The sequence below is a fragment of the Chenopodium quinoa genome, unplaced genomic scaffold (assembly GCF_001683475.1).
Source record: "Chenopodium quinoa cultivar QQ74 unplaced genomic scaffold, ASM168347v1, whole genome shotgun sequence".
Classification (NCBI taxonomy): domain Eukaryota; kingdom Viridiplantae; phylum Streptophyta; class Magnoliopsida; order Caryophyllales; family Amaranthaceae; genus Chenopodium; species Chenopodium quinoa.
In genome coordinates, this window is record NW_018744502.1 from 2,303,597 (window position 1) to 2,375,685 (window position 72,089).

The 72,089-nt window shown below is 38.8% G+C and overlaps 3 protein-coding genes across 4 annotated transcripts; 1 reads left to right on the forward strand and 2 right to left on the reverse strand.

Annotated features, from left to right (window-relative positions):
- Positions 1-2,310: 2,310 nt before the first annotated feature.
- Positions 2,311-3,762, forward strand: LOC110698214 (pentatricopeptide repeat-containing protein At3g26782, mitochondrial-like). Its single transcript, XM_021875612.1, has one exon. The coding sequence runs from the start codon at positions 2,311-2,313 to the stop codon at positions 3,760-3,762; it is 1,452 nt and encodes a 483-aa protein (XP_021731304.1).
- Positions 3,763-6,782: 3,020 nt separating this feature from the next.
- Positions 6,783-14,816, reverse strand: LOC110697984 (ATP-dependent (S)-NAD(P)H-hydrate dehydratase). 2 transcript variants are annotated; one of them, XM_021875382.1, is made up of 12 exons: positions 14,661-14,809; positions 13,117-13,367; positions 11,987-12,063; positions 11,769-11,878; positions 11,571-11,685; positions 10,851-10,913; positions 10,509-10,672; positions 8,798-8,859; positions 8,605-8,671; positions 7,775-7,840; positions 7,564-7,692; positions 6,783-7,450 (listed from the first exon to the last, which is right to left on the reverse strand). In XM_021875382.1, the coding sequence occupies exons 2-12, from the start codon at positions 13,346-13,348 to the stop codon at positions 7,426-7,428; spliced, it is 1,110 nt and encodes a 369-aa protein (XP_021731074.1). In that variant the 5' UTR covers positions 13,349-13,367; positions 14,661-14,809; the 3' UTR covers positions 6,783-7,425. The 2 variants fall into 2 exon arrangements, with proteins under 2 accessions (XP_021731074.1, XP_021731075.1); XM_021875383.1 differs by lacking the exons at positions 6,783-7,450; positions 7,564-7,692; positions 7,775-7,840 and adding an exon at positions 7,841-7,960 and having other exon boundaries at positions 14,661-14,816.
- A 17,022-nt stretch (positions 14,817-31,838) lies between these two features.
- Positions 31,839-44,531, reverse strand: LOC110697985 (phospholipase D delta-like). The gene is made up of 10 exons (XM_021875384.1): positions 43,614-44,531; positions 42,108-42,224; positions 40,705-40,899; positions 35,948-36,250; positions 35,749-35,817; positions 35,257-35,404; positions 34,148-34,296; positions 33,679-33,840; positions 33,007-33,207; positions 31,839-32,425 (listed from the first exon to the last, which is right to left on the reverse strand). Exons 1-10 carry the CDS (start codon positions 44,529-44,531, stop codon positions 32,129-32,131), a joined length of 2,559 nt encoding a protein of 852 aa, XP_021731076.1. The 3' UTR covers positions 31,839-32,128.
- Between the last annotated feature and the right edge of the window lie 27,558 nt (positions 44,532-72,089).

A 72,089-nucleotide genomic window follows, 5' to 3' on the forward strand; every position in this document is an offset into this window, starting at 1 on the left:
AGTCGAGAGCGTGCTCTGCGCTCACCGCTCTTCGCTTCGTCGCTTCTTCTAAAGTCTAATCTCCTATTCTCATTTTGCTAGTAAGTTGATTTCTAATTTTTAGTTTAAAATTCTAATCTTCAATTTAATCAAGTCTAATTAGTTAATTCTATTAAACTTTGGTTGATTTGTTAGTTGTTCACTTCAAGTCTTCAATCACTTGTTTGTTTGGTAAACTTTGAACCTTTTGTTAATGAGTAATGACCTTAATGTAATAATGTTGTTGGGTTTTAGATGAAGTTTGAACCTTTTTGACCATGTGAATATGTGATTATGTGAATTGTGGTTTGTTTGGTAAAATGATCTTTGTAAATAATTTTTCTGGGGAATTTTGCTTGCTTTAGTTGATTATTTATTCAAATTTCAGAATGAAGAGAAAACGCACTCCAAATGAACTGCAAAACATTACTAGCTTCTTTGCTAAAAAGAATCCTACTTCAACTTCTCTTCCACATCCCACACAAAATGAACAAACTATATCTCCACCTCAACAGAGTGAACAAACTATATGTCCACCTCAAGAAAGTGAACAACATTCATCTCCATCTAATTATTCCACTCAAAATTCCCCTCAAAATGAACAAGGCCAATGTTCTCCTAATGCCCCAATCTTTGGTGAAAGATTAAGTGAACATGAATTTGCTAATCTTCCACAAGATCCAGGAAAGAGGATACTTGATTATCGATTGTGAACATGAATTTGCTAATCTTCCACATACATTTGGTTGTATTTTGTACTGTTTTGAATATTTGGATGTATTTTTTAGTACTATTATTTGGTTGTTCGGTAAATTTTTTTTTTTAGATACTTGATTATCGATTGTGACTCACCAGTCGGAAATTCCTGGGTCCGCCACTGTCTACAATGGTAATGGAACTCCATCTTCATACACGTGAATTTCTTTATGAATTTCATTACCACTCAAAAATCAATACCATCTGATGGTAAAGGATGATAATGAAAATTTAGGAAGAAAATGAGCGTATAAACTACATTGATAAATGATATGATAATAACTGCAATAATTATTGCAAATTTACACACAAACTAGTTTGTGACTCGCGCGATGCCTCGGATTTTATTTAAATACAAAATGAAAAAATTACCTTAATTTTAGTTTAAAATAAAATTTAAAAAAAGGAAAAAGAAAAAATTGTTGTTTAGAGAGCCACAAAATAAAATATATGGGAATAGAAACAAAGATGCAATAGTATACTTGTAAATGTTACTTTATCTAATTGCTAAGGTGGTATTGAATCTTGAAAATTAGCATCCAAGCTAAGGAATCAACAACCATTAGTATGTGATTAATTTCTTATAAATTAAATTGTAATTTACTGTGCAATTACTTAGAGGTTACATTATTTTAGGGGAAATTTAAGTAAGAGGGTTACACATATGAAGAGTTTAGAGTGATGACACATAGGGTGACATGTAAGATTGACATATAGCGATGATGTGACGCCAAATCATATTGAAGAAATTGTGACACATGGCGTTAACTTGTTGTCCCATTTTATTTTAATAAAATTATAGATTCAGTACCATTCTCATGATTTATAATTGTGTACCAAACTTGTTGGGTATACAACTACTCCCTCTGTCTCTTTATTTTTGTCCAATTGTCATTTTTTGGGTCCAACTTTATAAACTTTGACCATAAATTACCGTTAATCTATAAGAACATATAGTCATGAGTGATTTTGTTAGATTTCACTTATTGCATATTTTATTATATCACGTTTTTATAATTTTTACATGTATGAAAATAAAGATATGTATATTTTAAGACGCATTTTGAAGACGGTAAAAAGTCAAATGGGGCAAATAAATATAGTAAACCAATTTGTTAGTTTATCCACAAAATTAAATTCACAAAACTCATAAGGACTTAGCTACCTCTAAAATGCCAATCCGCTACTAATCGAGACACAATTGGTTGGATAATAAGCTGTCATCTTCCCCAATCTCATGCTATATGCAATTCAAACATGAAAGCTTACTGTAGACCATGTGTTCGACGAAATGCTAAACAAGATTTGTTCATTATTCGTGATACCACCCCATGAATCTTTGAGCCCTCAATTAAACAATGATACGAACCTACAACTGTAGAAGAGATTGATTATAAATAATCCAGGGAGATGAATGGATTACTTCGAAAATTAGTGATTTTGTTTAGTATTAGATCAAATTATAGGAATTATAGCAACTGGAGGAATTGCAATGTGCATATCAGAGATTCTCATGATTACATCCACATGCTTAAAATGTGTTCCAGTGGAAGAAACTTGAAACAAATTCATGCCCAGATTATTGTTGGAGATTATGAGCAAAACCCATTTGTTGCTTCAAAGCTTTTAGGGAAATACATTGAGCTAGCAGCTTCTAGTATGGAAGATGCACGGAAGGTGTTTGATAAATTGCCTGAAAGAGATGTTTTCTTATGGAATATGATATTACAGGGTTTTTCAAAACATGGGCACTTTGAGGATGCATTGAGCTCCTTTGTTCGAATGCGGGTGGCCGGTGTTGCTGTGGATCAGTACACACTTCCGTTTGTTTTGAAGGCTTGTGGCGGAGCGAAAGAGATTAAAATGGGTCAGGTGATTCATGGGTATATAGTGAAATCTGGGTTTGCTTCGGATCTCTTTGTTGGTAATGCTCTAGTGGCATTTTATGGGAAGTGTCAAGAAGTTAGTTCATCTAGGGAGATGTTTGATGAGATGCAACAAAAAGATATTGTTAGTTGGAATTCAATGATTTCTGCTTATGTTGTTAATGATCTTCTCAGTGAGGGTGTAGAACTCTTTCATATTATGCTAAATGATGAAACAATTTCGCCGGATAAAGCTACACTGGTAGGTATTCTTCCTGCTTGTGCTCAACAACCAGCCATCAAAGAAGGTTTATGGATTCATTCTTACATTGTAAAATCTTGCATGGAGCTTGATGCGGCCTTTGGTAGTAGCCTTATATCATTCTATGCTAATATTGGGCGCTTAGGGTCTGCAAAGTTAATATTTGATCAAGTATCTGATAAAAACATTGTGATTTGGAATGTGATGATTAGGGCTTACGGAACACATGGCCAGGCTGAAGAAGCCCTGAAGCTATTTTCCCGACTTGTAGATACTGGATTACGGCCAGATGGTCTGGTATTTTTGTGTTTACTGTCAGCCTGTAGTCATGCAGGGATGATTTCAGAAGGCTTAAAACTATTTGACAAGATGGAACACTATGAAGTTGAGAAAATTCCTGAGCATTATGCTTGTATCATAGATTTGTACAGCCGGGCAGGTCTACTAGACGAAGCCATGAAATTTATTAAGACTATGCCTATTGAGGCAGGGAAGGATGTCTATGGTGCCTTGCTTGGTGCTTGTAGGATACATAATAACATTGAACTTGCTGAGGAAGTAGCGAAAAAGCTGTTTGATTTAGACCCTGGAAATTCAGGGCGTTATCTCATTTTGGTCAAGATGTATGAGGATGCAGGCCGGCATCAGGATGCTGCTAGGTTGAGGACGACATTGAGAGACAAGAAGATTCAAAGACCAGTTAGCTTCAGTGCAATCGAAATAGAATATAATCTTCACACATTTGGAGTAGAGGATGAATCCCATCCATTCAGGGAACAAATTTTTGACACATTACATAAGTTGGAGTTGTTGATGATAGATGAAACAACTGTAGCTAATCAAATGGTAGTAAACTCATAGTAACAGGGATGGAGGTCGATTATTGGCAGTGAGCTCATATGAATCATAGTTGATCAATTGGTAATGAACACAGTTAATCTTTGACCCATTTATATTCTTTCCATCCCAATAGAATAATCACTATGGTAATCTCATGTGCCCAATAACTTCGTAGTTCGTACTGAGGTAGTATAATCTAATTCCTTATTTAAAGATGGGGTAGAAGGATTTTTTTTTTTTTTTTACTCGCATTTGTCTAACATGACAGGGGCAGTGAAGCTATGTTCTGTTTTTTTTTTTCTCTTTCCAGGCATGATATTCTGATATTCGGTCTCTGCACAGTTTGACAAATTTACAGGAACGAGGGTTAAAGATTGATCTTGCTCAGTTGCTCTAGCTGCCTACCCTATTAGATAGGAAAGAAATTCAAGAATTTTTGGATAGAATTGCACTTCATGGAAGACCAAGCAAATTAGCTTGGAAATCAGAATGTCTGCTGCAGTGCTGCTGGATTCCAGGCACACGTAAAACTTGATTCAAGACATGCTTAAACTTTCCATATGCAAAAATTAACAGATTATAAATGTATAATTACTCTGAATAATAATTCTAACATGTATATGATGTATTGTATGAATAATACTAATTACTCTAAATGATAATTCAATAATATGCAAAAATTACCAGATTATAAATGTTTGAGCTTGCACGCAATCGAGTTAAGACAAGATATTGTAAATTTTCTTTGAAGGCTCGTTAATGAAAAATATAGAATTTGCATAGTACATAGTCTTTCAAGATTTGTAAGTTATGAGTAGACTTGTTCAACGGGCCAAGCTAGGCTGGGCCGGGCGTTATATGAAATGGACCAGGTCGGGCCAAGCCTAATCCAAAATGGGCCGAGCTTGTCCAAGGGCCATTAAGCCAAACCCAGCCTGGCCCGGCCCATAATCAAAGTCAAAGTCCTAAAAATCCTATTTCATAACAATCAAAAGTCAACGTGATAACTTAAAGCCAAATAATTGTTATGGAGTCTAATTATCATGAACAATAATCTTTTCCAGGGAAAAAAAACACACCGTTTTCCGAGCCTAAAGAACGCTAGCTTTGGGTTATATAGTACTCCATATATACTCTTCCGTTGCACCCTTGGTTTATTATACTTTTCCTACCTCAAATTTATTGGCACAACAAATTTTTTCTTTTTTTTTAAATAGTTAGGGTTTGGGTTTATTTATACTATTTTTTAATATTTATATGATGGAAAAGAATTATTATTTTAATTGCTAAAAGATTTAACTTCAAAAAAAATCACTTAAAGATTTATATGGATTTTTTTTTTTTAAGTTTAATAGTTTAATCGAAAAAAAACACTAAAACCATTTCTATCTTTTCTTTGAAAAAATTAACATTTTTTTCAAAATCCTTGTATTCTGCTCATATGATCTGAATAAAAAAATTAGATTGAAGCACTAACTCGGTGCACCAAAATCAAGATGAACAGCGACATTATCAATGACAGATCAAGCTCGTTGCCTGATTCTCTTCTAATCACCATACTATCTCTTCTTCCAATCAATTCCGCCGCTGCCACCTCCGTCTTATATCCCACCGTTTTCCGGCGAGTCCTCCGCCGCCGATGACGACGACTATGCTCATCGATTATCGCACAGCCTTTTCCGATTCCAACGATATCAGCAATGGCAGCAGCATCTGCTGCGCCGCCACAACTACCACTACTTCCACCGCCATCGCCGCCGATAACTCTCTCTCTTCCACTCCTTCCTCCGCCTCTCCGAAAACCTCGACTCCTTGTTCCAATCCTCGCTCTTCGACTCCGACACCTACGCCGACGCCAAAATCGTCATCGACGACCGTTAGGGATCTGGGAATTTTTTTTTTAGGGTTTAGGGGAAATTGAGAATTTTTATTTTCAGGTATCATAATTTGATGTTAGGAAGTCTTAGAAACAGAAAAATTAGGATAAATAAAGCCTCATCATATTTATCCAATTTCAGCCATTTTTACCTTAGACCCAACCCTTTAAAACCCTATTATTTAATAACTCTTTAAAAGCTCGTCCCATTTAAATATTGGATTGATAAAACCCTTTTATGAAAGGGATGGGTCAGGGCTTTAAATAGGCCCTTAACTCATTGAACAGGTCTAGTTATAAGCTAAGTTATACAAGTATGTCTTATAAGCTTTGTCTCAATATATAATTCAAGGTTGTTAGGATCGGAATCCTACCTTGAATCGATGAAGGGGGGTGGGATCGAATCGACATAACGGATCGTAGGATCGTAAGATCCTACTTAATAACGAATAATATTATATATTATGCTATAAATTGACTTAAAAGCATTTCTTCTATGGGGTTTCAATGCTAAAAGACATTGGTTTGCTTATTTGTCTGTATGGTAGTTAGAAGATTAATAACACAAGTTTAAATTAATAAATTATGTGCAAATTTGTCAAGAATGAGACCTTAACTATGACAATTGCAAGTTGTCAATTGATAAAATCATATTAATGTCTCGGATTCGCTAATTTATTAGCGGTGATTATTGAATACATTAAATTTAGGTGCATATAACCTAATGGGCAATAAAAAAATATGTCAAAATAAATCAAAGTCTCATATTATAGTAAAATGTTGGATCAGATCGTAGGATCGTAATAAAATCGTAGGATCGTGTTGAGATCTTACCACTCATAATTAATATCGGAGTAGGATCGGAAGATCCTACAAACTTTAAGATCCTACCAAAGATCCGAATCGATCACGCAATTTTGGATCGTAGAATCGTAGGATCGTAAGATCCGGATCGGGATTTTAACAACTATGATATAATTACAAATCAACTTTATAGAATTTATGCTGATTTAAATGTATTGGTGGTTAAACTTTTGCACTAATAAACATAAATAATATAGAAAAATACAATACCACCAACTAACATAACATATGAAAGTCAATTAGTTTGTATAAATCTTGCACTGGTCAAAGCAGAGACTAATCCGACGAGAGGTTTTCGATATTTTTTTTTTTTTTTTTTTTTGGTGTTTAGAGAGCCGCAAAGGCGAGTGATGAAAATCGATTCCAGAATCACCTGGCACCGGAAGAGAAGCTTTAACCACTTAAGCCATCCCTCTTCGATATTGGTCATATTGATTTAGTTGTTACACCGCTTTGCCTAAGAATACATTTAGCTGGAGTATTGTTTGAAAAATGGAGTAAATTTGTTAAGCAAAGTTGCTTTGAAGCGCTATTTCAAGATATTAATGCACCTTTGCTGCGAATGGATACAGAACTGCTGTTGATCGTATTATACTAACCTTGAAGCCAGTTCGGGGTAACAAATGTTATGTCTACGCTTTCCTTATGAAGCCCCATGACCTTATTTTAGCATGTAACTATGTAAGCACCATTCTAGATATTTGACCACAGTCTGAGCCCGACAAATTTATTACATAGTACATTGAGCTTGCCGTACACCAGAGATCTAACACGCACGACCTCAACTTTAAGACTATCCACATAGCAACCACCTAGCAACTGTATTTTAACAATCTACGGGAAACGGGAAGAAAAGTAAGCAACAATGTACTTCTCACATCATTATGTTCTTGTAAAGTGTCATGAAACCTGGCAGCACCAACATCAAACAAGTTGCAGAATTACTAGATCGGACAGATATCTTCTAAACTGCAGAAGAAGTAAGAGATTTAAGATATTAAACAACTCTGCAAAGTCAATCACTATTTCAACTGGTATCTCAAAAGGAAAAGAAAATTCATTGGGATAACCAGAAGTTATACCTCATCCCCAAAAACTCAATTATATCGCTCGTAAGAGTTGCCCGCTTTTTATTCTGAAATGCTATGGATGCCGCTTTCCTCAGTAAAGCAGAGCCAGCTACACATCCTATCAAGGCTGGGTTCATTGTCCTGTTAAGCAGTTTAATACAACAAAGGTATAAAAATAATTCAATGCTTAAACAATGGAGAGAATGGAGAATGCATAACATACCCTATTCCCAGATCTCCTTCAGCTAGTTTTATGCATTGTCGAGCCCACGATAAGTATACAGCGACACTGGCATTAGGAGATGGTCACATCATAAGCAATAGTTCTCACAAAACAAAGCATATTTTGGCTTGTATTGTTATCAGTCTAATACATTCGATCACCAGAGTGGTCAGAACATATTTTGGCCTGTATTGGCAGTATAATTATTTTGGTCAGTTTAATACATTTGATCACTAGAGTGGTAAGAACATTACTTAATTACCAAGATCCCAAAGTAATTTTAGCAAAAGGCTATATAATCTAATAGCCCAATATCCTGAGGATTGTAATAGTATTACCAATGTCATTTATTATGCTATCTAATCACCAGTCACCGCCTCATCTTTAACAAGCCTTCAACTCAAATTATTATTGTTTTAAATACATGTCAATCAAGATTTGAACACACAACCTTTCACTTGATTAGCAAAGATGTCACTATCGAATCCACGCAATTATATTGTTCAGTTTATCACACCGTCCTATAATATGTTCCAACTAAAAGAGAAAACAATTCAATGAATAACGTAGATGCACCTTTATTATATACAAAGTATATACTATTACATTTACAGCCTATCAAAACTCACAAAAAAATTAAATACCTATCATCAACTTTACTTTATTACTCATCAAACCACTTTGTCCACAGCTATTTTGAATTGCGTTAAGTTTAAAAATAAAAAAAAATAAAATAAAAAAAAAACATTTTAATATCATAGGACGTGCAATCAACCAAGGTATCGCTTGGGCCGATAATTAGTTTTAGTTTACAGGCATAGTGAGCTTACCTCCCAGAGAGTATATCACCCTGACCACCACAACGCCTAGGAGAACCAAATATGCTCACTGAACAGACTGCACACAGCATGAGCAAAGGAAAACCAAAAGATTAATCATTGAAGCTGAAATCGCACTAAGAAAATGCTCCCATTAGTTGGTTGACAACAAATTAATATTAGCATGACTAAGACAAAATAGCACCTGCATCACCATCACAAATGAGATCAGAGTTCCCTTTCCTCAGAACTGTTACACCTCCAATCCTAGAGAATTCAGAAACTTCCTTCAGTTAATATACCAATGAATTCTTAATGCTTAGCTCACAAAGTTACATATCTAACCACCTATACTCGTTTAAAAAAAAAAAAAAAATACAAGTTCAGCAATAGGTTAAATGCACAATGGGCACATCCCAACCCCTAACACTAAGTCACTAACATTGAACAGATATAACGGAAAAGAAGAGCTGGTATCTCTATGCCTGTGTCACTAAACAAATTACCTCCATATTATGATGCATTACACCTATCCAATTTACTTATGCTAGGAGAAAGCAGGGTTAGCTAGGTCATTACACCTGAGTTTGTGACACATTTGAATCAAGAAGGGTAGGATGGGTAATTGTCACGAAGTTAGTCACAATAGTAGTGGAGAAGAAGACTGAAGAAAGATATATGTGGTGATCAATAGTTGAAGAGAATGTAAGAAAGATATACAGTAATCTAGTGAGAGAAAGTTAATTTAAGGAAAGGACCAACCTATCAAAAGTCGGCCAGTTATAGTTGGCGATTCTCACCTTCAGTATTATCCATACAACTATATCCCTAATTCTTCCCCCAAAATATGTTTTTTTCCCCCTATTTCCCATGATTTTAAGAAATCAATCTGATTATTAGTGCTATAGCACCAAAAACATCATATAAGTTACATTCAAAATGCTATTGGGCCTGATTAAAATGCTGCAAATATAGAATTAAGAAAACACTAAAATACCATGGCTGTAGAATTAAATTATCAGAAAAGAGAGTTTTTCTTTTTTTTTTTTTTTTTTTTTTTTTTGAAAAAAAGTCTCCTTCGATCTTCCCAATGACTTGCGTACATAGATGATATAGTAGACACTTGAAGTTTAAACACTCATCACATCATCATGACAAAAGCATGCATGCATACCTTTGAAGGTACATGCATCACCATTAGGCTGATTAAAAGCTACAATATGTCCAGCAACTTGGCTAAGACAGACAGATAGTACACTGCCAAACAGTCAAACTTTATCAGCCACTTAATGATGCCTTAAAGTCCAACACCAATTGTCACAACAAGAGAAGCAGTACAGAGATAGCATTAAAGAAAAAGAGAACATTAACTCAACTCCAAATCCACTACAAGGAATTGACTCAACTCCAAATCAAATCTTATACTTCGTATACCTAGCATTAAAGCAAAAGAGAACATTCAAATGTCCAAGAAGAAAACGTTTCTCTCAGGGAATTAAAAAAGAGAAAACAATGTCATCATGGCTTCAAATGCTGTCAAGACTCAATACATAATCCAAATGGATACATGAAACTAGGACCATTGCATAGGACCTCAACTATGGAAGCTAGAACACACCATATAGTCCATATTCTAAAAACCAAAAGTTAAAATTTAAAACACACAAGAATCTTGAAAGGTCATCAATTTGACTGTAGAAGTCCCCCTTATAACTTCGAGTTGAGTGTTTATTTTATTTTTATAATTTTTATTTTTTGAAAGCCAAGTTTTAGATTAGATAGAATATTACTTTTGCTTGTTCATTTTGCTTGGTGTATTTTCCTCCCCCTTATTCTAGCGGCACTTAGTTCAAATCCTTAAATGTTATCACTATAGAGAAGAACTGCAAAATTATAAGTACATCTAAATGATTTACCCTTTAACAAGAGACAGTAGCTCAGCTGAAGATTCTTCTTCATTTACTTCACAATTGAGCACTTTCTGCACAAGGCGCTTGTACTCATTTACATTGGGTGTAAGCACAGCAAAAGGATAACCGCTAACCAGATCAAGAGAATTGGTTACAAGAAATAGTCCATCCTGCAAAACAAAGATTGTAACGGAAAAAGAATTCTATCACATGCAGTATAGCGATCAACACATCCTAATTGGGACTTAGGAGGCTATATATAGACATTGGATTATTGTTAATACTGATGTGTAGATAGTAAAATGACATAAGTGGAGTTTGATGTTATAGTAAATCATAAACACTTACCCCATCTATAACAAGTGGGACATTCAACTGGCGAGCATGTTTTATAATTTCACTCACACAATCCTGCACATCAAAAACAAGAACACATCAGAATTTGAAATAAAGCAATAAAACTGTTTAAGAAATTAGAACAGCAGGAATATTTTGTACAAACAAAATGAAGGGCCAGCACAATATCATTATGGCTCATGTCAAGCGATGTGACAAAGTTTTACACTGGCTGTCACTGGCCTACCGCAACCCTCCTCGCTTGGGACTGGCAGCGTAAAAACCACTGGCGGAGTTTTACAATGAACAGCCATTGTCAGTGGCATTCACACATAAAATAAGTATATGTAGGCAAAAGAGGTTTAAACCATAGAGTACGCAGTAAAGTTGAATAAATACAAAATTAACCCAAAAAAAAAAAAAGGTATCAAGTAATGTTAGATAAAACAAATTCGACTGAACTTTCTTCAACTACAACTTTCCTCTCCTCCAACCCATACTTATACGATGGGCTCAATTTTATTTTACAATCACCGCTTCAAAGATAAACAAAATATAAAGCATAACACTTGATTCACCCATTCAGGTGGCCAGTTCTCACACTAATAGAAAAGTTGCCGGTTGTGTAAACTATAGAATGATGCCATTACTCATATAACATTAAGACAATTAATATAGGGGTTGAGAATAGACAACAATCTTCCAGAATGCACGAAGGTCAGGAAGGCATACCAGAAGAAATGGATCCCTCCCAAGGCCTGGGCCAATAACAAGACAGTCAAATCGCTCCATCCACTTCTTAACTTCAGAAAGAACCTTATTTGCAATAATTCCTTTGTCCTCGTCCCTGAAAAAGATGTTCCACATTACCACAATGTCAAACACAGATAGTATAGATAATCAAATGGAAGCACCACGATCCAGCTTTACTTGACATTATATGACTCTTCCAATACCGGGTGCACAATCAGCTCAGGACTGTAGCATTTTATGATTGGAGCTGCATCTTTAGTGCAAAAAACATGTGACAAATCAGCACCCTAAAATAAAGGAAAACAAAGCCACCAAAACTCAGGTCCAAATCAGTGAAAGAAATAGAAAATGATGCAATTTATAAAATATTATTAGTAACATGGAAATATACTAACAATTTTTAAGGCTGAGATTGCTGCGAAGTAAGGAGCACCAGTGTATTCACGACAACCCCCAACAACAGCTATTTTCCCTGACACATAGCGGCTTGTATGTCAGAATCTTTGAGCACACTCCAAACAAAATAACTAGAATGCCTCATATGCCAGATATTTAGGGAGAAATTACAACAGCCCAAGAAATACAGCAACTTCTGAGGAACAGCTTGCATATATCTTGTTTCCAGAAGAATAGCTATGAACTTAAGAAATAACAAACTATATTGAAACACGTCAATAAATTTGTTCCTGAAAACGAAATTCGTATCTTGTTATAAAATCACACATTCACACCCAACCTTTCTTTATCATATAGTTGAACCATCTTTTGAGAACCTAATGTTTAATATTTAGAAGGTTTCGCACCTGCTAGAAGCAAAGGCAACCTTCTGATTAAATACATTCAAGAAACTTCAATGACAAATTACAAGATATCGTAGTTTGTTTTGCCATAGTAGATTTTCAAATTACATTAGTACATTACTATCAAGCTATAAATACCCTCAATGGTTGGATGTATCTCACACTTATATTATGCAATATTAATTTATTTTGGAAAATTAATAATTTTTCCAAGATATTAGCTTTGTTAAGCAATAGCTGCTGCTTAGACACAGGTCAATTATTTTGCTCTCCAACAGTTGAACTGCAGCTACATTTAACAAAAATTGCAAACAGGTCATTTACATCCCCCATTAGAGTTGCTCTTATAGGCATATAAAAATGCATTGAAATGCTTGAATAAAACTTCCATTTCTCAGTTAGTGTTGATAACTCACACCTTGATATTTCTCCAGTTGCTACCTTTTATAAGCTACTATTAAATTTCTGAGTATTTTAAACCCAAAACCAATCAATCTATATTTGTTGCAGCGAAAGGTTGGTACTTAAATCACACAAATTCAAGAATAAATAAAACACTTTAAGCTAATTGTATCTATAATTTCCTGAAGAACATCACAGTATATCAAATACTGCTAAAATCAACTTACACATACAAGTAAATACAATGCCCTTTTTGTTCCCAATTCGATACAATCAAAATCCAAAAGCTTAGCAGCAGCAAAAGAGAGATGGTATGAACTCACCAGCCTGTCCTTTATATCTTGATAAGTCAAGGGTAGGAGTGATCCTTCTGATAATTTTCATAGCATCGGCCTCCATCACGCTCATTTTCACAGAGCAATTTTGGTCAGGGCTACCTCCTAATGATCTTATCAAGAACTGTTGCCGTCTTAAAACAGCCGAGAATACTGACACTGAACTTTTTGCTGCATTCAAACTTGTTAACCGGGTACTCATTCCATGTCCACTTAGCATCAACTAGCACTCCAATCTCCTAAACAATCCATAAAATGTTAACCAACCTACCGAAGTTAGAATATTTCTATAATCAAAAGCACAAGAAAAAACTTTGTGGCAAGAGAATATATATGGAGTATACAGTATTAGGAAGAGGGGGAATAAGAGTTCATTCGGGCTGATACTTTCAATGAGAGTTCATTAAAAGCAAGTCAAATCTAATCAGCATATCAGCCCCCATGCCTGAGCCGGAGGGGCGGCCACCTGCGCTGAAGGAGCGAAGGTCCATTTTCATTATTAGTAGACATATGAAGTGGACAAAATTTTTATTTCTATACCAGCAGACGAGGGTACAATAAAATGCAGACTAACTTTTCTGTTTGAAAATCACTTCGAGAGTTATCAGGTACTAAGCTGGAATTTGAACGAAGGAGTACAGAGTACACCAAATTCTTGTCTTCCCCTGATCACTTCAGCAAAGTTAACTTCATCTGTAATCTTATTTTGAGTAAATTATCAGGTATTTGTGTAATCCTCAGTCGGTTATTTTCTTACTGTAAGATATTATTAATTTTCATACTGCTAAAATTTCTTACTGTAAGATATTATTAATCACAAAACTTATAATGCTTTTCCATAGCAAGATTGAACTATCTTAAACTAGGGGAAACCGAGACGGTATCGAACTATGAGTATCTAAAATTAGATATCACCCAAAGTTAATCACTTACTAATGAAATAAACTGCAATTAAACTATGCTAGATAACCATAAGAAACTGAATCATCACAGCAAGAATTTACAAAAAAAAAAAAACAAAAAAACAAAAAAAAAAAAAATTAAATAACATATAAATACAGTAAATCATTTACATGCATCCCATAATCGTAGATTGGATTATTGCACACAAGCAAAGGAAAAAATAAAACGTAACATATAATAAAATTCATATAAAAACAAATAAAACAACCACATTTACAGAACTAAAATGAAATTACACATAGAAAAAGAGATTCAAAAATGGAATGTTATTAATTTAAGTAATTCAAAAAATTGAACATCATATATTTATATAAAAATAAATAAATAAAAATCTTAAATAAGAAAACTGAACTGAGTAATTCGATTGAAAGATAAATGACATTACGCCAAAATAAAAAGGACAAAAACGAAGTCAAATAATCAACACACATAATCGAATTCAGTAATCAGATTACCTAAAATGAAAATCAGAATTAGACAATTAAGTATCTAAACAAAATTAAGATAATAAATTGATAACCAAACCCTAAAAAAAGACTTGTGTACTTGAAAAACTGACATTAACGTACCGATTGAATGAGTGATTAAGCGTGATTATTATGTTTAGACTTAGAGAGAAACCGCTGGCCAGGGTTTTTGGGTTTTTGTTTTGGAGAGACACAGCCCTTGAGCTAATTCTTTTCTTATGCTTCTACCACAAACGCCCTGTTCACTTATTGACAATTTGCAGTTAGTGGTTGGTTGTTGGTTGTCCGCGATTTAATTTACTGGTTTGACATCGTGTCAGCATTGATGGTTTATATTGAACAATAGGTTAAGTTCCGTGCAATATATGGTTGTTAAATAATTATAATGAACAAAACTTTACAAAGAAAGGTATAAAATATAATTAATCGACTCACCAAGTATTATAAAGTATGAATGAATAAAATAAAAAATTAGTAAATTAGTAAAAAAAATTATTAAATGGTTTTAATAGAAAATTGGAAAAATATAAACTAATAATCTCACCTTTAGTCGGTCTTCCACAAACAATCCCACCTTTTGTAATTCCAGAAATAATCCCACCTTTTGCCCCTATCTTCCATTAACAATCCCTGACCGGTTGGATTGATTTGGTAACCGATTTTCTTAAGTTAAAAGACACGTGTAGATTTTTAATAGGTTTAGTCCGATTTTTAATAATTAAAAAAAAACAAATCTAATTAAAAATAAAAATAAAGAAGAAAACCCCCAGCCCCGCCACTAGCCCAACCTGCCACTGCACTCCTCTCCCCATCCCTGCCCTTGCATTCTCCGGCAACCACCACCCTGAAAACACCACCAGTCGCACACCCCTTCCACAACCATCAATTTCGCACAATCCCGGAGTTCAGCGATGATGTAATTCGAACACACGGAGTTTTGAGATTTTTCGTGGGGGTGGGATTTCATCGGGGTGGTACTTGGGTTTTGTGGGGTTGTAGGCGTGGGTTTTGTATAGGTGGGTTTCATGGGGTGGTTTTTATGGAGTTTTTCAGGCTAAAGGTTGAGTTTTTAGGGCCAAAAGGAGTTATTTGGGGCTGTGGGTGGTGTTTTCGGGGTTATCATTGGTGTTTTTGGGGCTGTGGGCGGTGTTTTCGGGGGTGTTAGTGGTTTTGGGGGCTGTGGATGGTGTTTATTTTGGGGCTGTCAGTGGTGTTTTCGGGGTTGTGGATGGTGTTTTTGGGGTTGTGGGTGGTGTTTTCGGGGTTGTGGGTGGTGTTTTCGGGGGCTTTCGATGGTGTTTTAAGGGCTGTGGATGGTGTTTTCGGGGGCAGTCAGTGGTGTTTTCGAGGTTGTGGGTGGTGTAATTTGAGTGAGGCTCGGGTTTTGGGGGTGGTGATGGTATTCCGGCGTGGTTGGGGGTTTCGTAGTGGCCTAATGGGTGGAGGTGGCGGTAAAGGGTGAGGGTTGGGGTGACCACGGTGGTGGCTGGTGGTCGTAGAAGAGATTAAGTTTTAAAAATAAAGGGAATTTTTTTTTAACCTGTTTAATAGGTTGTAGGTCAAAGGGATTGTTAGTGGAAGATCCCTATCAAAGGTGGGATTATTTCTGGAATCTAAAAAAGTGGGATTGTTTGTGGAAGACCGACTAAAGGTGCGATTATTAGTTTACATTTTTCCTAGAAAATTTGATATTTTAGGAAGTTTACTTTAGATTTTATATAAAGTGAATGTCATAAATTAGATACAAACCTTCTTTTTCTATAAAAATTTTAAGCAAGTAAATTTAGAGGGAAAATTTTTAATAATACATTGTCAAGTGTCATTTTTAGTTTTGCTTTTAGCAGAATGTAATAGATTTGATCTTGGTTGTACAAAATTTTTTGAAAATCAGTTGTTGGTTTTTAGCTTTAACTATGCAAAATGAACTTTAAAGGACATTATTATGGGAAGATTGTGAACTTATTCATCTATCATAATTATTACTTCCTCCGGTTTTTGTTAAGTGTTATATTTTGACTAATACAGTAATACATAGTTTTAGGCAATTTAATTGACTTTAATATTATAAGGTGTCAAATAATTGTAAAATAAGATAGTGAGCTAATATTTTATTAAAAAGAAAGGCATGTGATATAAATGTATTACTGGATTTGAGTAGAGAGAAATTGTATTAAAATGTAGTTTTGTGTCAAATAATGGAGGTGTAACATTTTAAAAAAAACGGACACATATGGTAATTATAACACTTAAAAACAGAGGGAAATAATTAAGTACGAATTTTTAATTAGAAATTAATTCTAATTTATTAGTTAATATCTGCTAGTTTATGTTAAAATATAATATATAAAAAAATAAAAAAAAGTAAAAAAATAAAAATAAAAGTATTTATAAACCACATAGTGTTGTTAATTTATAATTTTATAATAATTAATAGGGGTATTAAACAATCATTATATACAAATTTTAAAGTAATTATTAATAAATCATTAACAATTATTACTTACTTATTTAATTATTAATTACCAAATTATTAATAAATTAATCAAAAATTAATGATTAATTTGTTATTAATTATTAGTGAAAAGTAAGGATAATATAGTAATTTAATGATGAAAAACCAAAAGTAAAAGACTAGCTTTTTATTTTTGCCGAAAAAGTCGGCTTTACAGCCAGTAAAAAAGTCATGTACTATCAAACAAGTTTTTTTGGCTGTTTGACTATGATAAAAAGCTAAGAGTGTAACACCAATTATTGTAAATGTTGACTTAAGAGCGATTGGCCTATTGCTTTTGCCACAACTTGCTGGTGGCAGATGTAAGATGTTTTGCGAAGGAAGTGGATGTTCCACGTGATCAGGCAACCTTTATTTTTGCTAGATCAGAAAGATTAAAAATGCGTTGTCTAGCAAGGTTCGGGCCAAGAAGTGAGAGCAGCTAAGAGAGTGGAACATCTGATTAGGTGGGCTTTTCCTAGAAAGGGGTGAAATTGTTTAAATACAAATGAGGCTGCAAAGGGTAATCTCGGAAGGGCTGGTGCTGAGATCATTATTCGTGGACATAGGGGACAACTCCATGAGATGTTTGGTGGAGTTTGTACATGCACAAAGGCAGAGCTTATTAGGGTGCTACGTTTTTTTGGCAGTAGCGTGGAATGGGGGGTGTTTAGGGTAAAATTACCCATGACAAATGGACCAATCCGGACCTGCCACGTGTCCACCACGTGGGCCAATCAGCGTCTGCCACTTGTCACCCTAAGAGGTCCAACATGGACTAATCAGGCCACGCCACGTGGCCTCCCATATGCCAAATAGGCAAAAATGGCCACCAAGGCCCAAAGTCCGAGAGAAGCCCAATTTTCCCTGGTTAACCTAAACCTAGGATTGGCACGCTTCTCAAGACTATAAATACTTAATTAATCCTCATTAAAGGGGATTCAGCAATTAATGACTCTCACCTAGAGAAAACCAAAACACATTGATCACTCCTCCCCTAGAGGAACCAGATCTCCTACCTTTACTTTCCGCATTTATCACTCCTCAAACAAGTACTAACTTGATCGTCGGAGGCGGAGCTCCTACCACAAGGAGTCTCCGTTTGTTTTGCAAGTACAGGCGTCCGGTTCCAGTCTCGGAATTGTAACTCTCCCGCAGGACATCAGAAAACCCCGAAACATTTTGGCGCCGTCTGTGGGGAGAGTACTTCTGAGATGGCATCCACGTCTGTACCGACTCCTGAAGAGAGGCGTCCCCTAGACGACCCTCAAGTTCAGTCGGACCATGATACTGAGGAAGAATTTAAAGTTGAAGCTCACACAGCTTCAGACGGGACCCTAAGGGCCCGGCGCACCCGTCCTACCGAAAGGAGGGAACGAGAGGCTGGTCCCAGTCGGCCAGCCGGCCCACCGCCTGAGACTCAACAGGCGGCCGAAGGATCTGCTCCTATTACTAGGACATAACTCATGACTCTCATGAGTACTTTCAAGGGAAAGATCCAAGAGCTTGTCAATAAAAAGGCGACTGCTCCACCAAAGGAACAGTCGGCCAGATCAAACAACTCCCAGTTGAAGTTACATGCGCCTCGCATGAAACTACTGGGTACAACCGGCAATATACCAGCCTCCGAGCATCCGGCCAGGCGGCCAACTACTGCAGGCGTCATACGGCCGAATGCAAAGAGTCAGACGGTCAAGCTTCTCCACCTAAGAGCCTTAGGTGGCAACCTACTACAAAGTTAATCTTAGCATTTGATATTATCAAGTGGCATAAGTAGTGTCATAAATACCATCCCACATCGCTATATACATAGCCGGCTCCCATGATGCTTGTCACGAACAGCTTCCTCGGTCGGTTGTTCTACATGTCTAGGAAGCCTGCTGTTTTTCCTTCGATAAAGGCCCGACTGTGAGTGCAGTAGTGGCATGCCAACGTCAAGCCTTTGAGCTTTTAGGCGGCAACCATAAGAGCAGCCCTCATTCTCGCATAAACAGCCGGCTCTATATGATGTTTTATCAAGGTACAGTCGCAAGGTTTCTGCTCAAAATATAATGCCAAGTATACTTGATACAAATGAGTTTGGTTCCAGCTTGTTCTTCCAAAAGCAAACAGCCAAAATACTCGCACATATAAAAATCTCTCGGCCTGCCGAGAGGAGTAGCGCTTGGCTCGTAGTAATATAATTGGCCATGAGAGTGAATGCTTTAACTTGTTCATGTGCTAGTCTCTTATTGTGAAAGCTGGGCATTGGCGTCTCGCCCAAGGAAGCAGGCGGCCAGATGACAGCCGGCCTAGTCCTAGCCACGAAGCATGACAAATCAGCTAGCCATGCTAATGTAGGCGACACCTAAACAGGCAGCCCAATCCGAGCCACCAAACAGCCGGATTGATCACTTCAAGAACAAGCAACTCAAAAGGCCGAGACGAATGAGTTCATGTGTATGTAAAAAATAGGCAGCTAGGCAGCTGTATTTATGTATGGGAAGCATTGAAACCGGTTGTTTAGCCATCAAGTAAATCCAACAAACCACTTGTCTTTCATGAAAGCAGGCGGCATCCTCAGCGAACGCATCAAGCAATGCGTGAGGTGATATGGGTCTTCATGTTTTGTAATGAGGGCCGAGTCTTGAATCACTTTGGTCTAAATAATGCCCAACACGATCAAAACATAATTAAAACAAGCGGCAAGCTGATCATACGGCATCATGTGGCCGAATAAAATTTTGAAAGTTAGCTCCATTGAGAAGAGCAGCTCGGCATCCTTACCAAAGCACCATGTAAGCTCAAAATGAGTGCCTTTTGAAATTTCATAGTATCATGGGTAAACATCAAGAATCAAACGACACATTGCTATTGTTTGTAAAGAAACAACCACCATGTGTATGCACGCAATAGCAAGTCCCTTGTATGTCTATAGACAGCCGGCCTAGTCCTAGCAACACAGCAAGGAGGCGGCTCTAAAACACATCCGGCTTGGCTGAGTTCAGATGGTCGAAGCATTCGAGAGCAGGCGACATCTAGGTGTCGTAGCTCAAGCTAGTAGGGGGCACTTGCAACCAAAGAAGCTAGCCATAGTAAAACATGCGGCACATGAAACACAATTATCGTGCTAAGTTCAAATATCATGCTGAGATTTGACGTTGATGCTGGGTACGAGTACATGCCAAGTAGATGCTAAGCTATCCATTCGTCCAACCAAGTGTGTATCCATGTGTTTGAAGAGCCGCATGAAGTGATCATCCAAGCCAAATTTATGAGCCCAAGAGTATATAACTCAACTTGCTAAGTTAGGAAATCCTCATTGCTCTTATTTCAGCCGGCATTCAGTGCTCAGACGCTCAATAAAATCAAATAGCCGGCCACCCTTGTTAATGAAAACAGGCGGCCACAAGTGCTCTTCAAGACTCAAGCCCAGTCCCAGCTAGACTCACCTTAAACAACCGGCACTTGGTTGAAAGGGCATGAGCAAAAGTGGGTCTTCATACTTTTTAAATAGGGGCCGAGTCTTATGATCATTTTTGTCTAAATAATGTCAAGCACGTAAATAGCATGCAACCGGCATCATGCGCTAGTCACCTAGCTTCAGCCGGCATTTACATTATGGCTTATTGTATTGTGATGCAATGAACAAAGCCATGATTAAACGACACCTTTGTTCACATGTAAACAGGCGGTAAGGTGGTTAACCTTCGAACTTGGCTAAGCAAGGAAAGCAAGAAAGCCACTAACCGGCAATGGAGCTAGCAATGTTACAAAGCAAGTGGCACATGCTCACTTAAAAGTCAGTGGTTAACTAAAGTGGGCAGCCCTTATTGGTTGGATATGAGAAAACCAGAGCAACCTTCGTATTTTGTTAGACAAGCCATAATAAGCATGGATGGCCGAGATCATCAAGCAAATCATCATGAGAACAACCGGCAATTTCTTGCTAAGTCAGAACCTTTATTGCTCTTATTTTAGTGAACGGATGCGCAATAAAATCTAGCAACTTCTCGTGGACGCTTCAGCTTGGGTAGCCGGCACTTCGATGGCACCTTCATTGGTCCTCACAAATAGGCTAGCAGGCGGCAGCTCAAACTCCAACCGGCACATCATGGTAACAGCCGGCCTATAACCAAGCATGATAAATTTTAGGAATTCTTATGGCAACAAGAGTTCTATGGTCACAAGAACAGTCGGCATTTAGTGGTCGGATGACTCAATGAAATCAAGTACCACCTCGTAGACGCTTGAACTTTAGTGGCCGGCACTTCAATGTTTGGCATTGATAAATAACACTACATTGGTCCTTATCATTATTATGATTTTCCCTCGAAAAAAAAAAAAAAAATTGCCTAAGGTTATTAAACCCGGCAGCATAGCCACTAACCAATTGAAGACCGTCTCCCTTCAGGGATTACCTCCACTTATTTGTGTGACAGTAAGAGAGGCGGCATGAATAGTAGTCGGCCCCCTATACAATGAAGTCTCGTAGCTATGAAAGCAACCGACTCTCATTAATAACACCATCCATCCTTTATGGAAGGGAACTAGGTGATCCATCTGCTCTAACACTTGAAATGATTTCAATACTTGATACTGATTCAGAGGGGCAGGCCGCCTATACATTTACAGTCGCCTACTCTCCATTGAGTATTTCACTTTATCATCAGAGGGGCATGCCGTCTGTACCTTTACAGTCGGCTACTCTCCATTGAGTATTTCACTTTATCATCAGAGGGGCATGTCGTCTGTACCTTTACAGTCGGCTACTCTCCATTGAGTATTTCACTTTATCATCAGAGGGGCATGTCGTCTGTACCATTACAGTCGGCTACTCTCCATTGAGTATTTTACTCTATCTTCAGAGGGGCATGTCGTCTGTACCTTTACAGTCGGCTACTCTCCATTGAGTATTTTACTCTATCTTCAGAGGGGCATGCCGCCTGTACCTTTACAGTCGGCTACTCTCCATTGAATATTTTACTCTATCACCATAGGGGCATGCCGTCTGGACATACAGTCGATTCCAAGACAAACGACCACCCTCCTATACTTAGCTAAAAAATGATCAGGGCCTGGCCGACCCTGTGCCTAAACAGGCGGCTACCCTCCTCTTACTTAGCACCTACGTTCACCAAGAACTAACCAAGGCCACAAGCCGAGTGATCAGTCCAGGCGCCAAGCCAACTGATCCAATCTTTAAACTAATACGATCTGTCCCAACATCATAGCAGGCGTCCGGCGGCATCCCTCCGGATGAAATTCGTCGCAGAGAGCAGCTCCCTTTTGGGTGGAACATTGCTCTATAAACTAATTACACGGCACCTATACGACTGTCCCCAAGGGCAACCACGTAGCCGTTTTTGAGACAAGGATAACTCTATCACTAACCAAACCAGTGGTAGCAGTTGACATCTGAGTCAGATGACCGCCTGTATTACTTGGGATAAATGCAGGGGGTACCTCTTGAGTTAATAGCCAACAAACATTGGCGAATCAAGGGGTCTAGCCGGCCTTCGCCGCCTGGTACCTCTACTTCTCAAGCAAGAGTGACGACGACTGAGTAACACCAACGTTAACTCATAGTCACTCCCTCAAACTTGGTATGGAACCTAAAAGGTTTGAGTAGACCGCCTGTTTTTTGGCAAACAGGGGCACTCAAACCCCTATTCCTACTAGGTAACCACTCCTTGGGTTAATAGCCAACAAACATTGGCGAATCAAGGGGATCAGCCGGCCTCCGCCGCCTGGTACCTCTACTACTCAAGCTAGAGTGTGACGGAGACTAAGTAACTCCTATGTTAACTTATAGTCACTCCCTCAAACTTAGTATGGAGCCTAAAAAGTATGAGTCGCCCGCCTGTTTTTAGCAAATAGGGGCTCTCAACCACTACTCCTGCTAGGTTAACAACCTTTGAGTTAATAGCCAAGAAAAACTTGGCGAATCAAGGGGACTATTCGGCCCTTGCCGCCTGGTTTCCCTACCACTCAAACAAAATAGGCAGTGATTGACTAACCGCAAGGTTAACCAGTCGCCCTCCTTAGTACGGAACCTAAAAGGTATGAGGAGTCCGCCTGTTTTTTGGTAAACAGAGATACTCGACCACTATTCTTACTAGGTTGGCTATACTTAAAGTTGCCGTCTGTAACCCAACAGACGTAGCTACTTTGGTTGGACGTCCTGTCTGACGCCTGCTTCTATGCAGCCACCAAAGCAGACAACCAGCCATCCCCCAACGAAATAAACTAAGTACCGAACTTAGTATATTGAATCAAAAGAGGCCAACGGCCGAATAGTGCTAAACGCTTATCCCTTGTGCAATAGTTGACAGTCCACCTGATCAGGGGCTATCTGCATAGTAGGGCAAAGAATCGGCATCTGTCTAGTTCGGCGGCAATCAATATTATGATTGATTAACTTTGAAAGTGTCATACCGCCCAAGGTATCAAAGTTTTCTAAGTTAATCAAGTCCATCTCCCATTAGAACTAGACAAGATGCCGACCTAGCAAAGCTTCGAGGGTCTAACTTTCGAAAGGAGCAATCCCTCCTGGAAAGAGAAATAACTCCTTCCGAGGGGCAAATGTTTAGGGTAAAATTACCCATGACAAATGGACCAATCCGGACCTGCCACGTGTCCACCACGTGGGCCAATCAGCGTCCGCCACTTGTCACCCTAAGGGGTCCAACATGGACTAATCAGGCCACGCCACGTGGCCTCCCATATGCCAAATAGGCAAAAATGGCCACCAAGGCCCAAAGTCCGAGAGAAGCCCAATTTTCCCTGGTTAACCTAAACCTAGGATTGGCACGCTTCTCAAGACTATAAATACTTAATTAATCCTCATTAAAGGGGATTCAGCAATTAATGACTCTCACCTAGAGAAAACCAAAACACATTGATCACTCCTCCCCTGGAGGAACCAGATCTCCTACCTTTACTTTCCGCATTTATCACTCCTCAAACAAGTACTAACTTGATCGTCGGAGGCGGAGCTCCTACCACAAGGAGTCTCCGTTTGTTTTGCAGGTACAGGCGTCCGGTTCCAGTCTCGGAATTGTAACTCTCCCGCAGGACATCAGAAAACCCCGAAACAGGGGTCATAGGAGAGTTTAGCTTACGGTAGGTTAGAAGATAATCATGAAGCAACTAGTCGAGGAAGCTCCTGCTAACTCTCTATACATTCTCTTGATTAGAAAATGCAGATAACTCTTGCATCGGGAAGGTTGGGAGATTACTATAAGCCATTGTTATTGTGAGCTGAGGATATAGATGGCAATGGATCGGATTCAAATCGGGTGGAGCTTCACCCGCATCCATCCATTATTCCAATCACTTTATCCGCATCCATCCATAACCCGCTTTACCCATCATCTATATCCGTCCGTCCATCATCCGCGGATGAAACGGGTGGAGCGAATGACTAATGGATGAGTATTGAAAGTAAAAAAAAAAAACAAATCCACATGACTCTAATCTTCCGTGATTTATACAATAGTTTTTTTTTATTTTATTAATAAATAAGGAAACAATAACAATATATTGTTTGAAAAAATTAATTTGTTAGAAAAAAAAATAAGTAATTTTCTTGCACAATTCATATTTCATTATTAAAACTCTTAAATAAAAAATCTAATATATATGTTAAACGGGTGGATGGATGGTTAGCGGGTGAAGTAGAGTATCATCCACATCCGATCCGATCCATCATCCACTCCATCCATCACCTGCTTCTCATCCATTTATTTCGGGCTTTCGTCCATTTATTTAAAACGGGTGGAGCGGATATCCATATAATATTGCCATCCCTAGCTGAGGAGAAAAAAGTCGCGGATTGGCTTGCCAATCATGGTGTTAACCTCACACACAAACTGGTCTTACTTGAGGCGGTCCCTTTGGACCTTCGTGCATTTTTATTGGAGGACTTGGGTGGAGTGACTCGAGCTTGGATGGTTCCGGTGTCGGGTAGCTAATGTTGCAAGTTGAAGATTCGAGTTTAGAGTAATTGTGTTTAGTTTGTTTTGTTTTTTTTTGTTTCGTTTTTTCCTTTTCTTTGTGTTTTGTGTGTGCTACGCCTTTGTTTGGTTTAATATTAGTAAAGGAAAGAAAGGGAAAGGATGGAAAGGGAAAAGAAAGGAAAAGAAGGGAAAGGAAAGAAACTATATAATCTAATGTTTGGTTTGATATTAGTAAAGGAAGGGAAAAGATAATTTGTTGTTTGGTATGACATTAGTAAAGGAAGGAAAGGGAAGGGAAAAGTAATTTTAAGCTTGATAGATTTAATTTCTTTCTTTCCTCTCAAATTCCTTCAATTTGGGAGGAAAGGAAAGAGAAGCTTTTTATGAAGGGAGTTTTCCTTCCATTTCCCTTTATTTCCTATCAAATTACGACCAAACATAGAAAGCCATAATTTTCCTTTGTTTTTTTTTTCCTCTCATTTCCTCCCTACCAAAAAGGGTCGTAGTCTTGTTCTTTACAAAGGCTTTCACCCTTCCCTACTTTGTAATTACAGTATTAAATTGCATTAATTCTAAAGCATTAAATTTCCATTGCAAATCTTAACGTTCACTACTCCTGGATTTTTTTTACGATTATTTCATGAAATGAGACTGAGCAATAGCAAAATTCACCAAATTCCATGAACCTTTTCAAAATTCACCAAATGCCACTGAGTTTTAAAAAAATTCACCGAGTGCCATTAATGACTGACAGTCATTAGTTGACCGTTATTTGACCCCACCACTTGCCACGTGTCACCTTCTGATTGGTCCGCTTTTTAAAATAAAAAAATTAAAAAAAAAATAATAATAACAAAAAATTAAAAAATTAAAAAAAACAACAAAAAAAATTTTAAATAAAAAGGGAACTCAGAGGTGGCCAGCCACCACCTCCTCCCTGCCGTCGAGCCCCCTGCCCACCCCAAAACTCTAGCCACCACCACTCCCTGCCGCCGGGGCTAGCACCGGAAGGTGCGCCGGCCGCCGGCGACCCCTCCTCTTCCACTCCCCTATCCCGTCGCGACCCCCTAACTCGCAAAACCCAACCCCCCCTTCCTCCACCACCCCAAAACCCCACCCCCCTTCCTCTCCCTCTCCGTTGACACCAACCACTGCCAAATTAGGAAAATTGTCATATCGAAATGACTAATCCTTTTTGGCAATATCTCATTTATCTAATTGATTTGTTATGCTCAGTACGCTGGAAGTTCCCCTTTGCTGGAGCAGCAACTCTGATATCGGTATAAGAGTTGCAGTGATGTTGAGAGAACAAGTATATCAGAAGACGAAAATTGTTCGGTATAACACCAACCACTGCCAATGGAGAGGGAGAGGAAAGGGGTGGGGTTTCGGGGTGGTGGAGAAAGGGGGGTGGGGTTTCGCGAGTTAAGGGGTAGCGACGGGATAGGGGAGGGGAAGAGGAGGGGTCGTCGGCGGCCGGTGCACCTTCCGGTGCTAGCCCCGGCGGCAGGGGGTGGTGGTGGCTAGGATTTTGGGGTGGGCAGGGGGCTCGACGGCAGGGAAGAGGTGGTGGCTGGCCACCTCTGAGTTCCCTTTTTTAAAAAAAAATTTGTTGTTTTTTTTTATTTTAAAAAACGGACTAATCAGAAGGTGACACGTGGCAAGTAGTGGGGTCAACTAACAGCTGTCAGTCATTAATGGCACTCAGTGAATTTTTTTAAAGCTCGGTGGCTTTTGGTGAATTTTGAAAAGGTTCATGGCATTTGGAAAATTTTGCAATTGCTTAGTGGCATTTCATGAAAAAACCGTTTTTTTAAATTTTTGTTTTTTTTTTTTTAGAAAAAAATGCAATGACTGGATAATAAGAGTTGTAATATATACTCATCATTTGCGTAGTCGGATCAATATCTCCTCTTCCAAATCTGATGAAACTCCACTTTTTCTTATGCCCTCTAATTTAATTGATATTTTCTAATTTGGATTATGGACATTGTAATCATCTTTGTCTTATTGGTGGTTTTTCATTATATCATGGAAAATGATGAATTTAAATAAATTGTGGTATTAAATTAGGCGTAATGAATTGTATTACTCTCTCCGTTCCAGAATACTTGGAACGTTGGGGTGGACACGTAGTTTAAGAAAACTACAAGCGGGTTCATTTAAAATAGTTGTTTATTGTATGAAGGATTCTCTTTTGTATTTTTATATTGTAAGAAAACAACAAGAGGGGGTGGGGGGGTAGTGAGGAGAGAAAAAATGTGGGATTAAATTGGGTTTTAGGGTTTGTGGTTCCAAAGAGAGTATAGAATTATTTTTTTTATTAGTGGTCTCATTCCATATTTAGTAACGTGTGTCAAGTATTTTGGAACGGATGAAGATGTGAACCGTGTTAAGTATTATGAGACGAAGGGAGTGCAATGTTCATTGTAAGTTTGTAAGTTTTATTTTCATATTTTCTTATATATTTTTCTTTTTAATGGAAGCCTATAACTCTATAAGCATTGTTTATTAATTATTGAAATAAAAATTTTGGGTTTTTTTTTTCATCTGCTATTTTTTTAAAGTCATCTGCTAATTTATTACCTACTTTTTCTTGAATTGTTTATTTTCAATTAAGGAGTCCATTTAGCTATTGAGCCTTGAGGTACTATATAATTTTTGTTAATTAGTATTAGGTACTCTTTAGGTACAATGTTGATAGTACTTCAACCTATCATAACAAAGTAATGAAATAAATTAGGAAAAATTGCTTTAAATAATACCACCTTTTACTCATCCGCTAAAAACAAATCGACCTTTTGTTTATCTCTAAATAATACCACCTTTGGATGTTATTCGCTTTAAACAAGTCATGACCTGTTGTTGACTTGATTAATAGGTATATGGGACACGTGTCAATGTTTGACTGGGTTAAAAAAATATAATTTTTTTTAATAGTTTAATTTTTAATAGGTAATAATATTAATTATTATTATTATTTTTGTAAAAAAAAAACAAATTAACCCCCTCCCCCACCAGCCACCCCTTCCCCTCCCTGCCAAGGCTGCCAGTGCCAGCACCTCTTCCCGGCTGTCCGACGCCACATCCTCCTCCTTACGCCGGAGAAGCCGACCCTAGCATCCCGCCCCTCAACCCTATCGCCCATCCCTTCGCATCCATAGCCACCCCCACCCTCATCAAAACTTAAAATTAAAAAAAAAAAAATTTAAACCCCCCCCTTTGCCCAGCTCCCCTTTCACCGGTAACCACCACCCCGATTTCGGGCCCCCTCCCTTCATCGTCCCCAATTTCGAGCCTTTCCCCTTTACACAACCATCATTTCCGACTGGTTGGGGTTTTGGGGAGGTGGTTTCGAGGAAGGGGATAGGTGGTAGGGGGTCGGAAATGGGGAAGGGAAGAGGGGGGAACTGGAAATGGAGAAAGGAAGGGGAGGGGCACCAAAAATGGCAAAGCGAAGGGGGCCGAAAATTGAGAAGGAAAAGTGAAGGGGGGCCAGAAATGAGGATGGGAAGGGGAAGGAGGCCCAAAGGGAAGGGGGATCGGAAACGGAGATGGGGGCTAAGATGGGGTGGTTTCAGGTGGGGTGGGTCAGTGGGGGTGATGGTTTTCGGTGAAATGGGGGGCTGGGTAGGGGGTTGATTTCAAAAAAAAATATTTAAAAAAAAATCAGTTTTAATTTTAAAAGATATTATCAAAATATTTTAATTGTAATTAAAAATCATTAAAGTTGTTATTAAGAGTTAATTACATTATTAAACGAAGTTATTAAAAAAAAAAAATTTAACCGGTCATTCAGGTTGCAGGTTAAATAACTTGTTTAAAGCGGACAACCTCCAAAGGTGGTATTATTTAGAGATAATCAAAAGGTCGACTTGTTTTTAGCGGACGGATGAAAGGTAGTATTATTTAAAGCAATTTTTCTAATTAAATACTATAAACATGTTGAATTATATAATGAAATTGAACCCTATAAAAATCTGAATTTCAAACTCATTCCTCTCTCCATGTTCTCTCTCTCCACTTTTTCTCTCTCCAATTTTCAAACTTCCATTTTGACGTCATTAAACTCTTTTTTATTCAACAAAAAGTACTAATATTCATTCAAATTTTGCATTAAATACTACAAACAAGCACAAAATTGTTCCATTAAATGTGAATTTTCAATTTCACATTATCAAAATGGGTTGATATGATTCTTGGAATAAGGAACAAATCATGCATTCACTACAAGTCTACAAGGAAGGTTGAAACTAGATTTGAATATGAATTCAATTATTATAGTTTTTGACAAAAATTATTCAATTATAACTTCGATATTTGTATTATTTTAAATGAATTTAACATCAAATGAAATCAAAAGTGAAGAGAATTTGAGTTAAATGGGGTAAATTATTGTGTAAATGAGGTTTGTTGGGGAATTAAAAATTGTTCCCTCCGTTTTCTGTAAGTGCATCGGTTTGACAGGCATATAATTTTAGGAAGGTGAATTGAATTGAAAAAAATAATTGTGTAAGGTTTGTAGGAAGTACAAAAGTTTCAAGAGAAATAATGGAGTTCTAATTTATAGAAAAAAAAAGTAAGGGATGTAAGAGAAAAGAAATAAAAAAAAAAAAAGTAATAGTTGGGACCATATGATGAGAGAGATATAATAAAACAAAAGAGAAAAAAAAAATCGATCGCCAAGAGGAAGTGATGCATTTAAGAAAAAACAAAGGGATTAGCTTATTTTCCCTTTAGTTTCATTAATTTTCTCTCCATTAAACCCGAATATTTATCATTTCTCTTTCTTCCAAATAATTAAAAATACTAATATAAGTCACATTACTCACATATTATCTCTTTCATGGTCAGTATTGTACTTGAAATAAATTGATCATCCACTGAATAAATACAAATGCAAATCGCAAATTTTAAGGTGCACCTACAAATAGGTGCACCATGTCTATAATTTTGAATATTTAGTAAAAAAATAAAATATGAACAATCGCAAATTTTGAGCATGTAGTACATTAAAATGAACATTTAGTACAAATGAACATTTAGTTATTAAAATGAACATACATTTATTTATTATGAACATATTTTAAACAATTTATTTTATCTTTATTCGTATATACATTGGCACATTGTATTTGAACCTGTTTGTTTTTAAAATGAACATCATAATTTAAAATAAGAATATTACACTATTAGAATTTGAGCATATAATTTTTGAAAATAAACATTGAAATTTTAAATATAATCATTACATTATTTTATACTCCGTAATGAACAACGATAAATGTGAACATGACACTACTCGAATTTGAACATTTATTTTTTGAAAATGAACATTGAAATTTAAAATATGAACACAACACTATTTTATAATGAACATCAATTTTTAAAAGAAGTTTGTCAAACTCAGGATAATTCAAAACGATTTTGTAATATAAATTGAACATTTAGTGCATATAAAATGAACATTTCATTATAAAAAATAAACATATAAAATTGGATGTTCATGTTCATTTTTATGATTGGAATGTATAACGACATAATGTTCATTGTTTTTACGTGTTCATTATTTTATTACTAAATGTTCATTAATTTTTACTGAATGTTCATTTTATAGGGTGTGATCCAGCTATTCTATGATAATCATATTCATTTTAATATACTAATTGTTCGTTTCTTTGACGTATTAATTTCTAGATTTACGTGTTCAAATTTTATTACTAAATGTTCATTTTTTGTGACGTGTTCATATTTTATTACTAAATGTTCATTTTTAATGACGTGTTCATAATTGTTTACTATATGTTCATTTTTTTGTGAAGTGTTCATATTATAAACGCGGTGCACATATTTTGGGTGCACCATATAACTATTGAATGCAAGTTGTGTATTTAAAAAAACAGATGGAGTAGTCAATTTATAGTCTTATACTTCCTATATTTCAACTTTTTATAAATTTTTACAAATTGACAATTAATGATCTTTAATTGAAATTATGTAGGGTAACATTTGCCAATGCGTAGTTTCCATCATACTTCCTCGATTATTTTTAAGTTGACACGTTTTGATTTTTGACAATATTCATCTTTAAGGACTATTTTTTTTATTCATAATTATGATAAATATACATATCAACTACTATTTCCTCCGTTTCAATTAAGTTAACTTATAGTCCCATGGCATGCAATTAAGGAGTTAATTAAAGAAGACAAACTATTTTTTTAATCCAAAAAAAAACTACTAATAAAAGGGATGAATTAGGATTTATGGTATTAATTTTCACAAAGTTTCATGTGTGGCCGGGGTTACTCGATCAGGGTTCATTTGTTTGTAGACAAGGTTACTCAATTAGGAGTTACTTGTTTGTGGCTAAGGTTACTCGATTAGGGGTTACTCGTTCGGTCAAGGGTTACTCGATTAGAGGTTACTCGGTCAGGGGTTACTCGGTCAGGGATTACTCGGTCAGTCAAAGGTTACCCATATTAGGAGTTACCTAGTCAGTGTTTTGGTGAGTGTGAACCGACCGCACGATATGACTAGTCACACGAAAAACGCGCTGATTAATTTTATTTAACTTAAGTTTATCTTCTTTAATCTCTTCCTTAAATTGCGTACCAAAGAACTATAGGTCAAGTAAATGAAAACGAAGGAAGTATATTTTAGAAATTCCCTTTAATTACCTTAAGGTACTCCGTAACATATTTCAGAACATAAATATTAACGGAGTAAAAATCGAGCAATTGACCTCAGTCATCTTTCCAAACAAGCAGTGTGTGAACAAGAATGATTTTTCCTTGTTTTTTTTTATGACTCAGTCCTGTATTTTTTTTTCCAAACAAAGCTTTCCTATATTTGTAAAAGGGAATATATGCTCAAGTAGACAACCATTACATTTCACTAAGTACAAACGCAAATCTTCCATCATATCATTGATATGCTGCATTTACAATTTGTCAATTAACAAATCACCAAAAGAAAATTAGAAATACAACAAATATTAAAAATTGAATAAACAAAATAAATATAAATATGAATAAAATAAAGCTGTGCAAAAGGTACAGTAGTTGCTTAAATGATTGATTCTTTGTCCGCCGTAATCTCCCACCAGGTGCTTTGCCAAGATATCCTAACCTTGGAGTTCACGTAGTAAGGACGTCAGGGAGTGTGTTGGAAGGAACACCGAGTATTTTACCTCCGAGATCAGGGAAAGTATCTTGATTGGGCAAGGATTCGACTTTACCATCATCATCCACCTGCAATGGATACTTAAGAAGGTGGCCCTGCAACAATGTGAAACTTTCTTCTGTAAATCTCTTCCAGTTATCTTCAGCAATCTCATTTACTTTTCTCACACATTCTATACTTTCCGGTTCATCGAAATACTCATAAAGCATCCCAAGATGCTCGGCCCACAACGATGATCTATAACCGTAAACCTACAAAAAATTAGCTTTAATGATTTAGTAGGGTGTAACGAAACGCACAAAATAACAGAGCTGATCTTAAAAAATGGGTTGCAGTCATTGCAGATTTTAGAATTCCAGACAGTGTAAACTACAAAGAATACAATCCAACTGCAGCAGGCCACAAAACATAATTGATTCGGTATTTTTTCCAAAGTTGTAAACTTGTAATCTATTTAAAAATTCCAATCCTTACAACAGAAGCTAAAACCCAATATCTAAACATTTAGCAGTAGTAAAACAAAAAACTTCATTATTTGTAATAATTTACGGAGTACATCTTTAGGTTTCATAGTTGTATTTCAAAAAATAATAATAATAATAACAAATAACTAATACAAGTTAAAGCTATAACATTTCATACATTAGCCTCGCATGCAATCACTAGTATATTAGAACACAGGTAAATACTCAAAAATGCTGAGAAACAGATGACCAGATGTATGGACCAGTCAGGACTATTAAGAGAGAGGGAGAGAAAATGCCCAAGCTCAAAAGATCAACCAAAATAGCTTTTACAGGAAAGAAAGCACAGTAAGGATATGCAAGCAAACCTGGCCTCTTGGGTGCCTTTTCTTGTTAGCCCAAGTATGATGGGGTTGATAAGCACCCATAGCAATTTCTGTGTCTTTAGTACCGGCTAAGGATCGTTGGTTGATGTTAGCAGATCCCATTAAAACATACTCATCATCAACAATCATTCCCTTTGCATGTACGTAGATCATAAATCTGCGGTACTTGTATGAATCTGAAATCTGATAGAATCATGTTGTCAGGGAACACATATTCAGCTTTGTTATGCCTACCATCAGCACTTGGCTGTTAAGAGTGTTCGGAAGACCATGCCAATTTTATGCCATAAGAAACGAAGCATATGCTCCATAAAGCAGCAACAGCCTTGCAACTAGAAAACAGACCCCAAAGACGTACTACAATATCTAGAAATCAAGCTTAACATCTGCGTGTCGGTCAAAACATGGTGAAACTCCATGAATCAGAAACTTTCCTAATGTTTTTATCCTATACAAGTACCTATAGAGTTTTGAAATTTGAAACTCTTATTTCATATAAAACCTTATGAGGAGCTACAGAGTTGAGAATCAACAAGATATTTACAATGTAACAATTTCCTGTTAAAATCAACTGTAGTCCTCAAGTTTGAGTCCCAATATAATAAAGCACGCACATGTAAAGACAAGTAAACAAGATAGAGAAAGGACACCTACCTTGTCACTTGATTGCTCTGCTTCCTTCAGAGACTCCTCAGGAACTTCTTCCCGATTACCAAGGCAGTAGAAATTTAGATAATCTTGAGGATGCAAATCTGTAAGCTGCAATGTTTTCAGTTCACGAGCAACAACTTCATACATCATTTGCATCGTCTGACTCTGTGAGGAAAACAACACAAATCTTAACATAAATGCACTACAACAGTCCTTATTTTCATTTTTCCTAGAAAGAAATCAAGAAAATGAATCTATTAAAACTGATATAAAGAGAATTTTACATGCAGGAATGGAACCAAAAAGACAATATTTATTAGATCTCAATTAAAAAAGGCCACATGATCATGGACAGTGAGAAATTATATTTAAGAAATAAAAAAAAATAATAAAAAAGGAGCTATATTCCAGGGAAATGGTTACAGCATGAATTAAGATCAAAAGGCCTTGTAAAATTGTAATTCCTCCTAACCTGCCAATAAAGAATTTCTTGCACAGCAGCAGACTTTGGATCACCTTCTGGCCACATTGGTATGATAATATACACCGCAAATCTTTCCTTAGCTCTAATTTTACTGACGATTTTTAAAGCCAACTCCATAGGGATCATATTATCAGCACCTAATTATAACAAGATACAGAGGAACATCAGCAACCTTCTAAGGGTAGCAGCTTCAAAAAAAATATACTTCAACAACCCTCCAGCTATTTAACTCCTACGTCTCACAATAATATGAAAATTGTCAAATGAGAACAAAAGGCAATGGAAGCAAGTGACCACTTAGGCCAGGTTTAGTTCACCTTATTTTTATTTATTTCAAATCAGATCAGACAAAATAAGTTCAGATCAAATCAGAAAAAATAAGTTCAAATCAGATCGGAAAAAATAAGTTCTGACATACTTTATCGTTTTATGTGTGGTTTTTTATCGCTAAATATCTTTAATTTCATAATAAAAAATATGAAAATTACACATTAATAAAATACACATTATTACGAATCTAACAAGATCCAAATTGATATATTTTTGCTTTATAGATTATCGTACACATAAGATCAAAGTTTAGTCAAATCAGACAATCAGATCAACTCATATCAGACCAGATAAGTTCAGATTAAATCAAATAAGCAAAAATAAGGTGAACTAAACAAGCCCTTAGTAGCTATTTCTATCCTGAAAGTACCTAAAATCTCCAAGAAAGATAGAATTTACTAAACTCATACTCTCTTTGTCCCTAATTTTTTACCCCATTGCAAAAATTTAGGTCAAACTTCAAAATCTTTGACCATAAAATACTCTTAATCTATAAGTGATAATATATATAGTCATGTGAAATATTGTTAAATTTGTCTCATTGTATATTTTATTAATATCTAGTTTTTACATATAATTTTTACACGTATGCAAATGGAGATTAAAACCATATTAAGACACGTCTTGGAGACCGCGAAAAGTCAAATGGGGCAAAATATTAGGGACGGAGGGAGTAAAAATTAAGCTTGCCCACCCTTGCCATTGTTAGACTAATACATATGGCACATGTAAATAACACCACAGAATAACAAGAGTGCCTGCCTGACCTGCATTTTTGTAAGAAGGCCATCCATAGGATGATCCGATAAAATACTGATTTTCAATATATATAAAGCGCTGTGCAGATCTGATTGCCTGGATATATGCTGTTTGTATGCTTTTATCTATCACCAAATTCTTTGCACACTCAAGATTCTGCAAAACATGAGGTTATCAACATGTAAGAAGTCTGATAAAAGGACATTAATACATCAACCATGGAATTATTGAATTTAATACAATATAATTGTTTTTAATTTTGGAAAATCAGGCAACTGTACTTGCAAGAGTTGCAACCTTATCGCTTAACATGAAATAAATTTATATAAATACTTGCTTCTTTTTGTTCTTTCGTTTTTTTTAGGCAGACTGACTGCCTTGGAACATAAGACTCTGATAGTTGGAACCAAAATTTGCACCACAGTATATTATGACAGTCCTGGCATATAGCTTGAGATCCTGGTCAGAAAAAGATCAAGAGAAAATATAAAGATGTTAACCTGAGCCTTGGCAAGAGAGACAATTTTAGGGAATCCCCTCAGTGATCCCGAGTCAATCGAACGGAATATCTGTAAATAAACCCAAACAAGCCAACAATTCATTCACAAAGTAACAGCAGACAGGAATACTATAACTTATAAGGACAGGGGAATAACATAAAAATGAGTCAAACAGTATTACAAATTTTACAAATATTACCTGAACATGCCAATTTTCTGAATGCCCTTCCTTTGAAACCCATAGTTCAGGATCCTCTTTCGGGACTTCAGTGAGCTCATCATCTTTAGCTGAACACTTAGGGCTAAGTATCCAAGAAATGCGATCTAACTTTATCAAAGCATCATCGTGCCAACGAGAAATCTTCTTCCGAAATCCAAACTCTCTAAATTTTGTAGCCTTTTTCCATCTCTGCTCAAAATTTATTAGGACATCATACGCAGCAGGACCGTCAATTCTGCAATGCAAGTCATGCCATGGCTGCCTTGGAGCTCTTGTCCCAGCCTAGGGAATCATAAACCGGAAAAATCAACAACTAAATAAATAATGGCTATTCAAATGTTTTCATATCATACAGAGAATTGGTGAGACTAATATTTAGTTTTTTATTGTCTCCAAATATTTTCTATATTTGATAAAGATAGTTAAGGTCCACAAAGTATTTTTCATATGATAAAGCAGGTAAGAAAATAGTAGTCCTACTTTGTACACATTTTAGGTGCATATTTACCCTCATTTGCATATAGATTTAGAGGTGTTAGGTTCATGTATGCGTTATTTGCTTAAGTTGTGTTCTACTACTCTCTAACTATCTGTGTGTTTTGACGAATTTCAGGTAACTTCAATGCAAATGGATTATGGTTGGCTAAGCTTGAGAATAATAGTCATGGAGAAAGAAGGTAGCTTGCTCAAGGATGGTAACACATCTCTTCGGGATGAATTTGAATAAGAATGAAGCATAACATTTGTGAAATATTAACAAAACTGAACTTGTTCGCTTTTTTGCTCAAAACTTTCGATCTATAATTTAATCTAAGGAGCTAGACTTGAAGAGCTTTCCAATAGGTAACATGCCAAATTCTGACAGAAAACGAGAGTGATGACATGTTGAAGATGAGTTGTTTGCAGTATTGTAACCCCATTTGCTTGATCACCAGTTGCTCGATTAGACCAAGGGAAGCTGATTCACAGGCCCAACTTTGTTTTTAATGAAGAACGCCAAGGTCAAGTCTGCCGGTGGAGCAAAGCGAAGTTTCACGGAGTCCGGAATTTTTTTTATTCGGAATTTTTAGCTTTTCCCAAGAGATACTCTTAGTAAAAACACCTATAAGGAATCGTTCGATTGTTAGAAACTTTGTCATCATTTGTATTAATTTAAGTTTGGGTTTAGACTGAAGTTAAAGAGAGAAACTTGAAGATGTCCATGGCTCTTCAAGACTTGCACTTTCTTCCATTAATTCAAGTATCATACGCCCTCCGCCCATTATTATGTGCAACATATACTATAAATGGATGCTTTCTATTATGTGCAAAAAATGTTTTTATTTTCATATTTAGCAACTTTTTTCCAACAAATTAACTACAATACCCTTACTTTAAAATTTATAACCTCATTACATCAAGGGCCCTATATAAGGAGTGCTTCATGACCCTTATTAAGCTTTACCATATTCTATATAATCGAGTTGAAATAGTATAAATAAGTTCCATACTTAACAATATCAAACAAAACTTACTTCGAAATAACTTTACTTTCAGGTTCATTCCCCTATCAAAACTCTTATTATAAAAGATTTTCTTAATGCCAAATGAAATAGCCGTATACTCTGTTTAAAATATACATAAAGCTTAACTATTCACCTTGAAAACTTGTTAGAAAGACTATATGAAAAATGTCTTTATATAAAAGTAATTTTTGATATTAAATAAATGAATAATTTATTAAACAGTACATTTTATTAAAATTTGATGAAGTGTTGGGATGGGTATTACATATCTTTCAATCATGATTAAAAATATAAATTACTAGTTTTGTGCCCGGGCGATGCCCGGATTAACATAAACGTTTTAGCTTGAATATTAAATACGATTATATAATTCATTTTGATCGATAATGTAAAATATTTAGACATATAATATCATATCGCTTATTTATATAATAGTATACTTTTTTGTAATTTTATTTGTAAATAGATATCTATATTATTATTAACTTAATTTTTTTTTATTGCACTTAAATTATTATTTCTAATGAACTGAAAATATTTTTACCAAACTAAATTATTTTTTCTGCTTAAAACTTGTTTTTACTGATTTTCTATTATTTTTTAAAATATATTATAAATGGATCTCATTTTAAAGAACTTTTTAAAACGACTTTTATAATAGAAATAATACTGAGTTATAAGATATTTATAAAAAGTTATGATTAATTTTGTATAGATGAAATATTAGAAGTATATCGATAATATAACACTATACAACATTTTTATCTTAAAAAAATCTATCCAAAATTCGCTTACTTAACATCCTATGTGTTATAATAATACCTATTTGTCGCCTACGTGGCTCGACACTCGCAAAAAACTAGAATGCCAAGTGTCGATGTCTCGTGGCCTGACTGCAAGACCGGCTTTATATATTAGAGATATGATAGTTTTGGATAAAATTTTAAAATACAGTCAAATAATTCATTTTGATCCCGAAAAAAAAAAAAAAAAAAAATCATTCTGATAATGTAGGATATTTAGACATACAATATCATATGACTTATATTAGTATAATAATACTTTTTATAGTTTTGTTTGTAAATAGATATATATTATTTAAATTATTTTTATTGAACTTAAATTATTTTTACTGAACTGAAAGTATTTTTACCAAACTAAAATTAATTTTACTGATTAAAACGTATTTTTACTGATTTTCTAATATTTTTTTTAAATAAATTAAATAACAATGCATTTTGTATGCGGCTAGCCACACCATCTGGCCGGACAAAGTAACTCCTATAAAACTGACCGAGTAACCCTGTAATACTAACCTCTAACACTGGCTAAGTAACCCTTATCTATAACACTAATTGAGTAACCACTATAACACTGACTAGGCAACCCCTATAGCACTAACGAAGTAACTCTTGTAATAATTGGTGACGTGGGATGGTGGTTTCGTGGGGGTTGCGTAAGTGGGCGTGGGTTAGTGGTGGTTCGTGGGGTGGCGTGGTGGTTCAACATCCGTGAGAGGTGGTGGTTCTCCTCTGTTTAATGGTGGTTTTTTTTTATATATTAAATTAATTATCCCTTCTCTCTCCTCTTACTTTTCAATAATTTTGTTTAAGAAATTTTGCCTGGGTTCCGCGCACACCCCCTTTATGGCTTTATTGCACATAATGTGGGCGGAGGGAGTATTTTCTTCTTCTTTTCTCTTCTTTAATATTGATTTAATCTAGAAATTGGTTGAGCCCTAGCCATGATTGATGCTTGATTAATTCTTTTAAATCTAAATTAAATGTTTATGTATACATGCTTAATTGATTATGCATATGCCAATACTAGATTAAGGATGATTAGTATGGCCAATATTCCATCGTCTTGATCACAATAGGAGTGGACAAATTTGAATATTTCAATTAAAGACATGAAATTCTCCATGTGAGTAAGAAGAATGGACTGTTAGGAAGTTAGGATGTTGGGCTTCATGTCTTTGAATTACATATTTCCATGAGAAAAGGTTTGAATGTATTTTAAGGAAGCCACAAATACTCAATAGATCTAAAGTATCAATAGGAGTATAGGACGTCCTTTTCCTTGTGAGCATATAATTGTTTGGTTGGGTTAGGGATTTGTCTTGCATTAAATGTGCTACTGGGAGTCTAAGATACTTAATTGTAGATGTTTTTATTATTTGATTTTCTAGTTTTTAGAAGTTTGAAATTAATTTAACCTTATTTTTTTTATTGATTCAACTAATTATAATTTACAGCAATCCAATATTGATACTACTCTCTCACATGACTTAACAAAGTTAAGAGGATGGGTTAGATTTCTAGTTTTTATTTTTTTATTAGGTGTGCGTCACTGACAGTAAGTATAAGACCACTCTCAATGGTGAGCAAAAAAAATGCCCACCCACTATCTCTCTACCCACTTTCTCTCTCAACAAATCTGTTTTGCCCATAGGCAAATTTTTTTCACAATTTCTCTCCCAATGGTGAGCAAAAAAAATGCTTGCCCACTACTCTCTCTCTCTTACTTTTTCAATACCCCACCATTACTTTCTCTCTCCTACACAACACTTCTTTATTTATTAATTTCATTTATATTTTAACAATATTACTCCAAATAAATAAAAACTAGTCTAAATTTGTGTAACTTATTTTTTTTTATTTGTGTCGTTTTTATCGTTAAAATAAAGAATATGGAGGATTTATGGTAATTCTGAAATTATACCAAAATATACCAAAATACATGTCTATTTATAGAGAATTAAATTTATGACCGTTGGTAATTTTAATTTTTTTTTTTAATAAATATTTATTTCAGAATTTGCATTACAAAAAATATAACCATTGCAAATTGTGGGGCCCACCAGAGCACTATTTATCCTCAAATTTGCCCAAGTTTTGGGCATTTTCAGAAATGCTCATGAGCATTTTTTGGCATTTTCTCATTTTCTCACCATTGTATTGCATGATCACATTTTTTGCCCACCCAAAATGCCCATGAGCATATTTTTAGCTCACCATTGGTAGTGCTCTAAATGTTGAATTGCCAAAAGAGATCAAAGGACCAAACAAACATGCACATGCAGAAAAGAGTAATGGTGAAAAAAGATGCACCAAGGTGAAAATCTAACAAAGTAGCTAGAGTACTAGACTTCTAGAATGGAATTCTACAAAGAGAAAAGTAACACCAGGGTGTATCCCAACGAAAAGCAAAACGGGATCATATACTCACAGGAAATGTGGGGTTGTGAAAATCATCTTTGAAAACTGTGTCAAGATCACGGAAAAGTCTGTGCTCTGGTGTGTCATAGCGTCCATCACACAGATCTATACCTCCTATGAAAGCGGTAACCTTTCTGTTGTTACCAGATGCCTGTGTATCTACAAGAACACATTTCTGATGATGCGTAAATAAAGTTCCAACAACCTGCAGAGGCATCACAAAATACACTTCAGGAAGCAGCTTGAAGAAAAGCATTTACGGGAAGATGATACATCACAGATACCAATAAAAGCACTGGCAGCCGTGGCGGATGAGATTATGGACAGGCCCTGAAGAAGCCTAGAATGTGTTAAACAACAATTCATCAAACTACCACACAAAAATATCAACTTGGCAACTAAGGATGCAAAGTCACCAGAAATATAACTAAACATAAATACAATTTCTCACAGCAAACTCACAAAGAGAGCCCACATCTAACCCGTCAAGCTACATAATGTCATAATGAAACCACTATTATATTAAAAAGTACTCAAGGAAACTGGAAACAGATAAAATACAACCTCCTCAAGTTGTCATCATAAAGAAGAAAATAGGATCCACATAAACTTCCTAACTCTGGGGCAGAATTTTCCAGGCTGAAAAGAACATATCGTAGGAATTAGCAGTATTAGTCAAACTAGAGATTTGTGCTTGCATACTCAAATTCTCAGCTTGGGGAAAATGTAGTATCAGTTGCAAATGAAAAATTGCTCTACAGAACCAGCACAGAAGTGAGCAAAGGTTTAAAATAGATCAACAATAGTGGTATTCAAATGACACAACTACAGAAAACCTTTGCTTCTCTGTGAACTGTGAAATGATGCTTGGCTATGTCCACACTCCACACGTCATGTTGGAGCAGTTGCAATTATTGCTCAAGAAACATACCACAAAGGCCTGAAATTTCTATACAGGTAAAAAATACTATGACGCTTGGATGAATCATTGGAACCAAGACCACAGATGTAAGAGAAAATAAACTTCTTCCCCAGTGTTTTTAGCGTATGTTCTTATTCGGCCCAAAAAACTCTAAGACAATGAATGATTCTTAACCACCATCCTGCTCAAGAATGCTGTGAGAGTACAGAAATATAGAATTTTAACAAAAAATCAAGGAAGACAAAATCTTAAGGTCATAAAGCCAAGGATGAAATCACAACATCATGAAGTGAAATAAATAAATAAATAAATAAAAAGAGATCATTAAAGGCCTAAGCCAAGGGCCTTCCTTACGCTTTCTTTCCCATAAAAAGTAACAAGAAATAAAAAAAAAAAAAAAAAAAAAAGGAAGTCAAAATGATCAAAGAAGTAAAAACCTAATCACATTGGAAAATGTACATGTGGTAAATGCCTCACAAATCAAAGAGTACCTGTTGCTTGAAGTAGCCAAGTTTACTGCTGCCATAACGAGGTGATAAAACGCACATAACTGAAGAATGCTTGAAAAACTTCCGTGTTTCCTCATCGTGTGTTTGCATAACCCCTTCCTACAACCAACCATACATACCAGAATACAGAATGGTTATCAAAACATTGTTTTGCAATATCCATAATTTTTGAACCAGCAATCAGCACATAAAAAGCCAGTGCTAAAAAGCTTTTGTAATCCATCCATTTCTTTGGCCTAATACTTTTGACAAAATGAAGCTTAGGTGAAAATTAGAGCAGTGGAAGAAGCATCATTCAATTACAATTAAACAACTAGCACCAAAAGTGATTCACTAAAATATTCTGAATTCCAAAACTGACCACTCCGCGACAAGTGAAAAAAAAAAATAGACCAGAATCTTCCATATGATTACATATCAATTGAGTATGAAAGGTTCCTTTAATAAACATTATGTTCTTTAATTTTTTTAATTAGGTAATGTAATCAAAAAAAGAAAACAGCAGAATAATATATAATCGATTTTATTAGATGAATAAGTTAAATCAATGTATAGTTAAGACAATTCCATGATTTAAAGTATATTAAATAACATAATTCCAAACTTCACTTGAATGTGACAGGTTTCTTTTAAAGTTGTGCTCTTTGACTTTGAAAGGGGAAGGAATCAAAGGAGAACAATAGAATACAATTTAAATCATTCCATTATATATAAAAAGTGAAATCTTTGTTTTGTTAAGACAGTTCCAAGATTAAAATTAAACTAATTAACATAGATAATCGGCCGCATTATCAAACACCCCACATCACCAGCACAACCACGACAAATTCTTCTACTATCCAATAAATCCACCCACATCACCTCACCAACACTCATAGTTATATCATTGTGTACATCATTTGCCTAGTCAATCCTTCAAACTTCATCTTAGTAGTACCAGATCACCAATATAGTCAATTCCTCAAACTTACTCCAACTTGTAATTATTAAAATCGGGACATTATTATTTAATCTCCTTACGACAACAATTTTCTCCTCCTAGGCTCCCAGCAATCCCAGAATCACTTCATTTCATCACTTCTCAACAAGCAAACTTGATTCTGAAAACTCACTTTATTAAAGTTCATCATCCATTGACATACATAAAAAAGTTCTACCTATTTTTACATAGGCATAAAAAAAGAATGGAAAGAAAGGGAGAGGACCCACATCAAAGTTAAACAAAGTTAACCACTCAACTGGATCTACAAACCTTTTTTTTTTCCCCATTTTTAACCAATACCAGCTCCTTCAATCACAAAAATCCGTAATTTAGTTACACCCGGTTATATAATAGACACCAACCCGACCTCCTCCCAAGTAAATCCTCAACATTCCACTCACATTTACAAACCCATCACAAATCAAACACTGTAATACCATTCTCATAATAAAAATGCAAAATCAAACACCATAAAATCAACAAAGACAATATAGAAAGGAAGATACCGTTTTGATGAAATACTTGTTATGAGAAGTCTTATCATCCCAAACAAGCAACAAAACCCTAACACCTTCTTCAGACTTATACTTCAACAAATCCCCAAGTGTAAGATCACCTCCTCTTGGCAATGGCTTAGTGGGTTCTCTCACTAACTTAACTTTATGAAAAACAGACCAACCAACAATATAAATCATATGATGTGCTTCAGAAATAGCATAACATATATCTTCCCAACAAGTACTCTGATTATAAATTTCACCACCATCTAACTTAATCTCTGGCAAATAATCAGGTTTCCCATGAGAATCCTGATACAATTTCACTAAACTCCCCTTTCTCAGCGGAAAATACGTCGATTTCACCCCATTCAAAGTAACATTAAGATCTGGAATCCTGTCACAAGGAATATATTTCAGATCGATTCGAATCGCAGATTCCGGCTTCGGTGGTTTCCCAGTTGAAGGAGAGTAAATTGGCTGCCACCCAGTAATATGTTCACCAGATAAAAGCCGAGAAGCAGGAAGAGTGAAAATCCCAATAATTTGTGCCCCAAAAACATCATCATCTTTAACCTGAAACTCAATATTAGTTACTGGGTGCGCAACAGAAATGGTGAAATGTTCATTCCACTCAGGATCCTGCGAGTTTTTAAGAACTCGGGTGCGCGCAATAGTAGCTTGAGGGACAACAACGGCGACATAAGGGTCACTAGTGATGATGTGAGGCCGGTGTCGATGTTGATTCTTAGAATTCTTTGGAGGAAGATTGTCGTCTCGGGTTGTAGGAGAGCAAGTGTTGCATCCGGTGAAGCAGAGACGGAGGCGTTCGGAGGTGATGTCCATGTTGGGTAAGTCGCGAGCTTCGTGGATTGTGAGGTCGAGATCTCCGTGGAGATACACCATTTTTTCTGTATCTTCCGCCATTGTTAGGAGATTGTAAGGGAGAAGAAGAGAGTGAAAGTGAAAAAGTTGGTGGGGCGGTTGGCGTAGAGGAGAGGAGAGCCGGAGAGGGGAGAGAACGTGGTGAGTGGTGACAAAAGAGGGAAAACAGAAGGGATTTGTTTAACATCGCCCACAAATTACTACATAAAGCCCACAAAATTTACTTGGTTTCCCAAAATTGCCCTTGACCTTAAAAAAAAACACTCACACTCTCATCACTCACACTCTCATTGCTCATCTTCTTTCAACCTCTCTAAAAAAAAAAATTCAAAATAACGGCAATGTCGAGGCGGCAAGGCAAGGAAGTGGCGGCGGCGGCGGAGGGAAGGATGTCCCAAGGAGGAAAGGTATATTTTGTTTAAAAAAAAAAAAAAAAGGGGAAAACCGCCGTGAACGCGGTGGGGCGCCCTGGCTGGACGCCCAGCCAGCGGTGGTGGCGCCAGATGCAGACGCCGCCACCAATTGGCTGGCGCCTGGGCTGGACGCCACCGCCACGGTTGTGGCGTTTATTCTAGGCGCCGCAGCCGTGGTTGTGGCGTCCAGCCCAGGCGCCAGCCAACTGGTGGCGGCGTCTGCATCTGGCGCCACCACCGCCGGCTGGGCGTCCAGCCAAGGCGCCCCCCCCCCATTTTTTTTTTTTTTTTTTTAATTTTTTTAAAAAATTGTTTTTAATTTTTTTTTTTTTTTTGTAATATAATTTTGAATTGTTTTTATATTTTGTTGTTTATTTTTATAAATTTTTTCAATTTCGTTGTATTTTTTCTACGTTTATATTTTGTTTACAATTATTTGTATGTTTTTAGTTTATTTGATTTGCGATGATGATTATTTATCGTATAAATTTTTGTATGTTTATATATTTTAAAATTTTGTGTAGGGTCGTCATGGTGGGGGGAAGAATATAGAGCTTCTTAGTAGAAGTTATTCAGTGGAGAGGTCGGGGCATAGACATGTCAGATCCCGTGGTATTTCGGCCTCAGTTCGTAGAGAACGGATCCACCGTTGGGATGAGGATAACGATGACGATGATGATGCTGAGGAGGGTGACCAGGAGGAGGAGCAGGAGGAGGGCGCAGATGAGGATGAGGATGTGGACGATGGCAGTGGACCGTATGATGATTACGGTCCATTCAGTCAGAGGGTTGATGACATGTACGAGACGCATATGGTGGAGGTGCGTAAGGGTAGGGGTGGTAGGTTTGTTAGTAGATCTGGCACATCATCTGCGTCCACTGTATCTGGGGCAAGCAGGAAACGGTCGAGGGCGGGTAATGATTCTTGGGTTGTTAGGAGTGAGGTGCCCGGTGGGCCTGTTGACGGGAGTGTGATTCCTAGCTTTCTAGGACACATAGTTGCCCGTATTTGGGAGGACCAGGAGAGGCCTTCAGTTACGGGGTTGTTGAAATGTCATACCCGGGAAAAGACTTGTAGTTTTTTGCGTACATGGGCTGAGGCCTGGCCGGCGGAGAGCGAGATGTTCGAGTGACTGGAGGGCACTGGGGTGGAACATGTCATGAAGCACATGAGTAGCGTCACGAATAATAGAAGGATGGCTGGAGGACACTCGGTCGTACATCGAACGGAACTGCTCCAACTCTTCCTGTTCACGGTCGGCCGTTTGATTGTCTGCATGCTCACCAATAACAAGCGTCCTCCAGAATGAATGGACCTGATCAACATGTAACGACGCCCTTTCTTCTGTAATAACGCGATGAATGGTGCATGCGCAAGGTAATCCATGAGTTACTGAAATAGTACACCCACACCGAGTATACACTTCGTCAGCCAAGTCCCTCACCCTGTTCAGCTCAGTGAGAATCAACCCCAAGCAGTAGTGCGACACACGACCATGGAGAATCTTAAATATAAAATGGTTATACATCGTACCATGTCGTCGTCTGGAGTCCTCTAGAGAGTTCCTGATGTCGTTCTTCTGAGTTTCAATTGACTTGTTCAGTCTAGCGAACAGTGTATCCAAAGCAGCGGTCGATGAATCAATCCAGTCCTTGGTAGCTCTATGAGCGCTCTCAACTCTACATGTTGTAGTGTTCCCAAAATGAAGTACCTGGTTTGTCCAATATTTGACAAACTTTTCCCTGTGAGGGACCCATTGATGCATCACATAGTCCACCAGTGCCGGACACCACTGGTACGAATCCCTGAAGTTAGCCAATGCTCGCTCATACGCTTCCTCTGTGGTAGCCTGTAGGATCTTCCGCCACTTACCATTCACCAATCTCTCTGCCATTTCCAAATTCTTCTTGAAAAGGTTGTAGGCTTTCACTTTCACGCAGTTGTTGATGTGTCATGTGCACAATAAGTGGTTCGATTCGGGAAACAGCTCTGCTATGGGGCAAAGAGACCTCCCTCACAGTCGCTGACGATGGCTGCAGGATGAACATTAGGCCCGATGTAGTTTCTCAGCTTCTCCAAAACCCAATAATAACTTGGAGCCGTCTCATCCCTGATGATTGCATGACCAATCAGAAAGTTCTGGTTCGTTGGAGCCATCTCAACCATCTCAACCAGAGGGAACTTGTACTTGTTTGTCTTGTACGTTGAGTCGATCAAAATCACAAATGGCCAAGACTTGATCATATCAGCACAATCAGGATGCACAAAGAAAAGATGAGTCACCTCCGCTGTATCTTCATCAGAATCAAACCAGAACAGGTAACCACGTGATTGTGCCTGGTGTAGCAGCTGCTGTATAGGGTTCCTTCCCTCTGACCGTTCAAACCTGAGTTGCTGTCTGACGTTGTAGATGTGTCTTCGGTTTGGATGGTCTTCTGGAAATTTCTCTAACACAGATGCTAATATTTTAGCAGGCTTCACTTGAGCATCACTCATTTCTTTCACAACTAGTTTCGCAGCAGGACTTAAGCCGCTCAGTTGTCGATGACCCTCTTCATATACTATCATCTCATGGTTGTGATACCCCCATTTAGAGTAACCTATCACTTCCCAACCGTCACGACTCCGTAGTTGTCGAACCTTTACTCTGAACTCACACCCACAACCTTTCCGCTTTGTGTCAAACCGAGTGGCTGTACGAAAATCTCTTTCTTCTCTTTTGCGATAACGGTCACATCTCAAAATGCGATCCATTCTACCATCCCGTTGAGATTTATGAGTTGCTACTACCAAGCAAAATCCAGCTGCAATTGCAACCTGTTTTGCCCAATCAATCGCCTGTTGAGCTTCTTCGAATGGACCATCATGTCCAAATATCTCACTGTAATCATTTCCGTCTCCACCATATTCCTACATCAATTATATATTACAATAAATACATTTAACGGATAATACATTTAATTTCTATATTTCCACATAATTAACACAAAAAAAAACATAATTATATATAATCAAACTTAATTTTTATAAAAACCCAATTCGAATTTTCAAACTAAATTTAAAAATATACCATTTCGAATTTTCAAATTTAATTTTAAAAAAACCTATTTCGAATTTTCAAATTTAATTTACAAAAAACCCATTTCGAATTTTTTTAAAAAATCATTTTTGATTTTTTATTTTCACAAAAAAAATTAAATAAAAAACAACAACAACATCAAAAAGGAAAAAATAAAAATTAATTATTAAAGGTGGCGTCTGCCAGGGCTGCCACAGCCACTGGACTGGCGCCTGGCAGGGCCGCCTCACCCAGTGGAGTGGCGTCTGCCCAGGACGCCAGTCTGGTGGTCTGGGCGTCTGGGCTGGACGCCACTCTGGTGGTCTGGGCGTCTAGCCTGGACGCCACTCCGGTGGTTCTGGCGTCCGGCTTGGACGTCCAGGCTACGGTTTGGGCGTCCATCCTAGGCGCCAGAGCCACTACGACGGTAAACCGTGAATTTTAGCGGTGACTTACCTCGTTTTCCGTCGACGACGACGTACCTCCGGCGTCCCCCGCATCTCCGGCCTGCCATCCGGTCTCCCCCGGCGAGCCAGTACGGCTCCACATTTTTTACACCGAGATTATCTCAATTTTAGCAAAAGGGCATAATGGTCAAATCATAACATATTTGTGGGCTTTATATGGTAAATTGCGGGCGATGTTTAGCGTTTCACAAACAGAAAGTATCAAAAATTGAAGAGAGTTGACAGAGAGAGATTGTTTTGAAATATTTTGCAGATGGCGGAAACTATCAATATTGGCTCTTTCCGTAATTCACAATTTTTATCATGAAAAATTTAATTAACGTTGGATTCTTGAAAATTACTTGCTCTTTGTTTTATTAACTAGGTTATCCATGTATGATGCACGATTAGAATTAATCATTTTTGTAATTTGTGTTTAGTTGCATCACATTTTATATGAATATTTGAATTAGATATAAAAATAATCTACATTTAAGAAAGTAAAAAAAATTGAAACCACAATCAAACATCAAACAACTTAGGTATGTGAAACTATTAATTAGGAAATAAAACTTGGTAAATTGAATTTTATATAGAAATTTATGCTTTGAAGTCAAAAGTGTAGATTAAAAATAAAAATAAAAATAAAAAACAAAACCATTATTAATTGATGACATCACACATCGAATTGGAGGGAAAATTTTTAATGTAAAAATGACATGTAGGATTGTTTGAGGGTTGATGATATCAGCAATGTATTGTTTTAGTAATAGCTAATAGATGCTTTATGCACTATGCACCCCATTTTGTATTGAGATAGAGCGTGGTCGACATTACCTTTAGAGTAACTTCTAATGGGTTGAATGTTTGATCCTTAAATCACTATTGCGATAATACTTGTATTCAATTTATAAGATTTAATCTGATTTATATTTCTCTTATCTAGTTTAATCTGAATTTTTCTAATCTGGAATAATTTGATTTTATTTTTTTTACTTTGCATATGGTGTAATAAAATTAAAGATATTTGGCGAAAATTACACAAAAAAGACTAGATTTGATATTGTTTGATATGATATTCTGATTTGTTCAAAATAATTCTGAAATAAACCAATATCAACTTAAATAATTGATTGACTTTCATTTTGGGGTGTGTTCTATTCTGATTTCCACTTTACTAACTAGACCATATTAAAACTTATTTTAGTTGTAATTTTTTCTGGATAACTCTTATTAGAACTTATTTTTCCTGAACTTATTAAACCTAAAATAAGGTGAACGGAACAGGCCCTTAGTGTTTCCACTTTACTAACTAGACCATATCCTTGCGCCTGTACCTACAAAACAACGGAGACTCCTTGTGGTGGGAGCTCCGCCTCCAACGGTCAAGTTAGTACTTGTTTGAGGAGTGATAAATACGGAAAGTAAAGGTGGGAGATCTGGTTCCTCTAGGGGAGGAGTGATCAATGTGTTTTGGTTTTCTCTAGGTGAGAGTCATTCTGCTGAATCCCCTTTAATGAGGATTAATTAAGTATTTATAGTCTTGAGAAGCGTGCCAATTTTAGGTTTAGGTTAACCAGGGCAAATTGGGCTTCTCTCGGACTTTGGGCCTTTGTGGCCATTTTGTCTATTTGGCATATGGGAGGCCACGTGGCGTGGCCTGATTAGTCCATGTTGGACCTCTTAGGGTGACAAATGGCGGACGCTGATTGGCCCACGTGGTGGACACGTGGCAGGTCCGGATTGGTCCATTTGTCATGGGTAATTTTTACCCTAAACATTTGCCCCTCGGAAGGAGTAATTTCTCTTTCCAGGAGGGATTGCTCCTTTCGAAAGTTAGACCCTCGAAGCTTTGCTAGGTCGGCATCTTGTCTAGTTCTAATGGGAGATGGACTTGATTAACTTAGAAAATTTTGATACCTTGGGCGGTATGACATTTTCAAAGTTAATCAATCATAATAATGATTGCCGCCGAACTAGACAGATGCCGATTCTTTGCCCCACTATGCAGATAGCCCCTGATCAGGTGGACTGTCAACTATTGCATAAGGGGTAAGCGTTTAGCATTATTCGGCCATTGGCCTCTTTTGATTCAATATACTAAGTTTGGTACTTAGTTTATTTCGTTGGGGGATGGCTGGTCGTCTGCTTTGGTGGCTGCATAGAAGCAGGCGTTAGACAGGACGTCCAACCAAAGTAGCTACGCCTGCTGGGTTACAGACGACAGCTTTAAGTATAGCCAACCTAGTAAGAATAGTGGTCGAGTACCACTGTTTACCAAAAAACAGGCAGACTCCTCATACCTTTTAGGTTCCGTACTAAGGAGGGCGACTGGTTAACCTTGCGGTTAGTCAATCACTGCCTATTTTGTTTGAGTGGTAGGGAAACCAAGCGGCGGGGGCCGGATAGTCCCCTTGATTCACCAAGTTTTTCTTGGCTATTAACTCAAAGGTTGTTAACCTAGCAGGAGTAGTGGTTGAGAGCCCCTGTTTGCTAAAAACAGGCGGACGACTCATACCTTTTAGGCTCCATACTAAGTTTGAGAGAGTGACTATGAGTCAACTTTGGTGTTACTCAGTCGCCGTCACTCCTGCTTGAGTAGTAAAGGTACCAGGCGGCGGAGGCCGATTGATCCCCTTGATTCGCCAATGTTTGTTTGCTATTAACCCAAGGAGTGGTTACCTAGTAGGAATAGGGGTTTGAGTGCCCCTGTTTGCCAAAAAACAGGCGGTCTACTCAAACCTTTTAGGTTCCATACCAAGTTTGAGGGAGTGACTATGAGTTAACGTTGGTGTTACTCAGTCGCCGTCACTCTTGCTTGAGAAGTAGAGGTACCAGGCGGCGAAGGCCGGCTAGACCCCTTGATTCGCCAATGTTTGTTGGCTATTAACTCAAGAGGTACCCCCTGCATTTATCCCAAGTAATACAGGCGGTCATCTGACTCAGATGTCAACTGCTACCACTGGTTTGGTTAGGTATAGAGTTATCCTTGTCTCAAAAACGGCTACGTGGTTGCCCTTGGGGACAGTCGTATAGGTGTCGTGTAATTAGTTTATAGAGCAATGTTCCACCCAAAAGGGAGCTGCTCTCTGCGACGAATTTCATCCGGAGGGATGCCGCCGGACGCCTGCTATGATGTTGGGACAGATCGTATTAGTTTAAAGATTGGATCAGTTGGCTTGGCGCCTGGACTGATCACTCGGCTTGTGGCCTTGGTTAGTTCTTGGTGAACGTAGGTGCTAAGTAAGAGGAGGGTAGCCGCCTGTTTAGGCACAGGGTCGGCCAGACCCTGATCATTTTTTAGCTAAGTATAGGGGGGTGGCTGTAGCCAACTGTATGTCCAGACGGCATGCCCCTATGGTGATAGAGTAAAATATTCAATGGAGAATAGCCGACTGTAGAGGTACAGCGGCATGCCCCTCTGATGATAGAGTGAAATACTCAATGGAGAGTAGCCGACTGTAAAGGTACAAGCGACATGCCCCTCTGAATTAGTATCAAGTATTGAAATAATTTCAAGTGTTAGAGTAGATAGATCACTTAGCTCCCTTCCATGGAGGACTTAGCTCCCTTCCATGGAGGATTGGTGACTCTACTTTCTTCGAATGGGAACAGTTGTTTTAATGTGGTTTGCGACCTTGCTGTTCGGCCCACACATTTTCCGCCGGTCTTTAGCCCCTTAGTGAAATTAATGAGGGTCGACTGCTTTCATAGTTTCGAGACTTCGTCGTATAGGGGGCCGACTACTATTCATGCCGCCTCTCTTGCTTGATAGATTGTCACACAAATAAGTGGAGGACGGTCTTCAGTAAGGTGTCGCCTAAACAGAAGGGAGATGGTCTTCAATAGGGTGCCGCCTAAACAGCCGGTTTTACTAACCTTAGGCAATTTTTTTTTTTTTATTATTTTTTTTACTTGCAATCATAATAATGATAATGTGCTTATGGTGACAACTCACACATAAGATGAGACTTCCTAAACAATCATGCGGCAGGTTTTATACGATATGCAAGGCGTCAAGCCCCACACATGCTTGCAATGAACAAGCAATCGACTACTCTTTGGGTTTTGAGGCCGGCTGCTTGAGCTACGACGCTTTACATGCCGCCTGCTCAAGCTTCACATCCGGCCAAGCATGGTGCCGGTCTCCTTTGGTGGTTGATCAAAGAGAGCTGGCTCTCTCATAGCACCAAGATACGAGGGGGTGTTTTCAATAATCATTTGGCATGCCGCCTGTTGTATGATGTCGATTGCCGAGCCACTTGTATATAGCTTGCATATTCACAGGTGGCTTATTATGCCGCTTGTGTTTCTAATTCATCTTCAGTTTTCCACTCAGCAAGGAGTCTATCAAACATACGGCTTTCGCCCCTTGCTTGTGCTACTGCCGGATGCTTTAATCATAGGTGCCCATGCTCCACCTTGTACTTTGTCAATGATTTCAAAGGTCGGCTGGTTCTGCCGTGATGCCGGTTAGAGTTTGAGCTGCCGCCTGCTAGCCTATTTGTGAGGACCAATGAAGGTGCCATCGAAGTGCCGGCTACCCAAGCTGAAGCGTCCACGAGAAGTTGCTAGATTTTATTGCGCATCCGTTCACTAAAATAAGAGCAATAAAGGTTCTGACTTAGCAAGAAATTGCCAGTTGTTCTCATGATGATTTGCTTGATGATCTCGGCCATCCATGCTTATTATGGCTTGTCTAACAAAATACGAAGGTTGCTCTGTTTTTCTCATATCCATCCAATAAGGGCTGCCCACTTTAGTTAACCACTGACTTTTAAGTGAGCATGTGCCACTTGCTTTGTAACATTGCTAGCTCCATTGCCGGTTAGTGGCTTTCTTGCTTTCCTTGCTTAGCCAAGTTCGAAGGTTAACCACCTTACCGCCTGTTTACATGTGAACAAAGGTGTCGTTTAATCATGGCTTTGTTCATTGCATCACAATACAATAAGCCATAATGTAAATGCCGGCTGAAGCTAGGTGACTAGCGCATGATTCCGGTTGCATGCTATTTACGTGCTTGGCATTATTTAGACAAAAATGATCATAAGACTCGGCCCCTATTTAAAAAGTATGAAGACCCACTTTTGCTCATGCCCTTTCAACCAAGTGCCGGTTGTTTAAGGTGAGTCTAGCTGGGACTGGGCTTGAGTCTTGAAGAGCACTTGTGGCCGCCTGTTTTCATTAACAAGGGTGGCCGACTATTTGATTTTATTGAGCGTCTGAGCACTAAATGCCGGCTGAAATAAGAGCAATGAGGATTCCCTAACTTAGCAGCTCAAAAATTTGGCTTGGATGATCACTTCATGCGGCTCTTCAAACACATGGATACACACTTGGTTGGACGAATGGATAGCTTAGCATCTACTTGGCATGTACTCGTACCCAGCATCAACGTCAAATCTCAGCATGATATTTGAACTTAGCACGATAATTGTGTTTCATGTGCCGCATGTTTTACTATGGCTAGCTTCTTTGGTTGCAAGTGCCCCCTTCTAGCTTGAGCTACGACACCTAGATGCCGCCTGCTCTCGAATGCTTCGACCATCTGAACTCAGCCAAGCCGGATGTGTTTTAGAGCCGCCTCCTTGCTGTGTTGCTAGGACTAGGCCGGCTGTCTATAGACATACAAGGGACTTGCTGTTGCGTGCATACACATGGTGGCTGTTTCTTTACAAACAATAGCAATATGTCGTTTGATTCTTGATGTTTACCCATGATACTATGAAATTTCAAAAGGCACTCATTTTGAGCTTACATGGTGCTTTGGTAAGGATGCCGAGCTGCTCTTCTCAATGGAGCTAACTTTCAAAATTTTATTCGGCCACATGATGCCGTATGATCAGCTTGCCGCTTGTTTTAATTATGTTTTGATCGTGTTGGGCATTATTTAGACCAAAGTGATTCAAGACTCGGCCCTGTTTACAAAACATGAAGACCTATATCACCTCACGCATTGCTTGATGCGTTCGCTGTGGATGCCGCCTGCTTTCATGAAAGACAAGTGGTTTGTTGGATTTACTTGATGGCTAAACAGCCGGTTTCAATGCTTTCCATACATAAATACAGCTGCCTAGCTGCCTATTTTTTACATACACACGAACTCATTCGTCTCGGCCTTTTGAGTTGCTTGTTCTTGAAGTGATCAATGCGGCTGTTTGGTGGCTCGGATTGGGCTGGCTGTTTAGGTGTCGCCTACATTAGCATGGCTAGCTGATGGCGGAAACATTTTGGCGCCGTCTGTAGGGAGAGTACTTCTGAGATGGCACCCACGTTTGTACCGGCTCCTGAAGAGAGACGTCCCCTGGACGATCCTCTAGTTCAGTCGGACCACGATACTGAGAATGAATTTGAAGTTGAAGCTCACACAGCTTCAGACGGGACCCTAAGGGCCCGACGTACCCGTCATACCGAAAGGAGGGAACGGGAACATCTTCAAACTGGAAGAGAGCCAGCAGGCGCACCGCCTGTTCGGCAGCAGCCGACTGATGGGACTGCTCCCATCACAAGGAACGAACTCATGACCTTCATGAGGGACTTCAAGGGAGAAATTCAAGAGTTGGTCAACAAGAAGCCGCCTGCTCTGGACAAGGAGCAGTCGGCTAAGAAACCCTCCACTTCACAGAAGAGGAAGCCAGTTCAAGGGCGAGAGGCGACCCCTCATCCTAAATCTAGGAAGTGGGAGCCACCTGCCCTTGATTTCACAAAATGCCGTTTTCCTACTCCAGGAAATAGGAAACATGTTCGTCATATTCAGGCGGACGGGTCGAGGAAAACATACACAGACGCTCGGCTACTGCTAGAGCAGAAGAAGAGTGACCGATTGTCAGAGTCGGCCTCTACTTCAAACTTCCAAGACAGTCTACGAAATACCTCGATGAGGCATACTCAGTCGTATCATGAGAGTCAGTCAGGCGGCACCTCCCGTCAGTCCGGCTTTCATAGCGACCAGGCGGTACCAAACTTACCGTTTGTACCGCAACAACAGTATTTTTTACAGCCACCTCCGTTTGGTGGACATGCAGCAAAAAATGTCCAACCTATGGACTGGCAGCTACGGTTGCTTAGACTTGGTGAACAACCGTCGGCCTTCTCCAAGGAAATTACTGAAGCCGCTCAGCCGGCCAAAGTGAAAATTGTATTAGTAGGCGCCTATGACGGCACTACTAACCTAGAAGACCATCTGATGGCATTCACCAACCTGATGTACCTTCAAGGGTTGGATGATCCCACTTGGTGCAAGTGTTTCCCAGCGACTCTCAAAGGAATCGCACAACAATGGTTCGGCAACCTGCCGACTGGTTGTGTAAATAACTTCAAGACGCTTGCTTACTTATTCACCTCCAACTTCGCCATGATCATCCCTGCGAAGAAGACGACCCTTGATTTAGGAACAATTCAGCAGGGCGAGAAGGAAGGGCTTCGTTCTTACATCAGGCGATTTAACCTGATGAGAATACAGATTCAAGGGTTACCGGATGAAGTAGCCTATACTGAATTTTTCAGAGGTCTCAAAGACGGGTCGACCTTCAAATTTGATTTGGTCCGAAAGAGGGTGGCGACTCTTCAAGAGGCCTTGATTGAAGCGGAAGCCTATATACAGGCGACTGATCTTTGTAGTACGGTAAAACAGTCAGACGGGAAAAGGTCTGACAAAAGAGAAGGACGACAGAAGCAGTCGTCAAACAAAGACGAGAAGAGAAAAGAGGTCTGGGCAACTGATTCCTCTAAACAACCGTCCCAGAAGAAGAAAAAAGAATTCAAACCATAATCCCCAAAGTATGTGTTTAACAAGGATAGCCAATTCATCCTAAAGGAAATCAAGGGACGGATCTCAATTGAGAAGCCGGTCCCCATGAAGGGTTCTGCAAACAATCGGAACCGAGAAAAATTCTGTGATTATGATGAAGATGTTGGTCATCACACCAATGAATGCATCACTCTCATGCGGTATCTGGACCGCCTGGCTGAGCAAGGTGACCTTGACACCAGAGAGTTGGCCGAATCCTCATAGATACCGGAAGCTCCTCAGATCTCATCGGTAGCAAATGTCTGTCGAAACTAAAATATCAGACTGATTGCATACATCCGGCATCCCACCCTTTAGTAGGGTTTGGAGGAGGAGTCGTCCACCCAGTGGGACGAGTGGATTTACCCATCCGCCTGGGCGAAAAAGGGGAAGGACGACACATGGTAGTCCGGTTCCTGGTAGTAGAAGAACTCTCGGCCTACAACATGATTCTGGGACGACCAACCCTGAATAATTCCAAGGCTGTTATAATCCCATCTCTTATGTTGCTCAAGTTTGAGAGGGATAATGGAACAGTCGGGTCCCTAAGGGGAGATCAGAGGATGGCCCGAGAGTGCTATCTCTCGGATGTCAAGCCCACTGTTATGGCCACTATGTCGAGCGGTGGAAAAATAGACCTTGACAATGTCAAGGAGAGTGCGCCTGTTCAAGAAGCAGGCGGCAAGAAGAGAAAGGCATCCCAGACAGGGGCCGCAAGAAAAGACAGAAAATAGCAATCATTGGCAGAGGAGCGGTCGGATGAATTCCGCCCTCAGCCAGCTGGTGAGCATACGGACCTGATCTTAGATGACTCGCGTCCTGACAGAACAATCAAGGTTGGGACGACTGCTCTAAGGGACCTGGGTGACGACTTTCACAAACTATTGAAAGAATACAAGGACATCTTTGCATTCGAAGTCCATGAAATGCCAGACATTAGTCCTGATCTGGCGGTACATAAACTGGCTGTGGATCCGAAAAAGAAGCCGGTACGGCAGAAGAAGCGGAACCATGGCGAAGAAAGAAGTCAGGCGGAAGCCGCCGAAGTTAAAAAATTACTTGATGCAGGGTTCATTCGGCAATGTTACTTCCCAGACTGGGTTGCAAATGTGGTGCTTGTTAAAAAGCCGAATGGCACCTGGCAAATGTGTGTAGACTACACAGACTTAAACAAGGCGTGCCCCAAAGACAGTTACCCTCTGCCTAAAATTGATAACCTGGTCGACTCAACAGCCGAAACATGCTTTGATGAGCTTTATGGACGCCTACTCTGGTTTCCATCAAATTCCTTTATGGAAGAAAGATCAAGAGAAGACGGCCTTCGTCACTGATCAAGGGTTATACTGTTACACGGTCATGCCGTTTGGTCTTAAGAATGCCCCGGCCACTTTCCAGCGAATGATAAACACTGTGTTCTTTGATCAGATTGGGAGAAATGTCGAGGCATATATTGATGATATGATTGTCAAGTCTAAACTTCAGAAAGATCATCTGCCGGACCTCCGAGAAACTTTATCCACACTCAGGCGGCACCATGTCATGCTCAATCCCAGGAAATGTTTCTTTGGAGTTGTGTCTGGGAAATTTCTCGGATTCCTTATCAATCAGAGAGGAATAAAGGCGAACCCTGAGAAGGTGCAGGCGGTCATCGACATGCAGTCGCCTCGTACCATCCGAGAGGTTCAGAAGTTAATAGGTTGTCTGGCGGCCTTGGGAAGATTTCTAAGCCGATCAGGCGACAAATGCCTATACTTTTTCCAGCCAATTAAGAAAAAGGCAAGGTTTGAATGGGGGCCGGATGCTGAGGCGGCCTTCCAAAAATTGAAAGTTCACTTGCATTCCTTGCCGAGGCTGGTCAGCCCTTTGCCCAAAGAAGTACTCTACATGTACATGGCCGTCTATGATCATGCGTTAAGCGTTGTTCTCCTTGCTGAAAGAGACGGCTGTCAGCTCCCGGTCTACTTTGTCAGTCACGTACTGAAAAATGCCGAGTTGAGGTATCCCTTAGTGGAGAAATTTGGTCTTGCACTCTTCATGGCTGTTAAAAAATTGAAGCCCTACTTTTTGGCACATGCAGTCGTCGTGTATACAGACCAACCTATCAAGCGGCCACTGACCATCATGGAGTCGTCAGGCCGAATGATCAAATGGGCCATAGAAATACAGAGCCTCGAAGTTACCTTCGAGCCTAGAAAAGCAGTGAAGGGGCAAGCCTTTGCTGACTTTATTGTTGAGATGACTCGTCCTCCTGACTCTCAAGTTCCAGACCAAGTCTGGAAGGTATATGTGGATGGAAGCTCTACTTCAAATGGTTGTGGAGCAGGCGTCATATGTCAGTCGCTAGAGGGCGACAGGTACGAGTATGCTCTACGCTTCAGTTTTCAGGCCTCAAACAATGAGGCAGAATATGAAGCTTTACTAGCCGGAATCCGCATGTGCAAGGCGGCAGGGGCAAGAAAAATAGACGCCTGTTCCGATTCACAATTGATAGTGAGTTAGTACAATGGCGAATACGAAGCAACCCATCCGGCCATGATCAAGTATTTACAGGCGGTCCGACAAGCAGTCGGCTCCCTTGAGGATTTCCATCTGACCCAAGTGCCGAGATCAGAAAACAACCAGGCGGATGCACTTTCAAAATTAGCATCATCCGCCTCCTGTGATACTCCTCGAACTGTTTTTTGGGAAGTAATGGAGAGGAGAAGCATTGAGGAAGACCCTATTGGAATCTTAGACAGAAGCTCAACCTAGATGGATCCAATCAGGGCATATCTGACAAATGGTACCCTGCCGGATGATCATCAACAGGCGGCAGCACTGAAAAAACGAGCAACCAGTTTTGAAATAATAAAGGGAGAACTTCACAAAAGGGGGTACCTTCAACCCTTCTTAAAGTGTGTTACTCCAGAAAAGGGGCGAGAGATACTAGATGATCTTCACTCTGGTTACTGTGGTTCCCATATAGGCGGTAGGACGCTTGCTCAACGGGCAAGGCGGCAGGGCTACTTTTGGCCTACTTTAGAAGCAGATGCGATGGAGATGGTGAAAAAATGTGACAAGTGCCAAAGGTTTGGCAAACTAATTCACCGTCCGGCTACTGACCTCACTACCATTCATAGCCCACTACCGTTTGCTAAGTGGGGCATGGATATTCTGGGTCCATATACGCCTGCTACAGGCGGAAAGAGGTACATACTTGTTGCCGTCGACTACTTCACTAAATGGGTAGAGGCGGAGGCTGTAAAGGGAATCAAGACGAAGGATGTAATTTCATTCATTTGGAAAAATGTCATCACTCGGTTCGGGATTCCCATGTCTATGGTTTTTGATAATGGTCCCCAATTTGAGACGCTTGTTCTCAAAAGCTGGTTGGGTGACCAAGGAATTGCACACTACTTTGCATCTGTCAGCCGTCCACAAGCAAACGGCCAGGTAGAAGCCTTTAATAAAATCATCTCAGACGGTCTCAAGAAAAAGATTGAACGAGCAGGCGGCCTATGGGCGGATGAATTACCACATGTTCTCTGGGCCATTAGGACGATTGAAAAAGGGGCGATTGGAGAAACTCCATTCCTCCTAACTTATGGTGCGGAAGCTGTTCTTCCAATAGAACACTACGAGCCGACTCTTCGAGTAATGCTATATGACGAAGAGGCAAACTGGGAAGCCATGCGCCTGACATTAGACTCACTTCCTGAAAGGAGGGGCAATGCTGTCTTGCGCCATGAAATTTACCGCCTGAGAATGACTAGATCATACAACAAAAAAGTACACAGGCGTCCACTCAAAGTGGGGGACTTTGTACTTAGAAAAATGGAAGCAGTTGGAAGGGCTAATGAGTCTGGCAAACTAAATCCCAACTGGGAAGGACCCTACCGAATCTGTGAAGAGGTCAGGGACGGTACCTACCGTCTGGAAACACCAGACGACCAACCGTTGCCTCGAACTTGGAATGTAATCTTAAGAAATATTTCTTTTGAATGATATAAATAGTCAAGGGCTACTTAATAAAAGTTTGCATACTTAATATTCAATTTTGTACTAAGAGGGGCACGCCTACTAACAAACAATCGGCTACTCTCCATACTCAGCTTTCATTTTTACTTAAGAGGGGCATGCCTACTGACAAACAGTCGGCTACTCTCCATGTTTAATTTTTATTCTTACTTAAGAGGGGCACGTCGCTTGTTTCACTCAACCGGCTACACTCCCATAATACAGTTCACCAAGAACTATCAAAGGCTCATAGCTAAAATGATCAGACCAGGCGCCAAGCCAACTGATCAAAATATAAAAATTCAATTCGACCTGTCCCAACGTTATAGCAAGCGTCCGACGGCATCCATCCGGATGAAATTCGTCGCAGAGAGCAGCTCCCTTTTTGGGTGGAACATTGTTCTATAAAATCATTACACGACACATATACGACTGTCTAACCAAGACAACCACGTGGCCGTTTTCCGGACAAGGATATCTCTCACTTAACTGACTAATCACGTCAAGCAAGTGTTCGCAGTAACCATCCGGGTCAACCGACCGACTGAACTACTTGGGATAAGAACAGTTGGTATTTTATGAGTTAAAAGCCAACAAACATTGGCGAATAAAGGGGAACAACCGGTACCCACCGCTTGATACCTCTACTACTCAGTTACTTGGCGACTAGGTAACAATCATGTTTACTTGGTCACTCCTTAAAAATTTAGTATGAAACTAAAAAGGTGTTCATACAGCACCTGTTCACACTAGATTAAATATGACGGGGAACAGTCGGCCTAGACGGCCTAAAGTCTCTAGCCTAAAAACATGACAAGTAGGAAACCACTTTCCTACTTGGTTAATTTTACAAATGACAGAACCGCCTGCCTAAAGGGGATCCAGTCTTTAAAATGGTTCGAATACCGATTGGATAAATGGCCGACTGATCGTCTAGCCTGGAAGCAAACAACCAGTCGTCCAGGGGCATAGGCGGCGTGACTAACTATCCGTACCTGTCTGCAACTATCGGCCATGTAAAACAGTCGGTATAGTGTACAATTGGATATCAAAATATTCAATACTTAAACAAATTTGAAGCAAAACAAAAATATTCATTAAAAGGAAGCCGGTCATTAAAGACCGGCAAAATATTCAGAGCCCCGGCCCCCTGGCCGGGTAAATACAAACAAACGGCACGCAGGCCGGGGAAAGAAGACATAAAGCTTATGAAGGGGGCAGATCTTCAATATTAGCAGCTGCCGCCTGGTCAGCACTCTTTTTGCTGGACTCGGCTTCAGCTGCATCCTTCTTCGATGCATTACCCCCAAGCGGCACAAGCGCCACTACCGGCTGCTCCTCCTCCTCCAACGCCTCTTCCTCAGCAGCCGCCAGGATCTCTTGATTATATGTATCAAAACACTGGCGGTACGTTTTTTCCCAGGAGGCAAAGTCGGCATTGGGGAAGAGGCGGCCCAAAGTCATGCGCTGGATTTGACCAGAGTCTTCCATCATCTCCCGGACCAGCTCTTTCTTTTCTTGCTCGGCCTTTTCCGAGAGCTCCTGAGTAAGACTCTTATCCTAGGTCACCAGGCGTTCCTTAACGTGTGCCAAGGATTTCTCCAAGGTGTCGTATGAGGACATTTTTTGGCAAAGAGGTCTCAGCTCGGCCTTGAGATTGTTGATGGTCGCCTCTAGCTCATTATTTTTCTTCTGGGCCGCCTCCAACTGAGCCCGGATAGCAGAAGTAGCCTGCGCCTGATAATAAAGAATATCAGTTGTCAAAATCTCATTTTGGGCAATTTGAAACATTGACTTATCACAGTTAGAGGCGGCCATAGCTTTTGCAGCCTTTACCTCTTTGTTCTTCCGGTCAAGCGGCTTGCGAAGGCCGTTCACTCGGAGCAGGGCCTAAGTAAAAAGGGGAACAGGCGTCAGTTTCCAAACAAAAAAGAAAACAGGCATCCTGGAATTCAAATACCCAAAAATATGCTAAGTATACCTCAGCAAGGACCCCTGAAATCCCGTCTAGATCAAGGGTGCCGACACCCCTGACCGCCTCCCTTTCAGCTGGAGGTACGGCCTTGATCATAGACTTGGCCACTTCGACCAAGTCAGGCTCCTGAGGGCCGGCTGCATCAAGCATTTTGGCACCCTGAGATGGCACCCACGTTTGTACCCACTAAAATAAGAGCAATAAAGGTTCTGACTTAGCAAGAAATTGCCGGTTGTTCTCATGATGATTTGCTTGATGATCTCGGCCATCCATGCTTATTATGGCTTGTCTAACAAAATACAAAGGTTGCTCTGTTTTTCTCATATCCAACCAATAAGGGCTGCCCACTTTAGTTAACCACTGACTTTTAAGTGAGCATGTGCCACTTGCTTTGTAACATTGCTAGCTCCATTGCCGGTTAGTGGCTTTCTTGCTTTCCTTGCTTAGACAAGTTCGAAGGTTAACCACCTTACCACCTGTTTACATGTGAACAAAGGTGTCGTTTAATCATGGCTTTGTTCATTGCATCACAATACAATAAGCCATAATGTAAATGTCGGCTGAAGCTAGGTGACTAGCGCATGATGCCGGTTGCATGCTATTTACGTGCTTGGCATTATTTAGACAAAAATGATCATAAGACTCGGCCCCTATTTAAAAAGTATGAAGACCCACTTTTGCTCATGCCCTTTCAACCAAGTTCCGGTTGTTTAAGGTGAGTCTAGCTGGGACTGGGCTTGAGTCTTGAAGAGCACTTGTGGCCGCCTGTTTTCATTAACAAGGGTGGCCGACTATTTGATTTTATTGAGCGTCTGAGCACTAAATGCCGGCTGAAATAAGAGCAATGAGGATTCCCTAACTTAGCAGCTCAAAAATTTGGCTTGGATGATCACTTCATGCGGCTCTTCAAACACATGGATACACACTTGGTTGGACGAATGGATAGCTTAGCATCTACTTGGCATGTACTCGTACCCAGCATCAACGTCAAATCTCAGCATGATATTTGAACTTAGCACGATAATTGTGTTTCATGTGCCGCATGTTTTACTATGGCTAGCTTCTTTGGTTGCAAGTGCCCCCTTCTAGCTTGAGCTACGACACCTAGATGCCGCCTGCTCTCGAATGCTTCGACCATCTAAACTCAGCCAAGCCGGATGTGTTTTAGAGCCGCCTCCTTGCTGTGTTGCTAGGACTAGGCCGGCTGTCTATAGACATACAAGGGACTTGCTGTTGCGTGCATACACATGGTGGCTGTTTCTTTACAAACAATAGCAATATGTCGTTTGATTCTTGATGTTTACCCATGATACTATGAAATTTCAAAAGGCACTCATTTTGAGCTTACATGGTGCTTTGGTAAGGATGCCGAGCTGCTCTTCTCAATGGAGCTAACTTTCAAAATTTTATTCGGCCACATGATGCCGTATGATCAGCTTGCCGCTTGTTTTAATTATGTTTTGATCGTGTTGGGCATTATTTAGACCAAAGTGATTCAAGACTCGGCCCTCATTACAAAACATGAAGACCCATATCACCTCACGCATTGCTTGATGCGTTCGCTGTGGATGCCGCCTGCTTTCATGAAAGACAAGTGGTTTGTTGGATTTACTTGATGGCTAAACAGCCGGTTTCAATGCTTTCCATACATAAATACAGCTGCCTAGCTGCCTATTTTTTACATACACACGAACTCATTCGTCTCGGCCTTTTGAGTTGCTTGTTCTTGAAGTGATCAATGCGGCTGTTTGGTGGCTCGGATTGGGCTGGCTGTTTAGGTGTCGCCTACATTAGCATGGCTAGCTGATGGCGGAAACATTTTGGCGCCGTCTGTAGGGAGAGTACTTCTGAGATGGCACCCACGTTTGTACCGGCTCCTGAAGAGAGACATCCCCCGGACGATCCTCTAGTTCAGTCGGACCACGATACTGAGAATGAATTTGAAGTTGAAGCTCACACAGCTTCAGACGGGACCCTAAGGGCCCAACGTACCCGTCATACCGAAAGGAGGGAACGGGAACATCTTCAAACTGGAAGAGAGCCAGCAGGCGCACCGCCTGTTCGGCAGCAGCCGACTGATGGGACTGCTCCCATTACAAGGAACGAACTCATGACCTTCATGAGGGACTTCAAGGGAGAAATTCAAGAGTTGATCAACAAGAAGCCGCCTGCTCTGGACAAGGAGCAGTCGGCTAAGAAACCCTCCACTTCACAGAAGAGGAAGCCAGTTCAAGGGCGAGAGGCGACCCCTCATCCTAAATCTAGGAAGTGGGAGCCACCTGCCCTTGATTTCACAAAATACCGTTTTCCTACTCCAGGAAATAGGAAACATGTTCGTCATATTCAGGCGGACGGGTCGAGGAAAACATACACAGACGCTCGGCTACTGCTAGAGCAGAAGAAGAGTGACCGATTGTCAGAGTCGGCCTCTACTTCAAACTTCCAAGACAGTCTGCGAAATACCTCGATGAGGCATACTCAGTCGTATCATGAGAGTCAGTCAGGCGGCACCTCCTGTCAGTCCGGCTTTCATAGCGACCAGGCGGTACCAAACTTATCGTTTGTACCGCAACAACAGTATTTTTTACAGCCACCTCCGTTTGGTGGACATGCAGCAAAAAATGTCCAACCTATGGACTGGCAGCTACGGTTGCTTAGACTTGGTGAACAACCGTCGGCCTTCTCCAAGGAAATTACTGAAGCCGCTCAGCCGGCCAAAGTGAAAATTGTATTAGTAGGCGCCTATGACGGCACTACTAACCTAGAAGACCATCTGATGGCATTCACCAACCTGATGTACCTTCAAGGGTTGGATGATCCCACTTGGTGCAAGTGTTTCCCAGCGACTCTCAAAGGAATCGCACAACAATGCTTCGTGGCTAGGACTAGGCCGGCTGTCATCTGGCCGCCTGCTTCCTTGGGCGAGACGCCAATGCCCAGCTTTCACAATAAGAGACTAGCACATTAACAAGTTAAAGCATTCACTCTCATGGCCAATTATATTACTACGAGCCAAGCGCTACTCCTCTCGGCAGGCCGAGAGATTTTTATATGTGCGAGTATTTTGGTGTTTGCTTTTGGAAGAACAAGCTGGAACCAAACTCATTTGTATCAAGTATACTTGGCATTATATTTTGAGCAAAAACCTTGCAACTGTACCTTGATAAAACATCATATAGAGCCGGCTGTTTATGCGAGAATGAGGGCTGCTCTTATGGTTGCCGCCTAAAAGCTCAAAGGCTCGACGTTGGAATGCCACTACTGCACTCACAGTCGGGCCTTTATCGAAGGAAAAACAGCAGGCTTCCTAGACATGTAGAACAACCGACCGAGGAAGCTGTTCGTGACAAGCATCATGGGAGCCGGCTATGTATATAGCGATGTGGGCTGGTAGTTATGACACTACTTATGCTACTTGATAATATCAAATGCTAAGATTAACTTTGTAGTAGGTTGCCACCTAAGCCTCTTAGGTGGAGCTTTGCCATACAAAATCAGTAAGTTAGGCGCATGTGGCCGTATGATAATGATTTGATAATAATGAATTTTTTTTTTTTACCATCATAATAATGATATGCTAATAATAAATAGCTTACAAGCTTGACCGTCTGACTCTTTGCATTCGGCCGTATGACGCCTGCAGTAGTTGGCCGCCTGGCCGGATGCTCGGAGGCTGGTATATTGCCGCTTGTACCCAGTAGTTTCATGCGAGGCGCATGTAACTTCAACTGGGAGTTGTTTGATCTGGCCGACTGTTCCTTTGGTGAAGCAGTCGCCTTTTTATTGACAAGCTCTTGGATCTTTCCCTTGAAAGTACTCATGAGAGTCATGAGTTCTGTCCTAGTAATAGGAGCAGATCCTTCGGCCGCCTGCTGAGTCTCAGGCGGTGGGCCGGCTGGCCGACTGGGACCAGCCTCACGTTCCCTCCTTTCGGTAGGACGGGTGCGCCGGGCCCTTAGGGTCCCGTCTGAAGCTGTGTGAGCTTCAACTTTAAATTCTTCCTCAGTATCATGGTCCGACTGAACTTGAGGGTCGTCTAGGGGACGCCTCTCTTCAGGAGTCGGTACAGACGTGGATGCCATCTCAGAAGTACTCTCCCCACAGACGGCGCCAAAATGTTTCGGGGTTTTCTGATGTCCCGCGGAAGAGTTACAATTCCGGGACTGGTATCCTTGCGCCTGTACCTGCAAAACAACGGAGACTCCTTGTGGTGGGAGCTCCGCCTCCAACGGTCAAGTTAGTACTTGTTTGAGGAGTGATAAATGCGGAAAGTAAAGGTGGGAGATCTGGTTCCTCTAGGGGAGGAGTGATCAATGTGTTTTGGTTTTCTCTAGGTGAGAGTCATTCTGCTGAATCCCCTTTAATGAGGATTAATTAAGTATTTATAGTCTTGAGAAGCGTGCCAATTTTAGGTTTAGGTTAACCAGGGCAAATTGGGCTTCTCTCGGACTTTGGGCCTTGGTGGCCATTTTGCCTATTTGGCATATGGGAGGCCACGTGGCGTCGCCTGATTAGTCCATGTTGGACCTCTTAGGGTGACAAATGGCGGACGCTGATTGGCCCACGTGGTGGACACGTGGCAGGTCCGGATTGGTCCATTTTTCATGGGTAATTTTTACCCTAAACACTTAGGACGTGTTCGGCGCTAGCTTTTGAGTAGCTTTAAGGTAGCTTTTAGTAATTTGACTTGGTCAAATCACTACTTAACAAAAAATATGAATATTTGACAATGTAATGGTTGGGGTAGCTTTTAGTGGTGGAGGTAGTTTTTATCAAAAGTTAGAAATGTTAGCTTTTAAAATTAGAGGTAGCTGTTGAAAATTTAATCTATAGTTTATATATATATATATATATATATATATATATATATATATATATATATATATATATATATATATATATATAACAGCTAGTCAACTGCTACTTTACCAAACACTCATACCTAATTATCTATCTTCATAGCTAACAGCTTGTTGACAGCTAACAGCTAACCGCTAACCGCTACCTTCACAACTAACAACTACCTTCACGACTATATTTTGCCAAACACAACAGAGGATAAAGCTATGTTTGATCCACTTGGGACGTGTTCGACACTAGCTTTTGAGTAGCTTTTAGTGGTTTGACTTATTCATACTATTACTCTGTAAAAAAAACACATGAGTGTTTGACAATGTAGTGGTGAAAATAAAGTTTAGTGGTTGAAGTAGCTTTTGTGAAAAGTTAATATTATTAGGTTTTGAAGATTAAAGGTAGTTGTTGGAATCTTTTCTCTATACTTTTAGAATTTTACTGTTAACAACTAGTCAACAGCTATTTTATCAAACACAAATATTTAATTATTTATTTTCACAGCTAATAGCTGTTTGACAGCTAACAACTACTACGTACCACAACTTACAACTACATTTTGCAAAACAAGCCCTTGGTTTTTCACTTATTTAGGGCTGTTCTATTCACCTTATTTTCACTTATTTTAGGTCTAATAAGTTTAGTTAAGTTCAGATAAGTTCTGTTCAGGAAAAATAAGTTTTAATAAGGGTACCCAAGTTCAAATTATAACTAAAATAAGTTTAGATAAGTTCAGTTAAGTTCAAATAAGTTAAGTTAAATTCAGATAAGTAAAAATCAGATGAATATAACACACCCCTAAACTCACTCGCATATATTAAAAACTTATTTTAATCATAAGTTAAACTTTAGTAGCCTTTATAAAACTTTATTTTCCACTACTTACCTTATTTAATATTATTAGTGTGTAACTTTTTTTTTTGTTTAGCTTAATGACCCATAAATAGTGAATATTACGAGAAAATAGAAGAGCACCTAAAAGATGAATATGTACACTTTGCTAAAAATGGAAGTTTAATTTTTGTTGAACCTAAAGGTGTTTCAAGTTGCTTTTGTCTTCACCAAAAAAAAAATTTCCTTTTGTAGCTTTAATTAAAGATTGTCATTATTCTTGTTTTCAAAAAAAAAATAAAAAAAATAAAAATAAAGATTGTCTTTATTCTTAAAGTATTTATTTCAAGTTAATGCACCATACATTTAAATTATAATCCAATCCCCAAACAAATCATTTTACTCTGAAAACACTACAAACAATAAGAGAATGTCTAAAAATGATTCAAATTAATTGACAAAGAATGAAATATATATTCATTTATCATAACCAAAGAATTGGAACCCACGTTGTATTAATTGCCGTACCTAATCTTCTTTATACAAGTAGAAGAAGATAAAATTATGACCCTTGTAGCCATTAAAATAGGCCAACAAATCAATACCAGTCACCATACTCACCAACCGTCTGATTTGGCAAGATAAATTGGAGGATCTTAATCAACCACGTTCATTTGTCCTTGTCTTGGGCCTTTTAGTGGCACCATCTCCATTTTTTTTTTTCCACTAGAATTCATCATCTTATCAATAAAACATCATCATCATAATTTGTAGCTCCAACAAGACCAACATATACAATCAACATCATCATCTCCAGTATTTAACATAAAATTTAAAAAATGAAACATCATCATTTCCATTTATATCCAAACATTGGTCCACAATATTATAATTCCATTTTCCACATATGATCACTATTAGTATGCTTATAGTTAGATCATTAACTTTTATATTAAAGGAAAATATGTCAAAAATAAATCACCCTTTTCATGGTTAGTTAAAAATAAGTTGATATTTTGATTAATTATGAATAAATTCAACTTTGAATTTATTATCTTTAAATAGGTCAGGTTACCTACAACCTGTCAAACAAGTTATTAATATTTTTTTTAAAGGAAAAATTGTGAAAAATAATACAAATTTTGAGCTGTCCACAAAAAACAAGTAAATCTTTTAATTATTTCCAAATAATACAAAATTTAGGGGATATCCGCTTTAAACAAGTAATGACCGGTTGATAACCTAAACGACAAGTTATATGAGACACGTATCATTGTTTTATTGATTTAACAATTTAATTTATTTTTTAAATATTTATTTCATGTTTTTAAATAAAAAATAATATTTATTATTATTATTATTATTATTTAAAAAATAAAGGAGCCACCTCCTTCAACCACCAGCCACCCCCTTTTCTCTCCTTGCCAACAAGCACAACCCTGACTCCTTCCCCGACGCTTGGACCTCCGGCGACTGCTTGCTAGCACTCCAACCCTCTTTTCCCCGCACCGGCGACCTCACTCCCCGGCATCCCGCTCCTCCCTTTACCCACCCCAACTCCTACAACTTCCACGAAAAAAACCCTAGAAAGTAGAAACTCCTCCTCCAACCCCAAAACTCCTAACCGCCCCTCCCCCCACCCACGAAAACCCTAGCCGCTAAGGTTTCGAGGGCTAGGGGAGTGGCAGTTAGGAGTTTCGGGGCTGGGGAGGGATTTCTAGGGAGTTTCATGGGGAAGTAGGGGATTCTGGGGATGGTGTTTTGCGGGGAAGGGGAGGGGCTAACGACTGGGGTGGGGGAAAGGCGGCAGGCCGGCGAGGGATAGGGGCTGGGGCTGGGCGCTGTTGTGGGTGGGGTGGGGTAGGGTGGCTGCTCCGGGGAGTGGGGTGGTTGGTTGGTGGAGGAGGGCGGGGAGGGGGTGGTCATATTTAAAAAATATATATATAAGTAATTACTTTGAGATGATCACTTTTGGCTCAAGCAAACATCGCTTGATCTAATCTAGATGTTTTGATATCTTGCCAAGTTGATTCTATACTTCATTGAGCTTTTGAGCTACTCAAGATCCAGTTTGTTCACTTTTGATGAATATAGTCATATTCTTTCAAATTTTTGTGAAAATGTTGAAGTAATGGAATCCTCTTTAGCTTTTGAAGTCAATTGTCTATACCAAGCACAATAGCTCTTTTCTTTGTCGATTTCAACAAGTAAGACTTGCTTGTCTTAGAATGATTCTAAATTGATCAACTTTCAAGAGTCTATCTGATAGAGCCTTGAGTATGTTCTTGTCGATGTGACATTGCTAAAGATGTTCGGAACACAAATCATGTCCATGACTTGAACTTTATAAGTTTTCATGTTAGAGAAATGTTTGTTTATAATCAAGCATCCTTGACTCATGGCTTAAACAACCATGCCATTCAAATAAAACCAACAACTATTGATCTTTTTCTTTGAATATGAGTCTTTCCGTGTGTAAATGGATCGTTTGCTGATTATGGAACACAATAACCATTTATTGGCTCCAGCCTTAGCTTTAAAAGGTCTTTAAACAAAGCAGATGACCTTACAACTGATGTAGCACTACTTGCTTCATGCCAAGCTTGTAAGTCAATAACTTAGCTTAATTTCGATGGTTTGAGGTCACTTTAAAAGTGGAACACTCAAACAATATTCAATACTTGTGAAGATAATGAGTTGCTAAGTTTAACTACGATAACATGAACTGTTAGGTAGAAATAGAATCTCGTATTCCTTTCCAATGTTCCTTGTTTCCTATATTTCTTATCATACATCATCTCATAACTTTTAAGAACCATTTCTTTAAGTGTTTTGACTTTTATACTTTGTTAGGCATAATTAAGCATCTAATGCGCCGTAAAACAAAGTTTCATCTTTTCCTTTAATTCGTACTTGAATTACTATATCAATGAGTCCTACTCATTAGTGTATGAAGCGAAAAGATATGTTGGTTGCCAACTATTGACAATTTGAGTTTTTCAACTCAATACTTCATGTTTATCAAAACTACGTAGTATTTTGAATACATGATGTCCAACCGTCCTTTCGAACTAAGCCATAAAAGTCATTTATGAGAAGTTGTATTTTAGAAATGCCTTTTCTTTCCTTTGAGAACCGTTCTCAAAAGATTTCTTTACCAATCGTTAGAAACATTATAACTTGATTTAGAATTCGACAAATATAAGTGCAAAGTATAACCACTTATCAAGGTAACATAATAAGCATTTAAATACATGCAAACTAGCAATTTCAATTAACTTATTAACGTTCTATTCACACATTTATAAATTTGTCCCAATTAGGCGAGAATAAAACGATTCCAAGACCCCAAAAATCAAAAAGTGATTAAGCATGCTTTGGCTTGTCTTAACACTTAATATTTTAAGGTAAGCAATCTAATTGCTAATTGCTAATAGCTCTAAGCTATTCTTGGTTCGATAAATCGTCGTATCCAATGCTTACTGATATCGTTGAGTTTAACCAAAACTAACGTATATATGATGCCTTACTTTAGCAAGCACACCAACATACCTTACTTTCCTAGGAAGTTAGTAATGTCTTGCTTTGGCATAACCCATTACTATTCTCATTAGTTCCGTAAGTGTCATTTTGAAATGGCAGATTTAACTCAATATTCTTTGGGACTTAGGGTTTCTATGTTGGTTGATTTAAGTGAACTAATCTAATCATTCAACATTCGAAATCCTAAACATGCATCTAACATCGCAATTATATATGAGCATAAGTGTAAATATATAAAGCATAAATAAAGATGCATTTGGCAACTAGCATGACCCCTTGAAACTTGAATCTTCAAATCTTCAAGGGCCTTCATTGCATCTTCTTGGCTTCGTCTTCTTAGAAACGCCGTCTTCGAGACATCACCACCAATTATGCAATTACTAGAAAATCTAGGACTAATCTAAATAATTTAAGTACAAAAATACTTAACGGCATGCAGTCCGTATTTAGATTTACAAAAATACAAAACGGAACGCAATCCGTATTTACTATCCTAGTCAGGCCCCACTAGTCTCCATTCTGTAAAACCTGCATTAGAATATCTATTCCATTCATCCATTCACTTCTAAAGTGAATGGCCCAAGCATTTTACAAAATAAATCAAGCAACAATGCAAAACACGCGCAAACTAGTAACTAACTTAGGTGGTTCATCTAATTAACTCGCATAATTAAAACTAGTCAAAGTTGTTATCCGA

What these genes read in the sequence shown, in the direction of transcription:
- LOC110697985 (XM_021875384.1), bottom strand. Translation starts at nt 44,531, where the DNA reads ATGGCGGAAGATACAGAAAAAATGGTGTATCTCCACGGAGATCTCGAC. An exon ending in ACAAGTATTTCATCAAAACG is followed by an intron (nt 42,225 to 43,613) that starts GTATCTTCCTTT and finishes GGTTGGTTGTAG; the next exon opens with GAAGGGGTTATGCAAACACA. An exon ending in AAGAAATTCTTTATTGGCAG is followed by an intron (nt 33,841 to 34,147) that starts GTTAGGAGGAAT and finishes TTTTCCTCACAG; the next exon opens with AGTCAGACGATGCAAATGAT.
- LOC110698214 (XM_021875612.1), top strand. Translation starts at nt 2,311, where the DNA reads ATGTGTTCCAGTGGAAGAAACTTGAAACAAATTCATGCCCAGATTATT.
- LOC110697984 (XM_021875382.1), bottom strand. Translation starts at nt 13,348, where the DNA reads ATGCTAAGTGGACATGGAATGAGTACCCGGTTAACAAGTTTGAATGCA. An exon ending in AAGATATAAAGGACAGGCTG is followed by an intron (nt 12,064 to 13,116) that starts GTGAGTTCATAC and finishes GCTATGTGTCAG; the next exon opens with GGAAAATAGCTGTTGTTGGG. An exon ending in GGTGATATACTCTCTGGGAG is followed by an intron (nt 7,841 to 8,604) that starts GTAAGCTCACTA and finishes TCCTAATGCCAG; the next exon opens with TGTCGCTGTATACTTATCGT.